The 72,089-nt window shown below is 36.6% G+C and overlaps 1 long non-coding RNA gene across 1 annotated transcript; it reads right to left on the minus strand.

Moving 5' to 3' along the window:
• Nucleotides 1–15,755: 15,755 nt before the first annotated feature.
• On the minus strand, nucleotides 15,756–56,725 carry LOC134475385 (uncharacterized). The gene is made up of 4 exons (XR_010046485.1): nucleotides 56,540–56,725; nucleotides 30,084–30,159; nucleotides 16,185–16,356; nucleotides 15,756–15,839 (listed from the first exon to the last, which is right to left on the minus strand). It is a non-coding gene; the product is annotated as an uncharacterized LOC134475385 (long non-coding RNA).
• Nucleotides 56,726–72,089: the final 15,364 nt, after the last annotated feature.

Genomic DNA, 72,089 nt, shown 5'->3' on the forward strand with positions numbered 1-72,089 from the left:
TTTATTGGATATTATAATATATTTATATACATTATACAACGTGTTATTCCACCTCCTTAAGTATTTATCATTTATGTTGATAAATGTTATAAATTCCATGTACATATGACTGTAATTATGCTATGCTATAAAAAATGTTATTGAGGCAATAACATTGGTTTCAAGGAATTGTTGTGTGACCTAGATTCAAATTCATATGAAAATATATAATAAAAAGTTATTTTTAAGATAGCAGTAATTTGAACTGATTTCAAACTGGTGAACATTGGAATTATACAATGACCGTTACACTCTTCCAACACAATAAGCAGAAGGTATTTTCACCTTTTCTTTTTTTACAAGCAGTATCTATTTTAAATCTGCAAAAGTAGACTGAAAGATAAAAGATGTTTTCTTCCCCTCTAGTTCAATGTTTTCAGACTTTAAAGTGCAAAAGAATTGCATAGGGACCTTGTAAAAATGGAGATGCAGTAGGTCTGGGGAAGGATAGACTCTATTTCTAACAAGCTCTCGGGAGATGTTAGTGTCACTGGTCCACAGTTCTCACATGAAGTAACAAAGATCTTGACAATTTAGCCAGAAGCATTAAGGGATACAGTGAGTTCAAGGCACTATCTCTTCTTAATATGTACTAATTCTTCACATAGGAGCCATCATGTATAGCATTTGGACTCAGTTCAGAAATAAAAACCTAAAGGGAATTTTTTTCCTATGAAACCATATAATTGGAAGAATTTTACAAAATATAAGTTTTGGAAAGGACTTGGAGAGTCTTCAGTCCTGCCAGTTTTCTGTTCATAATTCTCCAAGAGGGTTAATGATTTAGCCTAGGTCTCAGAGATGGAATTGTTACTCAAATTCAGATAGCTGCAGAGTTCCCATAAGCCTGCTTCTCGTTATACCAAGCATAAAGAAGTGTATTGAGTGGGCTAGATGGAATTGGTGGAGTAAAACCACAAAATAACTTTACTTTTTTTCCTCCCACCACTTCCCTAAAATTCATTCTGGCATGACCATATTCTCCACTTGTAACAAATCTTGGACCGACTCCATAGCTTTTTGGCCAATTTCAGGTATTAACAGAATGCCATAATCTGTATTTATAAGTCCAATTCAGTGTAAACCAAAATCTTCACATTGTAGCCAACTTTGATACACACACACACACACACACACACACACACACACACACACACTATCAAGCCCAGAAGCTATGTAATCTGTAATGGGATAAAGCTAAGTAGCCGTTATGCCTTGTATCCAGACATCCCCTACAGCCTCATACTGACTGATTTGCAGAGCTGGTTGGATCTAGGATGTGTGCAACAGAATGGTGGATTGTATTTTTTGATTCAATCTACCAATTCGTGTCTTTTAATAGAAGAGTAGGATCCATTAACATTGAGAGATATTACAAAGAGGTGTTGATTATTATCAATGTGCTCTTTCTCTGTTGGTGATGCCTTTATTTTACCTTCTTTCATAGCCATTGTCATTTATCTAATGACCTTGTTAATATTTTCATTCCATCTGAGATTTGGGCCTTATTGGTTTTGTCATTTCTATATTTTATGGAATTCTGGGTTAGTATACATAAATATCTTGTATTATGCTTTTCCATGAAATGTCTTTATTTCTCCATGCATTTTAAAGGAAAATTTTGCTAGATATCTTAATCTGGGTTAGAAGTGTTTTGCTTTTAGGACTTGAAATATTCCACTCCAAGATCTTCTGGCCTTTAAAGTTTGTGTTAAAAAGCCTTCTATAATTCTAATGCGTTTACCATTATATGTGACTTTTTTATTTCCTCTGAGTTCTTTTAAAGTTCTGTGGTTTTTGTTGAACATCTGGCATTTTAATTAAAATTTGTCTGTGGAGCAACTTTGTTCGTATTGATTGGTGTTCTAGAAGCCTCACTTGCATTTTGAGAATTTTTCCCATATTTGAAAATTTTCTATTATGATTTCTGTAAACAAACCAATTATTTCCTCTGTGTTATCTCATTTTTCTCTAACTTCACTCAGCCTTCTGTATGTCTTTTTAGTGTTGTCTAGTGGCTATTGGTGAGGATTTTTCTTGTTTTCTTATCTTTTTGAGGTTTCTCTGAGTACTATATCATAATTCAACATTTTGTCCTCAGTTTCAGACACTGCCATCACATTGATCATTTATGCCATTTATGCATTCCAGAAAAGTTGTTTTTGTCTGATATGTGTTCATGGATTCTATATTTTTTGGCAAATTTGTCATTCATGTTTTAAACCATTTTATTTTTTGTTTCCCCCAAATTCACATTCATGATTTTTGGTGATATTTCCATAACCTTTTGGATTGTGCCCTCTTGGAATTCACCAAGTTTCTTCGTCTCTTTTCTGAGTGTTTCACAGAGGCCTGCCACATGATATTTATTTTCCTCTCCATTGGTGCCCTTTGATTGCCCTTGGGAGGATTGGGAGATTCTGGGAGTCTTTGGATGCTTTATTTTCCCATGATTCTACCTGTACATATATCTGTTTTTCATTTTTGTTTTCTTGAACACTCCCTTTTTTGTCTTTTTGGTACTGAAGGTTATTTATGTTCTAGTGGGATAAGGAGAAGTTATGATTTACATAAAGATTTTTTATTAAGATATTATGTTCCCATTTGTTTTCAGTTTTGCATGTCCGAAGAAAGAATTTACCCTTTCTGCTATCTAATTTAAGTGATGTGGACTCTGTCTCTGTGTTTTGAGAAAAGAATCACATCTGGCTGTATCAGGATCAACAGATTTTATCATTCATTGCTTCTATAACATAGACCTTGCATGTACACTTTCACCCTTTATCAATACTCTCTACACCCTATGCCCAATTAATATCAACAGTCACTCTATGATGTGACAGAAAAAGTGAAAGGTAGAGACTGAAGGGTAGGTGAAATTGAAGTCATCAAGGAGAGGATGGAAGGGGGCACAGTAATGCGTAAAAAACGGGAAATAGGTATGGGGTCAGATTTGGCTGGAATGCTTTTAGTTGGCTTGAAGTGCGAGGGTTGAGGGTTTTGAGAAGATATTGGTACAAGGATGAGATACAGGAGGAGGGAGGAGACCTGTGGGGTTGAAGAGTTATGTGACTAGCAGAATCTGTTGATTATTTTGTGTATCATTACTGTGGATGAACAGGGGACTAGATAAGATATGGGAGAATAAAAAAAATAGGCTGGGGAGAAAAGCAGGTTAATTCAGGAGAAGGTAGGAGTTACTGAGAGAGAGCAGAGTTTTGCCAAACTAAAAGTTTAGAGGAAGAATTTAATAAGTGGGAAAAAGAAATAAGATGATAGTACTGGTATAGGAGCTTAAGGTAAAGGAACTACATAGGGAAATGAGAAAAGGAAAAAAACCATAGTCACTAACTAAAGCAAAGCAAACAAAAGAAAAAATGTAGAAAAACAAAAGAGAAAATATCTTATGGGGACTCAGTTCAAAGACTCCAACAAAGAAGTCAACGTGTGGGTCACACACGACTGCTTTGCCAAAGCTCTGTTCATGCCATTCTCTTCCCACACTGATGGCAGTGTGATTATAGGCAGTCACATCAGTATCATCTCTGCGGTTTCCACGCAAAACTGAAGCCAATCCATTCTCAGGACTTCATCCCACGAATTTCCTGGCAGAGGCTGAGTCTGTCCCGGTGCTTAGGTCAGGAACTCCCTTCCGTACCCCAGGTATGATGGTGGAATCGGCGAGCACTGAGGTGGGGGTCCTCGGGAGTTGCACAATTGCTTTAGCACACTGTGTGGGGGGTCTAGGAAAAGGCAGCAACTGGCATGGAATGGCTCTGCTCTTCACTCTCAGTTAGGGGTCTAGAGATTTCTCAGGGTTCATAAACCAGCCCAATCTACTCTGCCTACCACTTTGCCCAGAGTGTGGGAGGGGTTTACTTGCCCTCAGAGAATGCTGGGAAGGAGCCTTCAGGAGGCAACAGCAGATGTAATTCCTTCTCAACTGCTTTGCTAAAACGCTCCTGTGTCTGCACTATTTCCATATGGCTGTGGGTAGCTGCCCATGTTCCCTGCAGATGGGTGTACACTATGGTGACTGGGCTGGCATGCTGGCATGCAAGGCAGGTACAGGGTGCACTCAGTTTGCCATCTGTGCTGGCCCCTGAGACCCAGCAGTCCAAGGGACACGCAAGGCTGGTGTTAGACAGCTCAAATGCTCTGTCTGCAATCTGCCTGGCAGGTATACCCACAGAGCCAGAGCCAGGAGGTGTTTGTGTGCTTGCCTATGAGTCAGCAGCCAATCTGGGCAACTGGGCTCATTAGGCATGTCAGGGACCTGTGCACCTGTGCAGGTGGCTCAGCTGGCAGTCTTTGCAAGTGGACTGCACAATCTGAGCTGTCTCTGGGAGGCTACCATTCATCCTGTACAGAAATTTGGGGAACAGGCAGGGAAAGTAAAGGGTCTCAGTGAGGTTTCTGGCAAATCAAGAGTTAAACCCCTGCTAGAGGGAGATTAGCGAAGGAAAACAGAGCTGAGAGGCCAGCTTGGCTCACTTCATGCCAAGACACAACTCTCTCCTCCCTCCATCTTCCGTCAAGCACAAGAGAAACAAAGTGGGGGGTGGGGAAGAGCATATCATAAACCTCATTATCTAAAATATACACTAACCCTAAATACTCACACACCCATGTATGTAAGCACACATACATTGTTATTATTCTCACCAAAGTAATACACTACAATGTGCACGTATCCTTTTTACTAACTTGGCCTTGAATCTGTGTTGTAAATCTCACAAGATAAGCACCTGGACAGCACAAAGAGACTAAAGAAGTACTTATCCAAAACTACATCTAGGTACTGGAAGAGGCAATGTCAAAATCAGGGGTCTTGGAACCCAAAATAGGTAATCATGCAATAACGCTCAAGGGGGAGAGTCCCTTTCTTGACACGTAATAAAAGAGGCTTTGGAAAAAGACCCCCCCACACAAGTGCCAGCTCTGGGCTCCCTGTCTTACTCCAACAAGGTAGCTATCTATCTACGTATTTTTTTCTCCTTTTCCCAGTAAAATGATTTTGCCCCTCATTTCTCTTCCCTTTCCAATAAGTGATTTGTTCCTCCTTCTAAAGATACAACTCTTTTATTGATGTAGGGATTTTATGGACCATAGCTAAAAAATCTACCCTCAGGAAAGAAATGTACCCATTTATCCTCTCTGCTTTCAAGTCTGGCATTGCGGGCAGGGCCCCAGGCCCACCTGGGAATCTGGCCTCTCTCGTGCTGAATCAGTGCCGCAGGCTTTCTGCCTCACTACCAAAGTGGCTGCTTCCCCAAGAAGCAGGCGATGGGGGCAAGTGGGACCACCAGTCATGTCACTTCCCTTTCTCATTTGTTCATTTGTTTGATTTGATCTACACATACTATCTTTCCTATTAATTTTATCTTTGGATGTAAATGCCCCCTCCCCCATTAACTTCTTTCTCAATGAATCTTCTCTGAGTTTCTCCCACTCAACTCTTCCTCTAGTCAGCCCTGTTGAATCTCTCAGAATTCCTAATTTCAGTGCTTTGAGGAATCTCCGTACTGATTTCCATGATGGTAGTACTAGTCTACATTCCCATCAACAGTGTAGGAGGGCTCCTTTTACACTGAAGCCTCACCAGCCGTAGCTTGGCTTGTGGAAACTTTTGTTTGCAACCAGTTTGGTTTACAAAACAGAAGCATTTGGCAAACTTTTGTTTTGTTTGCCAACTCTGCATTGGGTGATTAACAAGCATGACAGCAGCCATCTTTCCTACATGAACACAAATTTGGCCATCTTTTCCAGAATCGTCAAACAAATTGAGTTTGTGAACCAAGAAACTACTGTATTATTCTTAAATTTCTGATTGATTACCATTCTTTCTGGTGTAAGATGAAATGCTAACATTATTAATGCTCCTTCTGCTCTAGCATATTGATAGATTGTTCACTATTTCCTCCCAAAAGGACCAACAGTTCCACATCACTGGTGATTTCCTCTGACTGATACCTCCCAAGAGCTTTCAGGCTGCTCTTGTGACATTATACTCCATACACAATCTCCTATTCCTAGCACTGCATTTGTAGCAGATAGTCCTCTTGGACAAAGGTACTCCCCTGTGGAATGTAGGCAAGGCCCCTCAGTAGTCTCTAGCCCCATGGGGATCATGAAATTATGCTGCCAGTATGAAAGAGCAGCTTCTTACCACTGCATCCCTCTTTCCTCGGTTTTCTCTTATAAACAACTATGGGAAAAATAAATATTGGGTCATATTCATTAGTAAAGATAGACAAAGTAATAATTATTATATACCAATGTTTCCCTGTCAGACTCAAAGAAATCAAAGCACCATTGTATACTATGTCATCTATTATAAAGAGAAGACATCTCATAAAATGTTGTATGAAAACAAATTAGTACAGCTTACATGAGAAGATTTTGACAATACTAATCAAAATTAATAATGTCACCAAACATTTGATCCTGCAATCCCACTGCTAAGAATTTCCCCGATATAATAACATATGCATATATAAAATTTCCCAGATACAGTGACATACATAAAGAGGTTTACAAGATTATTCAGCAAACACTGTAATAGAAAGGATTTTAAATAACCTAAAAGTTTATATATAGGGAACTGGTTCTAAAGGTGAACTTCCAAGAGACAACTACGAACAACCCACATATACAGCTCAACATGCATTAAGATAGAATGATCCCTGAATAATACTATTCACTTTAGGAATACATGACTTTGTATATCCGTGTGTATCTATTGCATACTAAAAATAATTATAATGATACTGTGCCAATAAGTTTATTGAAGTAAGTGGAAGTTGGTTATCCATAACCAAATTTAAGGCAACTGCATAATGATAACTTGTAAAACTTTACTGAAATGTCTTAGGCAATATTAGTTATTTTAAGCACAATTTGCATAGTAGTATGAAACCCTGGACCTGGATAAAATTGCTGGCACATGTTCCTGACTTTTGAGAGTTAATCAGACTAAATAATTTGAAAAATATCAGTCAGTCATATTTTTACTAATACAGTTTGAATGAATCTCCTGGATTATGTCTCATACAAAGTGGAATTCACCAAGATTTATGGTGTAGACTCAGTTTTCCTAATAAAAGCATCCAGGTTCTTCAGACTTTACAACAAAAATTGTGTTTCTAACACACTCATCTTTCTTGCAATTATTACCCCTTCCTTAAATATAAGACTAGCTGTCTTAGTTACTTTTCTCATTGCTGAGACAAAATACCCAATACCCAAAGTTAAAGGGGAAAAAGATTTATTTAGCTCAAAGTTTGCAGAGGTTTTGATCCCTGAAGAGCTGGCTCTAAGGCAGGGTGGCACATGACAAAAGGGCAATAGTTCATGGTGATAAAAGATAGTAAAAGCAACAAGGGACATTAACAATATCTTTCTACCATTTTCATGTTGTATCTAGACTGCTGGGATTAGGGTGGCACCAAACCAATCAGTGGACTGATTTAGTAATAAGACACACTTAATCCTAGCATCACACACTCTGGATCCAGCCACCTCCAAAAAACCCTGACTATATGAGGCTTTGGGGGGACAGCTAGACACAAACCATAACATAAGAGAAATAAAATGTATAGCAATATGTCTGTACTTACACAATCGAAAGCACTATGAAAAATTTAGCAAAAGAACATTTTTGTCTAATTTGTCCTTTTTAATGTCTAGTGGTTTGGTAGAATCACTGTATCTTAGTGTAAATGCTATATGAAATGAAAAATGGTCTGTTTCCTTTGCATGGAGACTATAGAGAATGCTTTGTAATTTGCTTCCTAACTGAAATACTTGCTACTATAAAATCAGTTTCTCATTCTCCAGTTGCCTTGATTTGGCATATGACATCTAGTTTTACTGAACACCTGAGGGAATCTACTATTAAGAACTCAACAAAGAAAGCATATAAATACAAATTGTTGCAGCCAGGTTAGTGGCCTAAGTTTGAAGTTAGACTCCCACCAGATGGAAAAGTCAAAACCAGTTATTTAAATCAAATGTGCATAATACCATACACTTAGCAAACTGGTGGAGAAGGCAATAAAAAAGCCAAAAGAAATGTTTTGTTATGTATGCTTTAAAATATCATGCCACCCTTAGTATTAAATTTAAAATTCCAATGGACATGTATATATGGGTATTAACATACAAATAGAACTACTATTAATAGTTTCATATGGCAATGATAACCTCTCTGGGATTAGCAGTTATTTCCACATGAATGCACTTCTTACTGCACATCCAAACACTAGAATATCATAGATTCTTAACAAATGTAGCAGATGCTTAATAAAACGTTAGGCCCATGTAAGGATCTACAGTTAACATGAAAACCATTATTCTTTTATTAAAAATTGATTTCTTTTTTTATTTTCTTTTCTTTCTTTTTTTTTTTTTTTTTTTTTTTTTGTACCAGAAATAGAACTCAGTACCCTGTATTTAACAGGCAGGAGCTTGTGCTGCTGAGCTATATCCCCAATCTTAAAACCTGATTTCTTATAAAATTTCAGTGCAAACTTATCAAAAATCCATTGAGGAATGTATCTGTGTATATTCAGACAGAATATTTTCAATTAAAATAACTTAACTTTTAAAATGTACTACAACCTGTACCAGCATAACATAGACTATATTTTTCTATATAAGTTACTCAGTGATTTGAACCAACTGTCGCATATGGGTCCCATGGCTGGGGAAAAGCAGAATTTAATGAGGACATTGTAGAAAAGACTGCTGCTTAGCTTTTCAAAATCATTTATGTTGGAAAAGTTTTTACAGTTACAAAAATATTAAAATGTCAGCAACAACCTGCTTAGTTGTTTCAACAGAAGCTGAAGGGTTTGATAAATGCAATTTAGGGTGGGAGGGCTATTTGGGAGCTCATGCAGAGGTGGCCAAGGCAAGCAGAGATGGTGGGGGAAATGACGGACTAGAGACCAGCTGAGAAGCAGGGCAATGAGGGACGTCGTGGGCTCAGTGAAGACCAGAGATGTCATATTTCCACCTCTCGATTGGGCATTCTTCTGAGGCCCAGAAATAAAAGGTGAGTGGTTGGACCATCGCCACTTTTTCCGTTTCAAATTTAGTTCGAGATCGAGTCAAGTGAAGAGAGGCCGTAGGAAGAATTCATGACGGCTGTTGGGGGAAAAATCAGCCTTCAAATAAATGAAATAGTCAGTGAGTGAAATGAAAAGACAGCGGTGGCTCCTGAGAGATTTAACACTCAGCAGCTCAGCGAAGGGGACGGAACAAAGGAGACACCAAAGGAATGCCTGAAAGCTTCTGATTAGAAAGAAAAAAATTCAAAAGGAGGCATGTGGGAGAATTTGGGACATTTTCTGAGTCCAGACATGAAAAAGTATACATATGTATATTTAGGAGTCATTTATCCTTGATTTAAAGTCTAATATCATAATCTTTATATGAACATTATTGACCATGATTTTGTGCATCTTTGAATTAGTGAGTTTTGTTTTGTTTTATTTTAATCTGTTTAAAATATATATAACAGCCTGTGCCCCATAGTATCAATTCCATATAAGGTCTCAGTATAGAATAACTATGTTAAGTACCTGCTTTCCTACGGACTAGAAATAACCAACTAAAGCAGAATATCTGAGCAACCTGCTAGGTATTGTGCAACAGAAAATAAAAAGTAATTATTTGACACAAACTATAAAACACTATTAATTAAAAAAATCAGAATAATAGAGAAACAAACTATTAATCTGAATGGAACGAGTATCTACAAGGGAGACAGCAAAAGTTTCCCAAATAATTTGCAGTTTCAAAAAATATTTCTAATAATCACATCACCCAGATTTTTCCAACATTATTCTAAATGTTATCTGAAAGAAAAATCAAATATTGACATATTTGATAGAGAAAAATAAGAATATTGACATATTTGATAGAGAAAACAAAAAGAATAATGTAAATAACTTACAAATATTAAAATCTTTTGTAAAGTGTCTAAGATTAAAATAGTGGTTTAATAACAGGAAACCAAAGAAATAGAAAAAGTAACACGAGGCCTGTAATGGACCTACATTAACACATAATCATATCATATTTTGAAGGAATTATCATAAATCCAAGAAGAAATAGATCATTCAAAAATGGTTGGATTTAGTTATTTGGGAACAAAACTAACTTTTCATCCTTAACTCATGCTATGAGCCAAAATAAAATTTAAATGAATTAAAAGAGATAAAAGATGGTTTGATGGTATGAACAGCTACTTTGAACAAAACTAGACATATGTAGCCACTGCTGATTTTCTATCGCCTTGTTTTGAAGTCCAATAATGCTTTTATTATTTGTTTTGATTGGTTTTGTCTGTCTTCTATTATTTGATTTCAATATATGAAAGCATGCACAGCTATTTTGAAAAGAACAAGAGCCATTAGGGTAGCTACTGTTGATTTTTCTATTGTCTGGCTTTGAAGGCCTATAATGCTTTCATTCTTTTGTTTTGATCAGTTTTATACTATTTTGTTTTGTTTGAATTCATTGTGTGTGAAGATATGAACTATTTCAAAGAAAACAAGAGACATTATGGTAGCCACTGTCGATCCTGTTGTCTTGTTTTGAAATCCTGTTTTGCTTGCATTGTTTTGTTCTGATCTGATTTATTCTGTTTTGTTTTGTTTTATCCTGTTTAAAATAAATAGCTAAATAAATAGGTAAAAGATGTAAGTTTTTAAGAACCCTAAAGCCCTAAAAATGAAAGTAAATCCTTAGGTGTCTTGGAATGGTAAAGGACTTCTTACATATATGAGCAATGAAAATGTTAGTAAAAAAAATAGTAAATTTGACTACATAGAAATTTTAAAATTTGCTATTAAAATTTGGGCAAATATCAGAAGAGTATTTTCTACAACTGTACTATTCTATAGAAATAACTCATATAAACCGAGATCCATTAATATTCTTCTAAAATATAACATATAAGGAAGTATTCAGCTTTTTTAATAATTGGAACCACAGTTGAATCAACATACAGGTGCCATTTTCTCACCTATCAGGATATTTTTAATGCAATATTCTATGACTGCATTAAACAATAGGGGCATAACCAGCCACTTGAAATATATCTAATTCAAACTAAGATGTGTCGCAAAGAAAAAACTACACACTGGAATTTAAAGACTCAGTACAGAAAAGTAAAATATCTCATTGATAAGTTTACATTGATCACATGTTGAAATGATAATATTTTATGCCCATTGGGTTAAGTAAAAGGTACTATAGAAAGCTAATTCTCCTGTATCCTTTCACTTTTTAAGACACTTTAAATTTTAAACTATAGATGTGCCTTATGTAATATTTCAACTAGACAGTGCTACTGTAAGATACAAAGAAATATTCACCATCATGTATTGCAGATGGGAGTACAAATCACCACAGCAGGATTTCGGTGATACATATCTAGAATACCCTTCAGGAAATAAAACTACACTTCAAGTGCACTGTAACTTTTTAGCAAATTATCTCACCCTAAGGCCTTATTTTAAGGAATAAATGAGAGACCAAACAATAATTAGAGAGATACAGATGGTTAGAATAAAGCATATATTAACAGTGAAAGATTCAAAAACCACATAAATGTTCAGCAACTGGGAACTCATAACAGTGTGTTCTTTTAGTGACATGATGAAATATGTATGACACAAAGTTAACACACACATTATTATCCCAAGCACATGCAAAGCATGCAGACCCACACACACGAAGGACTGAGTGGAAATGTGCCAGCATATTAACAGTTTGTCTGGCTTATAAAATTACCAATTATTTGTGTCACTTTTATGTTTATTTGTATTCACTTCAATCAAAAATTAAATTTTGTTTCTAAAAAAATCTTCTTTTCTAATCCTTTTAAACTGAAACAACTCTTAGCTAGTAAGGCTAGATTAATGAGCAATAAAACCTTGTGTAGGGGTACATGCTCTCCTGGAGATCTTAGATATATTTACATCATAGATCAAAAATAGTTTAGAGGAAGCTATTAAATAGGATCAGATTTCAAAATCAAGCTAGCTTAACTAACCTTATGTTCCAAAATAGGCTTTTTATGTGCTACTTGTTGTACCAGGAACTTAGAGGAAAGAAGACTTGTCCTGGACCAGATGATCGAGTGTGTAATAGGCACAAACTGTAGTGCTTCCTCTCCTCATTATTCAAGGTACAAATTTACATACACATTATTTAGTTGAATATATTACCGGCCTCATTTTGTACTTATCTATAAGCCGTTAGCTGGTATCTCATGCTTTCTGCTGCTAAATAACTCGGAGCCATCTCTTGGTGTGTGTTTTGATTGGAAAAGTGTGATTTACTGTAAGTGAAAACATATGTCTAGCTTTGCCCCAAACCACCCAGGTGTGTTCAATCTCATCCAATAGTCTCCTATCAAAGAGAAGTGTGTTAATCTCATGTAAATGGGCATCAGAGAGAGATTAAGCATCCCAAGCATTGAGTCAATGCCAAAATGAAGATGCATTCAAGAAGCCAAAAAGATGCAACAGAGCTACTTAACTGGAGCTATGCATAGCAGCAGAAGAGACAAATTGCTTGGTTTGCCATATAACGCTTGTAGCTTTTGAATAAGATATTTTTAAATTGTGCTAATTCATAATCTGTAAAGCTCTCCATTGTAAATCTCGTTAGCTTCTACTGAAAGAATGGCCATGGCTATGGTTTGGAGCCAAAAGCATTTCATTTTTAACGTTCAAAATTGAGCATCATGCAGTAGTGATCTTTCTCTTGTGTATGGAGAAAGGCCACCCTGCAAACGCCGTATGGACTTACTCATTAGCGCTAAAAATCTGGAGGAGTCCTCACCTCCTGAAACTTCTGTCCTGATACCTACAAGATGATTGTTAAAGTAAGTCCAAGAAACACTTGATTTCCCATCCTCATCTCACATAGGAAAAGAGAGCTGGAAAGAGGAGCACTCCTTAAGCCTCCGTTTCCTCAACTCATCAACTCTGAAATTCTTGATTTTTGCCTCCATTAGAAGACAACCATGGAAAATTAGCTTTATATTATTCCTGAATTCTGTCTGTGTCCAAAAATCATATAAGCGATAAATTCTACATAGATACATTCATAAATGCAGTCCATCAAAAAAGTGTATACACACGTCAAAAAAGAAAAAATGTGATATTTTTTCAACAGATGGTGTTATCTGCATACAGGAGAACCTGGATAATGTTGTATATCACAGAAAACCTGCTACATTGCTGGTCCTTAGAGATAGCATGTGCAGCCATCCAGTGACTGAGGTTACCCAAGCAGCAGTTCGCCACACTAATAAATATCTGGAAGCAAATGGTCACCACTTTGAGCACCTCTTGTAACTGAGGAGGCCAAAGGTAACTTATACTAATCTCATGATGTCTCAGTAAAATTAGTATTAAAATATTTACACAAGTGTTTCTTTTCCTGAAGTATATCTACATTTTTTGGTGGACTCTGTATGTTAACATGGCTATTAATGAAAAAATACTTGTCTTTATTTATAACTGCTTTTGTTAACACATTAGCCTTTTAAAAACATGGGTAAGCAATTACATCTTAGATATCTTATTCCATGTATTCAGATTTACTTATCACTCAAATCATTTTCAATAACCAGTTTACTAAAAAATACTTCAGCTGGCTATACAACAATACCAGGCAGTCAAAGCACCCAGCACATTTCAGATCAGATGAACTCAACACAGGCTTGACTGATTCCCTCTATAGAAAATCTAGGGCTCACCATCTACTGACAGTTAAACTATTATAAGGAAATCATCGGGCCCTCAATTATTGTAGAGATGTTTCATCGAGGTAAAAATTTCATATACAAATCTCAAAGTCTTATTACCATTAAAGCATGTATTTTCACTGTTTAACAAAGATGACTCAAATCAGGAATTGGTTCTTCAATTTAAGAACCAACAAGATGATCAAATATAAACTGGTTATGTGAGCAAATTGTCTTGTTTTGCACAAATCACTTAATTATCCAGGTTATGCCTATAAATGAATTTGACAAGTAACATGGAAACCTTCCAGGCCAATAATAATGAAGATACTCTTGAAGAAGAAAAAGGTGAAAGGACTTACACTGCTAAATGTAAATATTTATTAAAAGTATTGGTAATTAAAATATTATGATACCAGTGTTGGTATAGTTAAATAAATTAATAGGGACAAAAATAGAGTTCACAAATAGTGATTCTACTGAAGTTCAATTTATAATTATTCATAATTCTGTATATTTGTTGATGCATACTTTATACTTCATATAAAAAGATAAAACTGAACAAAATGTATGTGTAGCCAATTATTGCTGTAGTATTTTCTAACAAAAGTAAATGAGATAGAAAATTGTCTTTAGCTTTATTTATAACAGAAATTGACTTAAGGTAGTGGGGAAATTTACACTGCCCTAAGCAAAATCACTAATGTAATAGAGAACTAGTTTTAATATTATTAAGCTAATTTTCTTTTTTTTGAAGTTCAAAGCATCTGTTTTCTCACCCACACTAATTTTGGCGGGGTAAGAATCTATAAGCTTGAAAACAAGCTCTACTACTTCCTAGCTGTGTGATTCTGGCTGGACAAGTTACATATCCTGCCCCGTTAAACCTCTACTTTTGTTTCCGTAAAGGGATAATGTTAATATCTATGCCCCCTGCTTCTGAAGAGCATTAAATGGGACATCTAATGCAAAGTGCTTAATATAATGCCTAGCATGCTTGGTAATTATAATACTTAGCATTGTACAATTATACTTTTATTCACCAACCAATTTAGGTAAGAACAACTGGCTAGTCTGGCAACTCTAACCTCTCAGATCCTAATTTCATCACATGTAAAAGTGAGTATATCTCCTTAGTAATAGGACTCAAAAGATAAAATGTATGTAAAACCTTCATGATTAAATGGAACAGAAGCCCCTAGAGACAGGTCTGCATCACTGCAAGGGAGCCCATTATGGGTCGACAGTATATCAGAAGCCCAGAGAACAAGACATCAACTTAGACTGCCTAAAAGGTTTTCCACCTAGCTTCTGCTCCTTGAGTGTTCCCAAGCTGTTCCGGTGACAGGTGTTCCTGTGGTTCTCATCAAGCCTCCTTGCACCTATTCCTCAGCGCTGAGCTCTCATTTTATTGATGGGTGTTGAGCTGTTAGCAGAAATTTCAGAAAACTGTATACATCCTGAAATTGACCCAATTACAATCTGTGTAAATCATCTTTTACTTGGCTCAGACCTTGAAATAAATTCTACAGCTCTGGTAAGCCACAAACTTTGCAGCATTCAGGCAAATTACTCCTCTGTGCCTGTTTACACATCTGCAAATAAAAGGGGCAAGATGAAACCTTAATGTAGCCTGTCAATGTCAGGTATTGAAGAAGGTGTTCAACACATCTCAGCACTTTTAATACACAGAAGCACTGTGAGATAAATATGACTGTTGTTATTTCTGGTTTACAAATGTGAAAAGTGAAACTCGGTGAGATTAAGTAAATTGTCTAGAGTTACTTGACAGAGAAGGTAAGACACAAATCCAAGTTTCTCTATTGTCAGAAGCCAGAATTCAAACTGTATTGCACTTCATTCCTTAATGCAATACCAACTATGTGACAATCTTCAGTCATCATCCTTATAAACTTGAAAGACTAAAGAAGTTATTACTTACAAAATACCTGGTGAAGCCTGGCGTGAATCTGACACACACGTAACTGTAGTGCAGGTGGCCCTTCATCTCTCTTCTAGTGTTATTTTTCTAAAATTGAAACAAAGAAAACCAACAAGCAAATCACTCTTCTTGTTTAGAAATAACAGAATCTACTAGGATAAGGTTTTTCACTCATATCTGAGGTTGAGTACATCTGTACGGTCATACATGTATATAATTATATTGCTGTCAAAAATGTGCTGTAAATAACTGGAAGCATGTGTTACATGGTAAGGGAATCAAAAGGCTCACTTCTATAATTGGAGAAATGATACTCATGTTTTTATGTTGTAGTAAAAATTCACAAACTCATGAAGAAAATCTGTTTAGGTGGTTAAGAAGATCCACTGAATCCTCTAAAATCACAAGCAAATAATGTGAATGTTGTAGTACCTGTGGATTAATAGTAGCCATAGGTTTGGAGTCCTTGTCCACGTGGGAGAATGAGATGGATCTATCCAGATAATTGTGTGGACTGCCTGGGAACGACAACCCATTTCTCAGGAATAAGCAGGCCATATATGGTCTTGGTGATAAGGTGGGTTATTTGGCTGGAGAACCTTGTCTGCAGGAACACAGTAGGGAAGAAAAAAAGTGGTTAGGTCACTTGAAGCCCTCCTGAGTATACCAGTTGTCAAAGCAAACTATGGTATTGATTTCTAATGCTAGATTTTCTATTGTGATAGGTTGAAAAAATGTACTAGATGTGATTCCAACACATGGTGAGTATTTAAATCCAAACATATTTATGAAAAACTTGTGACCATCTATCCACCTCCATATATTGTCCCCTTACTTCAAACATATTTATCAATTTATTCTTACCACTTTCTGAAGCAGTTCTGGAAGTTCTCCTCCCTTAATGTCTTTGTGATCTGTGGTCAAAAATATGGTGAACGGTGCTGCCAAGGGCTAACCAAGGAAAATACCAGGCTCAAAAAATATCACACTGTGTTCTTCACTTGTTTATGAGATCTGGAACTGTGTGACTTCTGGCTCTCAGCCAAAGTAAAATGACCACAAAAGGTAAACATTTTGTATCAACTCAGGACATTGAAGTACCTATTAGACCACAACCAAAGATGCTTCCAAAAAAGGTATTCTAGAACTGTTCTAGAAAAAGGCAAGAATGACAGGATAAGAGTGTTCAGATACAGTATTTTAGGAGAAGTCAACAGTAATGTGCCATTGCTGTAATATTTTGTGTTGAAATTTTAATATTTACATATTTTTATCATATCCTCCTTAGATTATGTATAAGCTTTAACCTGGAATTCTTAGGATTTTATTGTCATAAAGCTAATAAGATATTGGCATAACATGGGTTGTGTTTAATGGAGAAAAATTCAAAATTTATAAATGTTCATTATTAGAGAAACATTTAAATTTCGGTTTTGCTTAAAAAACAAAAAACACTTTCCACCCCATAACATTTAATGCAGAGGAAAATGTAGGACATGTCATAGCTACTGTCAGTGGCTGACACAAAGTACCCAACACCCACACCTTAAAGGAGTAGAGATTTCAGTGCATTGTTGGCTACCTCTAAAGAAGAAACAGTGACAGAGGGCATGGCAGATAAAACGTCCCTCACTTCATGGCAGCTAAGAAGCAGAGAGAGGGAGGAACCAGGAATGAAGACAAACTTCCACATCACCTCTGCAGTGATCTGTCCCTCTGAGCAGACTCTGGCTCCCAACAGTAAACCAGTTCTACCACCCTATGACCAATCACCTTCCAAACACGTGAGGCTTTGGGTGCAATTTTAGATCTCACTCATAACATGTTCCTCTTACACCCAAAAACACACTTGCATGTTCGTTATCAAGGTACATTTAGTCTTTCCCCAAGAATCACCAAAGTTTATACAGTTCTAGATTTGTTGAAAAGTCCATGACCAAAGACTCTTCTAAACTTAAAGCAAACTATTGCTGTGAGTCCCTACAAAAACAAAAAAAAGAGGGGATGTTTTAAAAAATGTAAGGGTTAACAGCAGCAGCAGTTCAGCCTCTCTAAGATTCAGAATTCAGACATAGGCAGATAACAACTTGGGGAAGAAAAAGGCGAGAAATAGATTTCTAGGAAAAAGTAAATAAGTGACATGAAAATTAAGCATTATAGGAAAATTGAAGAGGCAGAGCACAATGTGGAGATGAGAATGAAAAGCTGATTTTCTCTCTGGCTCTTGGTTCATGGCTCTTTGAAAAGAGATCAAATCAGTAGGAAAAAAGTGAAAGCCTGACATTCCAGGAGGCTCCAGGGAGACATGGTGGCAGTTTAATGGACTGCCAGTTGCTGTGATCTGCAAGGACAGCATGGAGTTCTGCTTTCATGGAGTCCTTACAATGGAAACCGTGAGTGAATGATCCTAGAGCAGGCTCCCTCCATATCCCTGGAGAAAGGGCAGACCTGAGTGCTGTCTTGGTTACTTTTCTCATTACTGAGACAAAATACACAACACCCAAAGTTAAGAAGAAAAATTCTATTTGGCTCACAGTTTACAGATGTTTCAGTTCATAATTGGCTGGCTCCAAGGCAGAGTGGCACAGAGGTATTGCAGAAGCGAACAATTCATGGTACCCACAAAGTCACAAAATCATCAAAAGACAACCACACTACTTTCTACCCTTTATATTTTATCCAGGGTACTTAGGGAAGGTAGCAGTCACACCCTTAATTCTAGTACCTTTGATCTTAGTTTTAATTAATCATAGCATCACACACTCTAGATCCAGCCACCTCTGTATTTCCCTCCCCATGACTGCATGAGGCTTTGAGGGAACTTCTAGACACAAACCATAACAAGTGCCATTCTGGGAAAAGGCTATGTGTTTGAACCTAGGATTCAGAACAACCATAGTATACCTCCATTTCTTGGTTCCAAGTGTTACTATCCCCTGGTGACTGGGTGACTGACAGACAGGTAAAATAGCCACACACAGGGATTGGGATGCAAATAGACTCAGTGAGGAACTTGAATCTGGTTCAGAAGGGCATGGCTCCCTCCTCTATGGCCAGAGTCCATGCTCAGCCTGAGTTGCTCTGAATGTGAAAGTCTCAGCATTGGGTGTTTGAGTCTTTGCCCTCTGCTTGCACAGAGCACAGATATGGGGTCTGGCTGCCTCCCTTAATCTACTGGCATGAGCAAGGAATAATCTTGGCCTAGACATTACCACAGCCTAAAGAAAGCAGAGGGCCTCTGAGAAAATTCAAAATTATGACTCTCTAAATCTGAAGATCCCAGAGGGAAACTATTCATTTAACATTACAGAGAATCAGAAATCCAAGAGAATAAAGTTATATTGAAAATATGGGCAGCAAATCTGACCAATGGGATATGAGTATATTATAATTAGAAGGTAGGGATGTGTTTTAGTGCCAACTATTCAAGGCTACTTCAAAACAAGAGAATGGAAAAAAATGGATCAAATAGTTGCTAGACAATGCAAAGGTTAATCTAAAACTAACTGGAATAAGTGAAAAAAAACAGAGGTCTGCACATATGACATTTCTGTTTACAGAAATAATAGCAAAAATTTCCCAAATATTAGAGAAAAAAGAAACATACAGATAAGAAAGTCATATAGAAACCCAAATAAACATAACTAAAAAAGAATCTCTCCAGGTCACAAGGTTGTCAAAATACCAAAAGTCCAAATCAGGGCCTAAACCTTTAAAGCTGTTAGAAAAAAGCAGTGAATCCCTCACAAAGGTAAACTAGTTAGAAAAACTGCAGATTTTTCAATTCAAACCTTAAAAGCCTGGAGGGCTTGGAATGAAATGTTTCTAGCCCTAAAAGATAACAACCTCCAATCTCAAGTTACATATCTTGCAAAACTTTCCCTTAAAAAAGTTTCTTGAGAAGCACCTCAAGAAATCTTAGTTACTTTTCTTATCACTGAGACAAAAATACGCAATAACCAAAGGTAAAGTAGAAAAGGTTTATTGCAGCTCGAAATTTGTAGAGGTTTCAGTCCATATTCACTTGGCTCCAAGGCAGGATGGCATGGGAGAGGGACATCACAGAGAAGTAATCCACAGCAAGCAGCCAAGGAGACAGCAAAGCAGCAAGAACCAGGAGCAAAATGGTGAAGCAGGAGGCTTTTGCCATTTCTTTACATTTCCTCCAAGCTACATGTTCTTTGATGAGTGCCACCCACATCAATAATGAGGCACCCCTACTCCCAGCTTTGCACACTTAATTCCAGCATTGTTTCCTTAATCTCAGCATCACATACCCTAATCTATCTACCTCTTGAACTCCCCACCTATGACTGAGTGAGGCTTTGGGGGGCAATTTGATATAATAAAAATTCCTAATAAAATTCATGGCCACCAAACCAGCCTTATGAAAAGTTCTCAAGGACATTGTAGAAAGAGACAATGGAGCCAACAATGTCAATAAAACAAATAGACTGAATACACCTGGCAATATGAGAATCTAATCAAAAAGAAAAAAGTAAGCAAATTAACATGAGAAAAATAATGTAATGACAAAAATAAGACAATATCAGTAACAACTCTCAATGTGACTGGTCTCAATACACAATATACAATCAAAAGAACATGAAACAATTTTAATTCAAAAGACATTCATAGATCTAAAAAAAAAGGTGAAAAACAACATTCCATGCAACAGGCACACAGAAAACAGTCGGAGTAGATTCCTATTTTTGGACAAAGTGAATTTTGAGCCAAACTGATCAGAAGTCAAAAAAGGTCACAATATATAAGTGAAAGCAATAATTCAACAGGATGAGTTAACAATTATAAACATTACATAAAACAAATAATAATAACCTAAAAAGTCTGATAAATTCCAACACAGTTATAATGGAGAAACGGATAATCTCACTTTCACAAATCGGAGAACTACTAGACAAAAAATTAACAAGACATATCAGACTTGAATCAGACCTCTAAGTGAATAGACTTCATGGATATATACAGAATGTTCCACACAACAAATACAGAATGCACATTCTTATCAGCAGCACATAAAACCCTCTCCAAATAGATCACATACCAGTCCACAAAGCACGCTTAGGTAAATCCAAAAGAATTCAAAACATCATCCAATCATGGAACAATGAAATGAGAAATCAATGGCAAAAAAGGTACAGAAACTATGCAAACATAAAGTAACGAGTGGGTCACAGAAGAAATCAAGAAAAAATAAATAGCTCCTAGAATTCAGCAATAATGCTAGTACAATATACCAAAACCTATGACATACCATGAAAGCTGTCCTCAGAGGGAAGTTTATAGTGGTGAATGCCCATATCAGAAAAATATATTTTGGCTCTAACATTTACTTCTCATTTTTACCATAGATCTGGTCAAAGGTAGAAAGCAGTAGCCATGAAACACCCTCAATGTTGGGCAACCTTGAAATTTCCTCTACCAGACTGTTCAACTACCCTTCATCTCAGTGTCCTGAAAAGTCTCAGGACATAGAAAAAGTAAAGACAAGATTTCTGCCAGTATGTAATACACACAGCCTCTAACTCAAATGCAAATGGAGTCCTTTTCCCAACTGATACCTAACCAAGGTGGTGGACGATCTCCACAATGAGAGCTATAATACCCTGATAAAGGAGATAAATAAGAATATCAAAAAATGGGAAAATGTCCCTTGTTTCTGCATAAGCAAATACAGTCAAAATGGCCATTCTTCCAAAACTGATATACACATTTAATAAATCTCAATCAAAATATCAATAGCCTTCCTCACAGAAATAAAGGAAACTATCCTAAAATTCATATGGAAACAAAACAGATCTATGATAGTAAAATCAGTCCTCAGCAGCAGGAGAAGGGCAAGAGGCATTTACAATCACCAACTACAAGTTATACTACAAAATCACAGTGATAAAAAGAGCATAAGAGTGGCAAAAACAGACTGGTAGAAAGAGATTTTTGTGCTTGAACTTTTCAACAATGCTGGACCTGCCAAACCTTGATGATTCTCAGAGATGGACTAAACACATTTTGCATGAGATGGATGGGATGGACATCTGTCTTTTAGAGTACAGATTTTTAATATCATGGTTTACAGTCTAAATTTTCTCTGTAAGTCTCATATTTGGAGGTGTGGTCTTGTCATAAGAGGGTGGTCACATCTTACGAGATTTAGGATAGTGTAATCTCATCCCTGGCTGCCTCTTTTTCTCTCTGTTTCCTTGCTGCCATTGGTTTGATCACGCTCCATCATAATCCTCTACCATCTCATCTGTGTCTTTGAGGTTGCTGATCATGAACTCAAACAATAAGGTACAATAAATATCTTCTACCCCTAAACTCCATGTGTTGAATATGGTACCTAAGTGATGGAAAAGTGTCTAAGACACTGAATAATACAATAAGCCACTGAGACTATACTATTTTACAGTAATTTGTACAGAGTAACACAACAGGGGATATCATTTCTTTGTCAAATCTTCAAAAGTAAATCTAAATTTATCTGTAAGAACCAGAAAACGGTTTTATGTTTCAACTTCATTTGGTTAGTTATTAACAGATTGTTCAGTCAAACTGCACAATCTGAGAATGTGGGAGCATACAGAGATCAAAGCGATACTTTGATTAAATACCCTAAGTTCCGAGCTTCCTGCCACACTTGGCTGGCTCTGCAGTTCTTGGGCCTGCCTACGCCACCCCCAGTGACCCTCTCTCAATCCAGGGAACTGGACGGCTGGAGTCCCAGAAGCTGAGGGCATAGAAGAAAATTTCCAACAGGCCCAGGTGAAACCTTGGAACAACACTTGAAACAAGGAAATATAGGAAAATAACAAAACGAAAGACCAAAATACAATCACAGGGGAAATTAAAGAAAAAATTAAACAATAACTACAAGCAAAAGAAAATACAAATACAACTTACTGGAATCTGTGGGATACAATGAAAGTTGTCCTCAGTGGAAAATTTATTGCACTGAGTTCCCACATCAGGAAAACAGAAAAAATACAAATAAATAACCTGATGCTACACCTCAAACATCTAGAAAAAGAGCCAGTCAAGCCCAACGCCAAAAGAAGGGAGGAAATTATAAAAATCAGAGCAGAAATTAATACAATAGAGACAAAAAAACTATTGAAAGAATCAACGAATCAAAGAGTTGGTTCTTTGAAAGAATAAATAAAATTGATAAGCCCCTAGCCAACCTTATTTTAAAAAGAGAAGTAAAAGCTCAAATTCATGTAATAAGTAAAAAAGCAAAATCACTACAGACATGCAGAAATACAGAAGATCATCAACACCTATTTCAAAGACTTCTACTCTCATAGGTTTGATAACACGGAAGAAATGGACAGATGAAGTACCAAAGCTAGGTCAAGAAAATGTAAAACTGCTGAATAACCCAATATCTATTAATGAAATTGAAAACGTAATTAAGTCCTCACCTACAAAGAAGAGCCAAGGTCCAGACGGATTCACTGCAGAATTCTACAAGAAACAAAAACAAGACTTGATGCCAACACTCCTCATACTCTTCAGTGAAATCAAAAGGGAAGCAATCCTTCCTAAATCATTCCTGGAAGCAAATATTACCAAAACCTGAGAAATGCCCAACTAAAAAAGGGAACTACAGGCCAACACAGATGCAAAAATCCTCAATAAAATATTGGCAAATAGGATGCAGCAAATCATTAAGAAGTTTATACACCATGACCAAGTGGGATTCATCCCAGGCATGCAGGGATGGTTCAACATATGTAAATCAATAACTGTAATCCACCACATCAATAAAGCAAAAAGTAACAATCACATAATCATTTCTATAGATGCAGAAAAAGCTTTTGATAAGGTCCAACATCCATTCATGATAAGAACCTTACAGAAAATTGGAATAGATGGTTTTTACCTCAATATGATAAAGGCCATCTATGACAAACCAATAGCCAGTATCATACTACATGGCCAAAACCTGAAGTCCTTACCTTAAAATGAGGCACAAGACAAGGATGTCACTTATCACTGCTCCTATTTAATATAGTACTGGAAATACTAGCCAGAGCAATTAGACAAGAGAGAGAAATAAAAGGGGTAAAGATAGGAAAATAAGAAGTTAAATTATCATTATTTGCAGATGACATGACACTCTACATAGAAAACACCAAAAATTCCATTGAAACTCTCCTAGATATAATAAAGAAATTCAGCAATGTAACTGGAAACAAAATCAATACTCAAAAATCAATAGCATTCCTATACACTAACAACAAAAATCACAGAGAGAGAAATAAGAGAAACAACAAGCTTCACACTAGCATCCAAAAAATGAAATACTTAGGAATTAATCTCATGGAAGAAGTGAAAAACCTATATAGGGAAAATGATGATACACTGAAAAAAGAAATTGAAAAGGATCTCAGTAAATGGAAAGACATCCCATGCTCATGGATAGGAAGAATAAATATTGTGAAAATGGCCATTCTCCCAAAACTCTTATACAGATTCAATGCAATCCCAATAAATATAACATAAACATACCTTATAGATCTAGAGAAATCACTCCTAAAATTTATCTGGAACCAGAAGAGACCTAGAATAGCAAAGGCAATTCTAAGCAGCAAAGGCAAGGCAGGAGGCATCACAATCCCTGACTTGAAGTTATACTATAAAGCAACCGTAGTAAAATCAACATGGTACTGGAATCAAAACAGAGATGAAGATCAATGGAATACATTAGAAGGTACAACCAAAACTACCAACATAATCAACCATCTTATCTTTGATAAAAGGGGCCAAACAGGTTCACTGGAACAACGACAGTCTCTTTAATAAATGGTGTTGGAAAAAATGGCTCTCCACAAGATGAAACTAACACTAGACCCATGCCTATCACCATGCACTAAATTAAAATCTAAATGGATCAAAGATTTGAATATTAAAACAGAAACACTAAATATATTGAAAGACAAAGTGGGTAAAAACCTTGAAGACATAGGGGTAGAGAATTCATGAACAGGGCTCAAACCGAACGGGAAATACTTCCCAGAATCAATAACTAGGATCACGACTTACTAAAAAGTTTCTGCATGTCAAAAGAAATCTCCAGCACAATGAAAAGAAAACCCACAAACTGGGAAAAAAATCTTAGTGAATTGTCCCCTCAGACAAAGTACTTCTGTCTAAAACATATAAAGAATTTTAAAAAATCAGACCCACAAAATTCAAAGATCCAATCCAAAAATGGGCATCTGAGATAAATACACACTTCTCAGATGAAGAAATACAAATGGAAAATAAATACATGAAAAAATGTTCATCATCATTACTCATTAGAGAAATGCAAATCAAAACCAGACTGAGTCCTGTCATCACAGCACTCGGGAGGCTGAGGCAGGAGGATCATTGTGATTTCGAGACCAGCCTGGGCTACAAAGTGATCTCAAGGCCAGACTGAACTGCATAGCGAGATCCTGTCTCAAAAGGACAAAAAAAAAAAAAAAAAAAAAAAAGAAAGAAAGAAAGAAACAACACACACACATACACACACGTACTGAGATTCCATGTCACTCCTGAAAGAATGGCCAGGATCAAGAAAACCACCAGTGACAAATGTTGGAGAGGCTGTGGGGAAAAGGGAACTCTCCTACACTGTTGGTGGGAGTGCAGACTGGTGCAACCACTGTGGAGGTCAGTCTGGATATTTTTCAAAAAGCTGAAATTGGAAGTCCCTTTTGACCCAGCTATTCCACTTCTAGGCATATTCCCAGAAGAACTGAAAACATCATACCACAGTGATACATGTGCACCCATGTTTGTAGCAGCACAGTTTGTAATAGCCAGATCTTGGAAACAACCTAAGTGTCCATCAACTGAGGAATGGATAAAAAGTTGTATTTTTATATAATGGAGTACTACTCAGCTATAAAGAATGATCACATTGAGATATTTATAAGTAAATGGACACAGTTTGAGACCACACTCATAAGTGAAATAAATCAAACTCACATGTATAAATACCGAATAGTCTCCCTAGTGTAAGAAATGGTAACAATACATAAAAGTATGTGAAAATCATGATTTCCCATTATATGGCTTTGAAGTCTTATGATGTTTGTATTCATTAGTTGGAATGGTTTTATTCCAGGTTGTTTGATTTTATTGTCTATGATGGTATGAACAGCTATTTTGAAGAAAACAAGGCATTATAATAGCTACTGCTGATTTTATATCATATTTTTGAAGTCCTACCATGATTTTTTGTTCTTCTGTCTCCATCGGTCTTATCATGTTGTTTATCTTATTGGATTTTATTATATGTGATAGTATAAACAAAAGTTTTATGGACAAGGAGATAATATAGAAACCATTGTTTGTTTTCTATTGGTTGGTTCTGAATACCCTGCAATACTTTCATTCTCTTGAATGGTTTTACACTGTCTTTTTATGTTTGATACTATAGTGTATGAAGGTATGCTCAAATATCTCAAGGAAAGAGATACTATGGTAGTTACTGTTATGTCGGATTATCTTGTAGTGAAACACTATGTTGCTTAAATTGCTCTGTCTGACCTGTCTTGTTAAGTCCTCATTTATCTTAATCTCTTTTAAAATTAAAAAAATACCCTAAGTTCCTTGGGTGATGGAATTGAAAGACTATTTGTCATAACTCACTCAAATAGGAAGGTGTAGAACTGGAACATAAGCCTAGACCTACTAATACTTGTCTTTTGTCTCTTTGTTTAGAAAACACAGAGAAACACTGAAAATGTTTGATAAATAACAAATTTTATAATTATCATATCTATACTTTTTAATCTTCTATATTATATTTTAAATGCAAATTTTCTATCATTATGAATACACTGTACAAGGGAATCCAATAAGTTTTCAGTTATAAAGTGCATATTGAAAAATCAGTCATTCTGCATATGTAAAAAGTTGATCACAGAAAATAATAATAAAAGAAAATATGCATGAATAATTATGTAATGCTGGAATGGACCCTTTCTAAGTGTGGCAGCAAGAATAAAATGTGAAGAAAAATTGGATTCGATTTTACCACATAAAATTGAATTTACTTACTTGAAGGCTGAATATTATATAAAGAGTTTTTAATAACATAAAGATATAAAATTGTGATTGAGTGACAATTATTTTATTCCTAGCATCTTGCTTATTTCATTTTGAGTTTAAGAAAGTAAGATGACTTAATTCATAAGCATGAGTAGTTACATAACACGTCTGGGTTGTTGTTATTGTTTTATGGCTTGCTTTGCCAATCCAGGATACTTTTCTATTATTAAATTAACTCAGAAGCTACAATAAAGATTGACTGGCTCTGCTGAAGATAACAGTATGCAATATTACAACCATTGGTAAATTCCTATCATCTTGTTTTGAAAACCTGTGCTCTTATTGTTTGGGATTTTTTTCTTGTTCTTGTAGTTGTTGTCTGTATGACTATTGTTCTCTGTTTTTCTTTTCTGTATTTTTTCTCTTTTAAATAAAATAAAAAATTAAAGAGTGGTAGAAATTTATTATTTTGAAAGTAACTTACTGATAATATTTAGCAATTCCTCAGACCCTCTAACTGCAAAAGCTTTACTTTGGAGAAAGTCAATGAGTGAATGAGGTTATAGTTAGTGTATGTTTTAATTTTTAATAGAGATAGAAAGCAGTTTTTCAACACTGCCTGGCAACTGCAAGATCATGAGTTTGACTCTCACTACCAAATTTCTTCAAAGACTTCACTTCCTAAAATTTTACATTCATTAATGGTTGACTTTATCAAATAGTTTTCCCAAAAGAGTCAAATTTATTTTGACTTTATGTATTGAATAAAAGTTGATATCACTTTTAACTCTGACACTTCATTTGCAGTTATCGTAAGCACAGTAATTTTTTAAGCCTATGTTGTTAAACTGAAATTGTTCTACTTCCTAGAATTTTCACAAGAACATATAAGTTAAGGCAACCATTTTTGCTTTTGCAAATGATTCATGTAATAGAGTTATTTGTCAAAATGGTAGAGTTTGTTTTGGGCTTAATATACATTCATAGCATTGACTTAGTACACTTACTGTGAAAAATAAATTCCGGAATCCACTGGCCATATCATTAGAAATAGCTGACAAATGTAAAATTAAGGTCAATGACTCAGTGAAAGCAACAAATGATATGTCATCATTTTATATAGTTTTGAATGATATTCACAACTCATTTGACAGGGGAAACATTTATGAGGGAAAAGGCAGAGAGGTTCAAAAGAAGTAGAGACAGCTTTATAATACAATGCTGATGTTTTCCTTATGAACAAGACAGTAAAGGAGACTGACAGGAGTCTTGAAATGCAGTACTGTGCTAGGAACAGTCTGACCAGGCTCTTGGGGGAGTCCTTGAGCTAAGGCGTCTTATCAGAGGCATCCTGAATCTTCGAGAAATGGGTCTACTTTGGGATCCTGGCCATGCTTAGTCATGTGCTGAAGGAGATCTTGACATGAACTTAATGGGATTTCCAAGCACAACCTCTAGAGTTGTCAGTTCTTCTATGTGCATCAAGAGGTCTCAGTATAGTTTCCTGTCTAACAGGGAGTCTGTATATAAGGACAGAGAGATAATGGGGCCACATCATGTAAGTCCATGCAGACCATTGAAAGAACACTGAAATTCGTTTTTAGTGAGAGTTGACTACTGGAGTTCCAAACAAGAGATTTATGTGATTTCAATTACATATCAACAGGAATATTCTATTTTGCTCATAAAGGTTAAGAAAATGAAGACAAAGGCCGTGACATGTGTCAAAGGCTATTTTTTTAAAGTGAAGTGAGAGATGATATTAGCTTGGTGTCAGCCCATTCTGTGTTACTGTGACAGAATAGAAGAGATGAGTAACTTAGAAAGAAAAGAAATTTATTTGGCTCCTGGGCCTTAAACTTAGGAAGTCCAAGACTCAGGAGCTAATGTCTAGGAAGGGCCTCCTTGGTACATTATAACATTGTGAGAGGCATCAAGTGGGAAAGAGAAAAAGAGGAGACTGAATTGCCTTTATAATAAGCCTACTCTCAAGGTAATGAACTCATTACAACAATATCAACATAATTTCCTCATGACATAATCACCTCTCAAAGGTCTTTGCCTCTCAACACTGCTGGATTGGTGATTAAGTGTCCAAAACAAACTTTAGAGGGTACATTCAAACCCCACCATGTGGCCTACGACTTTGGCAACAGAGCTGGTAAGATAGATTCTATGCATATACTTTAAAATATAGCCGATTGAAGTTGTTTGTGGATTAGATGTAGAGTGTAACCACGATAAGTGAAGAATAATTTGAAGAATTTAGCCTGAGCAAATGGAAAAGCAAAGTTTCCATTGACACAGATAAAGAAGCAGGGTTGAGGAGGAATTATCACATTTTCTGTTTGGATGAGTTAAATTGGAATGTGCAAACAGAGATTCCAAGCCTCGTGTAAAGGTAGATATCTAGGTGGATATAGAAATTTAGAAGTGATGATTGCATTTTTACTTGTATACTTAATGTTTCATAACTAGGTGAAATCACAGGGAATTTAGATAAACAAGAAGAGAGGACCGAGAGCTGACCCTGGGGCACTCGACATTAACAAGCACTAACAGTTGTGCTGGAGGAGCAAGCAGAGAAGCTAAAGGAAATGTGGCCATGCAAAAGTCAAGAGAAAAACAAGATTTCAAATACACCTACCTATATTATGTGATAATGAACCTACCTCGTGTTCAAGCACGAGGGATTCTCCCTTACATTCTATGAACACAGGTGTCTGTCACTGTGTGAACGTGACAGCCAGTTTATCGTCTACCCTACAGCTGACCCACCACAGAAGCTCATTCATATCCTGTGGCAGCAGACACTGCCTGGCCAATGACATCCAGGTTCTTTGTGTGATTCTGCAGCAGTCTTCCATGTTAACATTGTCTCTTCAAGGTCGTTACATGTAGGCCAGGGGTAGAAAGGTGAGGCTCCTTCCAGCATCCATTTAAACTGGATGCTGAAGGTTGCAGTCCTGGTTATCTTGATAACTTCAGTGTGGATATTGTCACCCTTCTCCCTCAGCATCCATAATTTGCATGATTTCCCAGTTACCTGCACTGACATCTGTGAATGTGAAAGCTCTTGAAATCAGCTAAATTTCATATAGTCCAGAGCATAGGTATAAACTACAAGTGTTAGGAAAATGATGCTAATCTTCTAAATAAAACAGAGGAGAGGAAGAGGGAAAAGAAGAGGAAGAAGAGACACCCAAGTCAGCAGCAGTTGTACAGCAGAGAGAGCTTTAAAGTTGAATCTCTGCTTCTTCTTACCGTATGAGCACAGGCCCTCCTCTTAACATCTGATTCTCCTCTTCTCCAGTTGTCAAACTGGGGGATAGTGTCACTTCTATGGAGTAAGAAAACATAAAAATTTCCAGGCGTAAGTAAGTTAACCAATCAGTAAATTGATTTACGTATATCAAAGGCAATCAAGGAGGGGTGGCGTGTTGACTGGTTTATGCTAACGTTGTCTAATGAATCAAGAAGTCACTAACCTATCTCTTGGCCTTTGAACCATGCCACCATTTTTCCATTTCTTGCCAACCAAAAGGCATATCTACCACTCTCCCTCTTTACCTTAGTTAAGACTCATAGGAGTACACCTGAAGAGAAAAACCTGTATCATGTCCAGTACCTGACATGCAAAACAGTTTCCGGCCTCCATAATACAGGGAAACGTGCTCCAAAGAAGTTAAAAGGACTGGTAAATTAGTCACGGTTCTCTGTGTGCTCTAGATTGCTCAGACAGACTACGGTATCTATGACATTTACCCACTGGTGTCATGCATGTGGATATGCTAAATAATAGGGCCAAAGAACTTTGCAGATGAACTCAAGAAAGGGAGAATGCTCTGAACTGTCTGTGTGGGTATAATGTAATATCATAATCCTAAAAAATCACAGGAAGTAGCAAGCTGCTGCTGGAGAATGTAGAGAAATTTAAAGCCTGAGAGGGTCTCAATCTCCCGCTGCTGTTTGGAATATGTGGGGAGAGACATGGAATGACATGGAAACCACAGGAGGAACTAAATTCTTACAAAAATCACAGCGACCTTGGAGGTTATCTCCAAGCAAGATGCTCAAAATGGCTCAGGTCTGCTGCCAACTTGATTTTCTCCTTGTGGTACCACGAGAAAATTATTTGGTCGAAGCTGCCTAAGAATAGTAACAATAAAAATGGGTACTGTTTTAAGTTGCTAAATTTGTCCCAGTTGATTATGGCAGCAGCAGAAAGCATGTTCTCCGAGCCTGAGCTCAACCCCTTAACATCACCTTCTGTGCCTTTTGCTTCCTCACCCAGCATGATGAACTCACTGGCCAGGCCTCTTAACGCTTCCCGAGGGACTGTGCTGGCATTCAGCCTTTCCTACTCCTGCGTCCACTGCCCTGGCTTAACTGTATTTTTCTTGGACTCTTAGAGCAGCATTTTTGTCTGTTTGCCCACCACCAGCCTCCCAGTACTGTCAAACTGGTCCACTTTCATCACTTATTCTAGAAAAGTAATGCCTTTGCATATTTCTGAATTCCATATGAAAGAATATATTTCTCAAGTAATTAATAAAATATTAGATCATATCACTACTCTGCCAGGAAAACAAAAGAAGCACTTGCTCATTTGTCAATTCAGCAAATATTTGTCAATTTTGCCTATTATGCACTAGGCCCTAGAAACACAATGAGAGTGGGAGACCCTGACTGGTTGCTCATTAAGCACATCTGTGCTTTTCCTGGTACACAGGCCACATTTCTCAGCCTCCTTCGCTGTGAAGTGTGGCCATGTGACTGAATTCTAGTCAATGGAATGTGAGCAAAAATACTATGTCACGTCCAGACAAAATTCTGAACACCACACAAGCTATTTCCCTTGCTTCTTTTCCTTGTTCCAACACGATCAGAAAAGCTCAATACTGAAGGTCAGAGCCAAAGATTTTGGGGCATCAAGAAGGCAATAAATTGAGTAGCTAAATCAATAATTGGAGTGAAGTCACCTCATGAATGGATTGATACCAGTATCATTGCAATGTGTACCTTGAAAATTTGCTTGCTATGAAATGAGTTTGGCTCCCCCTCATTCCTTCTCTTGCCTAAGTGATGCCTTCTACCATATTTAGACCCAGCAAGGAGTCCCTCACCAGAAGCAGCCCCTCAGTCTTAGGCTAATCAGCTTCCAGAACTTAGAGCCAAATAAACTTCTATTGCTTATAGGTCCCTCACTCTCTGACATTTCGTTACAGCAGCACAAAATAGACTAAGACAGCACTCAAGAACATTTGCATAAAAATGTATGCTCTCCCTTGGATGCCATCTAAGTAGCATACCATTATACAGCCTGCCTTAGCCAGCTACAGTCAGCCAGGGTCTCATGCATTAGGTAGCAAAGCAACTCACTGGCCAATCAACTTGCTGAATACATCAGATCATTTTGGTGACTCAGATCCCCTAAAGAGTCTGCAGCATTTTTTCGAGGTGAAGAACCAAAGTTTGCTTGAAAATTTTTGTTAGCACTCTGTAAATCACAGGGCTGAGGACATTCTCTAATCCAATTGTCAACAGGGATACGATCACAAATTCTCTTTGTTAAACCAATTTACTGACTTCCTGGTATAATTAGCTCTGGGTCTTCTATTGGGAGTTAGCTTTCTAACTGTGGCAATTCTAAGTATATCAGAGTGTATTCACACTGGAGGTTTATTGCTTTACCTGAGTTGCTTCACATCTGTTCCATAGAAAAAACCCACCTATTTCCTGTACACATTAGGTAAAGGTGAAGTCATATTTTTAGAACAAAGCAATAGAGATATTTCACCTCAAATGTCTCCTTTGCATATGAGTTAGAAGTATAATCTCTGGCCCCAAAAGGGAATCACATCTTCCCAAATGTTGCTCATTTGTTGATAGAGGGTTGCTTCAGAGAATTGGGAGAAGAGAAGGAAGATGAGAGAAAAGCTCAAGGAAACCAGAAATTGGGGCATAGCCAAAATTCTTACTGATGACCTCAACTCAGAAGCTGACTCCAGAAAACATGTGACATCAGTATGTGTTTTGAGGGTTCCTGGATGTCAAAAACAAAAACAAACAAACAAACAAAAAACCATGTGGTCATAGTGGTCACATGCTTGCCAGGAGTAAAAGGGAAATAAACTCTACCAGAGTATGCAGACATAGCCTGGTAGAATTTGTAAAAATCAAAAATAACTTAATTGTTTAATCTAAAAACATACCAAGAGCCCTTTGAGAGTGGAGAAAGAAAGGACTTCTCCTTCATGCTGGTGTTCTCGGGGTGGGAGCTTAGACTCACCAGATGAGGTTCTCTGAGGCAATGGCACTATTTAATCATGTTTCTTGGGGGTTTTGTCCAGCATTATTGGTGTGTCTCATCCTGTACACCCTGAGAAAGGCTCCTCTACAACTTAGATAATGAGAGCTTTTATTTTTCCTCAAGATCTTGAGGCCTTGTACAACCACCCCTGGCTAAAACAGTATTTCAAACTCAATTAGTCATTTTATTTGCCTCACATAACAGAGAAATGACAATCTTTGACACATACCATTATTCCACCTGATCTATAAAAACCATTATTTCTGAACATTTCCACTGCAGCTACCTTGTTCTGGTTATCATTATGACCTGGATTGTTGCAGTTTCTCCAAATGGGTTTCCTCAATTTTATCCTTGCCCCCTAATTTTTATTCTCAAAACAGTAGCTCTACTAATCACTGGTTGTACTTAAGTTAAATTGTAAATCCTCCTATCTCTGACTAACATGATCTAGGTTTCTGTTGTTCTTTCCCGAATCTTATTTTTATTCCTCTTCCCTTCATGGTCTTCTCTTCACAAATACTGGCTTCCTTGCTGTTCCTTGGCCATGCAAGGTTATATTCCTGCTTCCTAACATTTGCTCTAGCTGTTCATGGTAACAGTTATGAAATCTTTGCCTGTATCAGATGCCAACACCTCCTTAAGTTTTCAGTTAGACTACAAAGGACCATGACATAAAAAAGGTTATATACATGTCTAAGATTAGAGCCAAAGAAGCAAAAAACAGATAGGCACTGATGGTGTCCAGAGAAGTCTGACATCCTGCCAAGACCACACAAAATGAGCTTTTTCTCTGGAAGCAAACTACAGAGACAAGTATAAAATGACTCACCAAAGGAAACCCATTTGAGCCTCAGGGTTAAAGGATTTTATGGGGTGAGGACTTGATTCCATAGACACATCTTACTAGCAATCTACCATAGCAACTAAAATTCAGGACCCCAATGATAAAACCAGGTGCATGTCATCAATCTTAATGCTTTTGCAAAGTAATTATCATGACAACTTGGTATGGCACAGTTTATTTCTTCGGGTGTATACAACAGAATATCCAACTCCTCAGTGATACAAAGAACTTTCTGAAAAAAAAAAAAAAAGAACATTCTGAAGGCTACATTTCCAGGCACTCACCAAAAGTAAATCAAGAATACTTGAAAACATTAAAGAAATCAACAAGAACTGCTATGTTGCGACCCCCACCACACTGCTTCATTTGGCCATATTCTTGTCTATACTGGAATACATGTCGCTACCCTTTTTCTTAGCCATTTTTCTCATTGCTGAGACACAATACCCAATACTCACAACTTAAAGACGAGAGGTGGGCGCATGTTTTCAGTCCATAGTCAGCAGTTCCAAGCAGGAAAGCATTGCAGAGGAGCACAGCAGAGGAAAAGCTGCTCATGTCAGGATGGTCAGCAAGTGAAGAGTCAAGAAAAGAGCAGGGGAGGAACATAGACCCTTCAGGGGACGCCCCCAGTGGCCCACCAGATGGACCAGATCCCATCTCCTTACTGCAAGTCAGTAAGAGCCCGCATAATCCAACCATTTTCCAAAAGACTCCATGGATATGTGAGGCCTTGGGGGCCATTCTCCATATAAACCATAAGACCTAGATAAACACCAATACTTATAATTAAAACCACAGATCTAAAAGAATTGTGGAAGTAGCTATTGGCCATGTAACATAAGCAAAAAGTAAGTGCAGGTATTTATGCTTTTCAGAACTAGAGAAAGTAAGGTTCTTTCTTGTTGTGGCAGAAGCTGATTAATGAAGCATTTCCATGAGAAATGCCCTTCCCTAGATAGCTCTTGGCCTATTCTCTCATGCCCTCAATTCTGATTTTATACTTCTTTTTTAGTATTGTATGTCTGCATACATAATAATGATGGTTGCTTGGGGGAATTAGTACATGCATATAGAACACCTTGATCATTCCCAATCCCTATAAACCCTTCTCCCTTATCTCCCACTTCCTTTCATTCTTTACTTAAATCTCACTTTCTCAAAAAGTTCTATACTGATCACTCCATTTAACATTGTAAATGATCCCAAAAACTCTTTCTGCAAATTCCTGATTCCTCTTAGCCTCTTCTATTTTTCCCTATGCAATTTTTACTTCTCAATTTATGTCTCCTCTGGCCAATGCTTGTTACCTGCCACCCTACAATATATAGAATATAAACCCCAAGAAGGTTGAAATATTTCTCTGCCTTGTTCATTAATTTATTCAGCAAGCAGAACAACATGTAAGACACAGTGGATAATCAAGAAATATATAATATCTCTTGAATGAGATAAATGGGATATGTCGAGGATTATTATCTCCATTTTTAAGACAAGGAAAGTGAGAAACAGTGAAATTAACTCAAGTAAGTCATTTATGAAATGTATAGTATGGAGTCTGAAATAGTCAGTGTAATAGTCTAATAAGCTGTGACCGCCTAAGGGAAAATCCAAAGTAATATATAAAATTAAATTGAATATAATTTTAATATTTAAGGAAATTATCTAATCCTTTAAATATGAACAACTGCAAGAGTTCACCAAATAAAATTGTCTTTGAAATTAAATGGAAAAGATATTTCATGTCTTAAGATACCTACAGTTCAACGATCTTGGGAGTTATAAGGAAAAACTCACACAAGGATAACATTTAACATATGCAAGCACTTATTCAGGAGCTATTCAAAGTGCTTTACACACATTAGCACATTCAATCTTTATGCCATACCTAAATTTTCTAGTATTATTCATACTTTACACATTAGGAAACTGAGTCACGAGGAGTTTGATCGCCTTGTCCAAGGTTATGCAGCTAATTGATGGGAGACCCAAGATTTGAACCTCAATATGAATACACAGGCACTAAGTACTGCAACATATCTTAAAGAAGCACATGCCCTTTCAAATGGAGTCAGGGGAAATGCAGTGACTTTCCCCCCCAAATCGCAGAATGACAGCACAGGGTGCTCCACAGACCTATAACTCCAGGTCTCATACTTGGGCACTATCTCCTGTGATCAGTAACCACAAGAATTTGCAACAGTAACAATTTTTTCATGACTATAGACCTCTAAAATGAAGGGTGATGTATAATTAAGAAAAAAGTTTTGAGAGATAATCAAATACATTTCATACTTTTGTACATATTTGAAAACTATGCATTTGTATTTGAAAGGATTTGGTCTTTTTGAATGACAGCTTTGTAACTCCAACTTAAAATGTACAAAACATAATTGATTATGCCCAAAGTTTTAAGTGGAATTTTACTGCATTCCTTAATGCTATTAGAACATCTAAAAAGGCTCTAGGTTTGTTATATATAAATTTAATTTATTATATGAATTATTCAATACTCTGGAGGTTTTATTTGTTAACAGACAATTAAAAGACATAAGAAAGGAAAATTAGTGGGATATATTAAATGTATAAATGCACTTTAAATTATCTGAAGTTGTTTAATAAACTAAGTTGGTAAATAGAACCATATATTATTTAAAAGTCCTTTGAAAGATTGCTAAAAGCTATTCGATTTTTAAATAGAACAATAAGATTGGTATGCAGAAGAGAAAAAACTAGGCTTGGGGATTTATAACAGTAATAAATTGAACATCAATATTTAAAACCCCAAAATAAATTCCGAACAATCTGCCCTAATATTACAAACAAATTCACTTTCAAAACTCCTAAGCTTTGTGAGCTGGGTCCAAAGGCCTCTAAAGATGGCTGGCCATGTTTCTAGACATCACTTATCACGGCTGTAGGCTTTGGAAAACTTGTCCACTCCCAGGCACTTTTTATGCATTTAAAGTGGACTGATTTTTTCTCCCTGAGAAAACTTGTTTGAAAGTTCTCCCCTCCTCAGTATGAGGCTAGGCTGAGCAGATCTAAGTTATACAGAGCAAGGTAACATTGCTTAAGAGACCCTGTAAAAGAGGAACCATGACAAACTTCCTTCCATGGCATCTGGCAGCCCTCGAGGGGAAGGAGGGCATATTCATGCTTCGCCTTTTTCTTTTTTCTCAGCTCACGCTTATTCTACCTATAAATTTCCTTCAACATTTAGCTTAATGAAAAATTTGCAAATGCTCTAATATGAACTGTTTTTGTAGCAGGTTTTTCTCCTTTGGGGATAAAGTCATTGAAATAATGTTCCCTATCACTGTTAATTCAGAAACTTAACACTCAAAACTTCAGACATCAGTATTGATTTTCTCAGGTCTTTGAATTGTTTTTAATGTTACAGCCTTGAAGGGGTGGTTTGTGGTGGGAAATCTACTTTCCTTAAAATCCTAGGTGCCCGTTTATTAAAAATAGTTTTCTCTTAGATTGCCATTGAATGAAAGGAAAAGTTTTTGTTAAGTCCTTTGTAATTGAATAATAAATTTGGAAAATAACTCTCAGAGCGCCATCAAGAGTTCTCCCAAAGAACATGCCAGTCTTCCCTCATGAATCTTACAATTCAGAATATCCCTGGTGTCTAAAATACAAAAACTCTGAAAACTGTTTAAATTCAGAAAATTGCAGCTATGCTGCACCTATCATAAAATAAAAATAATTGTGAATCTGTGTGTAGGAGCACATTATTTGATACTTAATAGAATGTATAATTCAATTTCAAGCCAAAAGTATGTATTTAGTGTCAGATGAAATTCAGCAACTGAAGAAAATTGAAAGGCCCAGGGTCTTTGACTCTTCTAGGGCAAGTCACTTCACCTCTGTGAGTTTCAGACTTCATCTAGCAAAAGGGTGTAGAGATCTCTGACCTGCTAACTTCCCAAAGTTGTCATGAAGAGTAGATTTTCAGCACTTTGTTAATTAAATCGGTTACAGCTTTCCCTTCTTCATAAAATGCTGCGCAGCACTGAGGTAGTTGTTCCTATTAGAGCGAAGCAGGGTAACTGACCAAATGTGTCATATAATATACACATCATTAATGTTTCCAATAATAAAGCTTGAATCTTTCAGGAACGTATTGACCTTGGTCTAACCTCCTGCTGTGATTCTGTTTGTGAGGATCATTAAGCTCATTATGATGGATGAAATCTTCCATTGACTAATCTGGTATGAGATCACAGAATGACATGATGAAACATAATAGATACACACTGGATTTCATTATCAAGTTTTGGACAATGGAAATGAGTCTTCTCAGTTTCCAATTATCTCTCTTTTTTTTTTTTTTACCTCTCCAGTCTTTTTCTTTTTTAAAAGCTATCTTGCCTAATTGCTCTGTATATGAGATACAGGCATCAATAACGTTTGGATATGATATAGCCCATAATTTTGCAGGACTCAAAAAGATTTGGTAGCACACAAAAACTAATTACAGAGAGTTTATAAAAGGGTCTCAGTCTTCATTAAAGGCACAACTATTATTATTTCCCCAGTTACTTTCTAATTGCACTCTTTATTATTGTTGACAAATTCCAAAGCTTAAGACTCAATTATGGAGTCTACTTACTGACAGCAACTCTGTCCCTATTAACTGTTCCTATTACAAAGAATTAGCAAAACTGTCAGATTCTTTCTCTAATTCATGACTAATCATTCTTCTGATGAATAAGAACTTGAACTTCTGATTAATGACCTCTTGGAAATACATTCTCTTAAAATGATTTTCAAGTCATAAGCTGGCAATCCTCCTATATTCTGAATTACAACCAATATAAGTCTTATTTTTGTATCTGACTTCTGTCACTTTGACTGAATTCAAGATTGGTTATAACTTTTTGCCTATACTTACTATGACATTATGCTAGTACAAAAATGGGAGAATCAACAAAATTTCGTACACCATCTGTTCTTAAATTATCATCTCTGTGTGTGTGAACAGGTAGGTACACCGAATTGAGTGAAAAAGATAAATGAATAATAAGAAGTATGATCCCACCCCTGTGACACTGAGATCCTAGAGAACAGCTTTCACCTCTTCTCTGGGCTGAACAGTTAGACTTTCCTAGCCTCAGTGCTGGGCAACGTGGTTGAGGGAGAAACCTGCTCCGAAACCTAGGCTGCGGCAACCTTAGGGAGAAAGGTGCTCTGAAACCTAGGCTCACATGACGCCACATCCTAACAACTCTTAAATCAAAATCCAGAAGTCTGCTGATGGTCCCACTCAATATCTCCCTCAACCCGGGAGAGAAATCGAAAAGCAAACAATGATAATGGAAATTTGGCTAGAAAAAACTTAAAGAATGGCTACAACAAACTGTTGAGTGCCCTGTTAAAAGCCTTTGAAGCATGTCTGTGGAACAGTGAGTATAAACAACTGATCTTTTCAGATAAGCTCACAGCCTGACAGTGTAAGAGTTAACCTTTAGGGCTGGGATTTAGCTCAGCAGCAAAATGCCTGCCTCCCAAGCACAAAGTGCTTGAGTTCCATCCCTGATACCCGAAAAATAACAATAATAATTAAGAATTAACCTTTAGATTGAGATCAGTAGATGAGTAGGGAAGGATGACTAAGTATGGTAGATAGGACAGCTCTTTGCAGAAGAAGGTAACAGCAGATAGGAGTAGGGATTATGGAGGAGCAAATAATGGTCCTCAAAGCTATCTGCACTCTAATCCCGGAAACTGTGAATGTGATCTTATTTGGCAAAGGGATTTAGCAGATTGGAACCAGTTACAAACTTTGAGGTAAATAGCTGTCTTAGATCATACAAGTAGGCCATAAATGAAATCACGAGTATCTTTATGACAGCTAAGCATGGGGGTAATTTGACAGCAGAAGAGGAATAAAGAAATGTGACTAGGAAAGCAATACACTAGAGGTTTACAATGCAGGCTAAACAATTCAGGCAAACTGCTAGAACCTCAAAAAATGCCAGGATATAGATTCTGCCCTAGAATTGTACACAGAAGCTGGCCCCGCCAGTACCTTGCTTTTAGCCCAGTGAAATGCGTTTCAGACTTCTGGAGTCCAGAACTGTAATATGCTAAATTTGTGTTGTGTTCAGCACTTACATCCATTATGTCAGCCTTGGGAAACTAGCAGAGTGGCGTTCAGCTCACGCTGGCCATTTCCATTGACACTCCGTGTGAAGGCTGACATTTCATTGCCACCTGCAGCTAGTCACAGAAAAGTTGATAAGTATGTAGGCCTCTGATTGCTGCGTCAATAATCTGCCCAAAGGTAAGGAGTAAAGAAAGGCAGCTTCAGCACATAAATACTTCCGGGCAGCTAGATCTATCCACAGTGGAGTGTGCTTGGTTGTCTGTTGTTATACTTTGAGTTAGAAGCTGGAAAACAAGGCATCCTTTATCTTTCAGATACTGTGGAAATAATTTTGTTAAAGACACTCAAAATTGGACTTCATAGAATGGTTATTAACAATAATCAGTTATGCAAATAATTGCAAAAAGTAAAATACAATGTGTTCAGTTCTGTGGCTTTTATGAGGATTACTACCTCTGCATAATATGTAACTGACTGACTGACCTGACAATTCAATGCAATTCAATACTAATCATGGTGCCATATATATGTATACAATAAGCAATGTATATCTACATGATAATGAATATATGTATGTAATTTACTATGTATATCTATGAAATAATGAATATATATGGAATTTACAATGCACATCTATGAATAATGAACATTATTTAACTATACCATAATCCTACTCAAGGAAATATTATTAACCTCATTCTAGAAAATAAAATTAAAACTCAGAAAACTTCCCCAAGTATCTCAAAACCTAAGGAACACTCAAAGGTAAGACTCCAACCCTATCTTTTACTTACAAAAAGCAAAAGAGAAAAGTTAAGAGGCTGCTGAAAGCATTTCTACTCATGAAAAAACAGGATGAACAAAAATAGTCCTGCTTATTGATCAAAATTAACATTATAATACCAATATATACTTTATTCCTTATTGTCCAAGCTCAAGATTACTTTATCTGAGGGTCAGTGGAATGTGCTGGAGAGAGAAGGGAATACAGAATAAATTCTACTGGGCTCGAGACAAGATCATCCTCTTTTCAGTTCTGTGACTATATTATATTCAAAAAGGAGCTTCATTTCCTAGGCTTTAGTTTTCACAGAATATGTAATATTCAGGGATAATCAATCTCATTTTACAGATGAAGAAATCAACTCAAGCTATTTTTCAAACTTTATACAGTTAAGAACTGTAAGAATCATTATATTAAAGCAGATTTTTCTGTAAATTGACACAAATTAGGTAAATTTATTGTACAACATATTACATTCTGGTATTTGTATTCATTGTGGAATGACTAAGGCAAGCTAGTCAACACACCCATTACCTCACGTGTTTAAAACTTGAGAGTCAAGAACATCTAGAATCTGTTCTCTTAGATGTTTGACTTTCAGTTCAATTGTGCAATACTCTGATATGAACTATATCACCATGTTGTAAAACAGGTCTCTTGAACTTTTCCCTTCTAATTGAGTTTTGTACACTTTGAACATTTTCCAGTTTCCTACACACCCTGAAAACCATTATTATACTCTGTTTCTTTACCTTCATTATTTCAGACACTTTATGTATGTACAGTTATGTGGTATTTGTCTCTCAATTCCTAGATTACTTTCTTGTCTTCCAGATTCAATCCTTGTTGTCACAACTAACCTTCTTTTTGAAGGTTAAATAATATTTCATTGCATATATGTACAAAATTTTCTTCACGTATTTATCTGTTGATGGGATTTAGGTCATTTCCATAATTCTAATAATAAAAATAATGCTATAATGAACATGGCAATGTAGATGTCTCAACATGCAGACTTTATTTCCTTTGGATATATCCAGGAGTGTGATTACTGGATTATATGGTAATTTTACTTTTAATTTTGTAAGGAGCTAACCTTAGTACTTTCCCCCTAATGTCTGTATTACTTTCTGTTCCACCAACAATGTGCAAAGAATCCCTTTTCTCCACATTATCACTAACCCTCATTGTATCTTGGTTTTCTTTATTAATAGTCATTTTAACAAGTGTGAGGAGATAGCTCATTGTGGTTTTAATCGACCCTTCCATGGTGGTTAGCAGTGCTGAGCATTGTTTCTATACCTACTGACCATGCATCTGTCTTGTTTTGAAGAACGTTTATTCAAGTCTTCTGCTCATTTTTCATGAGTGTATTTCTTCCCTTAATATTGAATGTGTTTTATATATTTTATATGTCCTTAAAATGCACCCTTATCAGATATAGTTTGCAAATATTTTATCCCATTTCATAGTCTGTCTCTTCACTCTATTGTTTCCTTTGCTTTGCATACTTTTTTTAAAGCTTAATTTAGTTCCATATGTCTATTTTTACCCTTAATATTTCTGCTTTTGGGTTCTTGCCAAAAATGTTTTTGCCCAGATCATTTGCAGAGATTTTTCCCCATGTGCTTCAAGTAGTTTTAATGTTCCATCTTATGTTTAAGTTTTTTGAGGTACTTGTGTTTGTTTTTCACATTGTGTGAGTAAAGGGTCCAATTTCATTCTTTAGCATATGGGTATTTCAGCACAGTTTATTGAAAACCTGGTACTTTCCAAACTGTGGTTTCAGTACACTGCCAAAGATTTGCTGAGCATAAATATGTGGGTTGATTTCTGAGCTCACCATTTGGTTTCATTGGTCTATATGTCTCATTATGTGCCAGTGCCATGGTTTTGATGCTCATAGCTGTGTAATATATTTAGTATGATCTCTCCAGTTTGTCCTTTTTGTTCAAGATTGTTTTGTCTGTTTGTGGGTCTTTTATAGTGTCATAAATTTGAGGGTTTTTTAAAATTTCTGTTAAAAACGTCATTGGAATTTGACAGATATTACACTGAATCTGTAGATAACTTTCAGTACAATGGTTATTTTACAAACATTAATTTCTTAGATCTTTAAACATTGTACATCTTTCCATTTTTTTGTATCTTCCATTTGTTTTATCAATGTTTTGTTGTTTTTACTATACAAACTTAGTAAAAGCAACATTCCTTCATCCACTTAAGAAACAAATAACATTAGCTGCTCATTTCAAATCAGCTTTTATGAATATAAAGAAAAATACACATTATGGTACTGTATGACTCTTAAAGTCTGATGAGAACAGGCACACAGTGAAAATGTGTGGGCCATTATAAAGATTATAACAAGTGATATGGCCATACTGCTTTTGAGAAGAGTCATATAGAATAGTAAAAGATAAGAAGTTTGCCAGCCGAAACTAGTGGATTTTCTGATGTAGATTGTATTTACCTTGAATCCAATACCTCAACCTACTCACCTGTACTTACCTATATCCTTTAGTGTTGTGCCTTTTGATTTTATGTTTTAAAAAATGGTCCCCATCAAAGTTTTGTATGGCCACCAGGATATTCTCACAACCCTATATTTTTTTTGAAAAAATAGCTACATTTTTGTAGCATACATTTGGCTCACTGTAAATCCTGCTCTTTATATCTTGTTTGGGGAATAGAGATACCAGCTGGGTATATTTTAAAGCGATATCACATTTTAAAGTAAGCAGCAAAGATGATTTCTGACATCAAAGCAGACCGTGACACACATATTCAAAGAGTTCATTCCAAGAGTGAGCTGACTCACCCTCAGTAGAAAAGACCATTGAGACTCCAGAATGCCAGAGCTATTTTCTACTAAATGAGATGCAATATATAAAGGTATCTGGACAAGTTAAAGAGAGAACCAGCTATTTCCATTTTTACATAAACAATACAGTTCTCTGCTGTAGGAATCTTGTCATCAGATCCAAGGCGATGAATATAGCAACTAATATGCTTTTTTGAATGGTTTAATGCATCATTCCAGTGGATGCCTTCTCTCACTGTAATAAGATTATCCCACTTTCAGATGGTACATATGCTCTGAAATTTCTTCCATACATCTCTGAGTTATAAAAGCATTCTGCTTCTTGTATAACTGATTTAATTGAAAAGCAGCAATATTTATGTTCCATAGTAACAAAAACCTCAAGGATTAGAGCAAAGCAACACCGATGTGTTCACTTCATTGTTCAACCTAATTCTCAAAAATGAAATCAGATTTTGCTAAAAACTTTCCTTTTCCATAACTGAACCTTTTAACGGGTTATATTTGACTTTAGAACATATGCCATCTGAACTGAACATTGATTGTCTCTTTTAATCTTAGACCAACTGGCAAGCTGTGAAAGCCACTCCTCTGTTTCTCCACTTGAACTGAGAAGGAAATTAATTCTCTCTCTCTTTTTAATTTGGTGCTAAGTAAAATTATCTTGCTCTTTGTTACATCTTTCTTAGAAGCAAAAGTGAATAGGCCAACAACACAATGTGAAGTTTACCATTTGGGAGAAAAATGATCTCTGCCCTAATTATAAAATTAGAAAAGCAAAAAATTGCAGGCCTAGCCAAGCTAATTACAATATGCATATTTTTCATCCCCTGCACCACAGGAAAGCAGTGTTTGCTATCACGTTGCATAGGCTTCACTAAAGAATACGCCTTAGGAGACTAGACTGGCAAGTGCGTGTGGCAGCAGTTGAGCAAGCCCTGGGGAAAGCGCGTGCTCTTTGGAACTAGCTGCCTTGAACCAGCCATTTTTTGTCTTCTGCTTTATGGTATCAATTTTGGTGCCTGCAGCAAACCCACGAAAGCTGCAGCTTTTTAAGAAATCACTAAATGTGTGAAGCAGATACCTTGCCTCATCCCTTTGCTTCTCCTTCTGTGTGAATGGAGGAAAAAGAGTGAAGACGAAGTGGTGAGATGAGCGTTAGACATCCAGCAGATAACCCACATATTCGGTCCTTGAATAACATGACATTCACTGTTTTATCACTGTATTAGACTGCAATTGTTCCTTGAATGGGCTGATTCTCAGATTTCACTTTTTAAGTTGCATTGATCACACGAAGTTACTTTCTAGACAGATACAGATATGTAAATCTAAGTGGAAAGGCAAAAATCAAATAAGTACAATGTGGTATCTCATGGAGGGAACTATTTACTTGGAAATTTCCCAGAAAATGAAATGTTGTTGACAGACCTTATGATAGACAGTGGAATGGAATGAAAGAGGAAGCAATGAAGCACGGAGGGAGGGAACAGGGAGGAAGGGAGGAAGAAAATCTGATGTTTCAGTTGCAGCTAAGTGCTCTGGTGAAAAATCAAGCAGGAAAGAGAGTAGGAAAGAAAGCTGTAAGTTTGTAATTTTGAGTTAGCCGGAAGGCTCACTCTGAAAGAGACATTTCAATAAAAATTGGAAGGGAAACAGGGAACGTGCCACGTGGCTATCTGATGGGAATGTGGTCCAGACCTAGTAATTGGAAAATGCAAAGTCCTTAAGGCAGAGAAAGCGAGGAAGCCACTGGCTGGAGCTCAGCATGCAAGAATAGCAGATGAGGTGAGAGTGGTGAGGAAAGGCGGCCAGGGAGGCGGGCGGCCAGGGAGGCGGGCGGCCGTGCATGCTCCTCCACGCGCTTTCCAACAGAGGTATGGAAGCTGCTATCAAACAGGAAATGTCCTTTCAGTCATATTTTTAAAAATAGAAAGAGAAACAGGTGAAATTATATTTTTATTCTAATATATGTGACATTTCAACATGTAAGCATTATAAGACACTCTTAGTAAACTCTTTTACCTGTTTTTATATTAAGGCTTTAATAGCCACTATTTACTTGACTCTTACAGCACATGTCACATGGAACTGTGGCTACATTATTAGACAGTGAGAGTCTATTCCAATGAAGAAAAGAGTGAAGAAGGGAAATATAAGGAAAACACAACTAACGTACCATTAGCACATTCCTGTCACATATACTACTGTCCGTTCTATTCCAACAATGGCATCCTTTTTGAATGCTTATCTAGAGGCAGTTTTCGAAAAATATTTTCATCTTGTGATTATAGCAGTCATTCTGTACTCAAACAATACAGACGTGAAAGGTGGAAAGGGGACTTCTACTCTACTCAGGTGCATGTTATAGATGGCACAGGGGGCAGGCTATGTGCTTCTTCCTGTGGTGTGACATTTTAACATGCTCTTTGGGTGTGGCTCTTTTCAATTCCGGTTTTCTGAAGTGGGATTTGAAAGGGCGCAGAGTCTGTGAAGTGAGATTTGAAATGGGGCTGAAAGTACTTGAATGAGTTTGTACAAACTACCATTCTACATAACTCAAAATGCGTGTGAACCAAGTATTTCTGTAGCCTAACCTGTTTGTTTTGCTTCTGCACATCTAATGCAAAGCAGGTTGGAACAGCTCAGCCGTCAGGAGAGGTGAAGGGATGCTCATGCGAGTCGTATGTGGAAGCTGGAGGTGCACAAGACAGTCAGAATAGCAAGCATAAAGCGCTACTGGCAACATAATAGTCCTGAATCTACTGCTAACAACCAAGTGTTCGGGGATGATATAACTCTTGTTCTCAGGCAGGCCTGTTGTAAGTTTTCTTCTATGCCTTCAAACTTCCACACCCACTCTCCCATCTTCAGTGTTAGAATCACTAGAATTTCGGTTCTCCAGAGACAGAGATTTTCTATTTTATTCTCTGCTTTATCACCATAGCCTATGATAATTCCTTTCACATAGTTGGTGCTCAAAATATATGTTGGCCCAATAGAAAATGCAAAAAACATTAGATTTGAAGAGCACTATTTTCCCACAGCCTAACTTGCAAAAGTACCCATGTTGGTGTCATTTTTATCTCTCCTGATTACAGTGGGGGGCATGTCCCTGCATCTCTGAGGTGACCTTTCCATGGTGAGTCTGGGTTCCATCCCCCTCTTGGGCTTCCCAAGGCCTTTACTCCTCAGTCTCCTTACTCTATGGCATTAACATCCTTCAACTGAAAGAAAAGTCCTCTCATGATGGGACACTTCTTCCCACATTCCACGCCCTGTTCTCCTTCTCCCTCAGAATACCTATCTGTAATTCTTCCCTCATCTTTCATGAGTCCTCTCTGAATTGCCTTTGGCCCATACTAGTGACATCTTGGTTACCACAAATCATGAGTGACAACCATGCTGGGTAACCAAGGGGACACTTCTGTGTGCTTATCTCACGTAGCCTCTCAAAAATACTTGCCAATAGTGAAAGGTACTCCTGGTTTTCCTTTTATCTCAGTCACTCATCCCATCTCACCTTTGCTGGCTCTCCTCCTGCAGGTTGCCCGGCTGAGGCAACAACTCAGACACCATATTGTTTCTCTCCCCACCATGTTTAATACACTGGCCAGCTAGTTTGCTATGTACATATTGATTGTGTCTCTGTCCCCTTCCCCACCAGTTCTCTGGCTCAAGTCATTACCATCCTCATCTGACTTCCTGACATGTCTCTCACATTCCGTTTTGGGCCCTAAAGTCTACTCTTCATTAGTATCCACAATGCTTCATCTAAAACCTAAGTGCAATCGATTGCTATTCCTCATGGCTTTCAATGGCTCCCCATTATAAAGAGGATTGGATTCAAACTCTTTACCATGATTCTTTCCTATCCACTCACTCACACCTCCCCACACTCTCTTCTTGTCCACTGGACTCCAACCACACATCATATTCCTGCTACTTCTCTAAATACCTGATATTTTACTTGCCTTCGAGTCTTTTTGGCACTAATGCTTCTTCTTGGAAGCATTTGCTTCATCTTGCTGGCTTCTCTCCTGGAACTCAGCATAAACATTGCATCTGCAGAGAGGCCTTCCCCGAGGATTCTAACTTCCTGACCTCCAACCCTCTTTCTGGAGTTAAGCCGCACTGCCTGTTTGTTAACTCCACAGCTCTTACAGAAAGTTGAAGGGATTGCATTTTTAAAAATTCTATCTCCCCACTTGACTGTAAGTTCTCTAGGTCTGTATCTCACCTTCCTTACTGCTGTAAGGAACCAGATACTGCTCAGTATCTGGTTGATTCTGTCGTAAGTGCTCAATAAATGTTTGAATGAATGAATGAATGAGTGGAGACACATGGTGCCTTGAAGATGATGAGGGAAAAGGGACAAATGGAAATGGGTTTTGTGTTCCAATTTAAATAATTAAAAGTAGGGGCTGGGGATTTAGCTCAGCGGCATAAGCACCTGCCTTGCAAGCAGGCGGTCATGAGTTCAATCCCGGTTACCGATAAAAAGTTAAAAAAAAAAAATAATTAAAAGTAGTTGATATTTTACCCTGAGACATGTTTTCATGTTTGTACTATAACTCAGAAAATGCTGGAACCTATGGATAGGGAGAAAAACAGATGTGAGTTGCTAGTAACAATGCCCAGACCAACGAGTGACCTTACCCTGCAGGCTCTCTATCTGCCACAAGCCCTGATTCACAAACTGGCCAGTCACGGCTTGAAGGCATTGCAAACTCATTGGTACTTCAGATCCTCACCAGCCATAAGATGAGCTGTCTTACCACAGGCCCAAAGACAAGGAGGCCAAGCAACCATGAACTGAAACCATCAGTGGAACCAAACCTATCTTCTTTATAAACTGTTTGTCTCAGTAATTTTGTCACAACCACTAAAAATACTACCAAACACTGTAAAAGCAGAGTTGACAATTTGTGACAGAACTCATATGGCCAGAATATCTAAAATAATTACTCTATGGCTCTTTGCAGAGTATAAGCCCTTACTCTAGTCTGCAGGTTATCTTAAGACATTGTGAACTAGTTCTCAAAGTAACCATTTCATAAATTAAAATGGATGTTCATCTAATTTCTGCCTTTTCATAAAACCAGAATAGGGAGACTTCCAGGAGAACATGGTGGATAGATAACAGCAGCTACAGAGGCTCTCTGAGATACCCAGCTTAGAATCCAGGAATGGTGCAGTGCAAGAAGTCCTAAGCAAAGGGAGATATACCCTGCTGACCCAGGAACAAACTAAGCTGAGAGAAACCAACTGGAAATGCAATCCCAGAATTATAACAGGAACAGATAAAATCTCAGCGGAGAAGCTGGAACCTGCACCACTGGAAGCCACGATTTGAATTTCCTGCTGTCATTACTGAATCCAAATCAGCACAGCAGGGAGAGAGAAGCGTGAAAGCTCTGATAGCAGGAAATGGCAAATGGAGTTCAGAGCAGGACTGGCGGGGAGCCTTGCATCAATCTGCGGTGAGTAAGAGGAATGGGGACCCTTCCATAGCATAGGAGGCTCCAGCAAAGGACATGCTGGGACCAGTCAGACTAGCCAGAACAGGACGCTGCAGTGACATTAGTCGCATATTCCCCTCTCAAGAAGGATTGGTGCAGAGCACTTGGCCTGGGTGACGCCACTGACTAAGACCCAGTAGACCAGCTCAAACCAGGTCCCAGCACCTGGTGGTACACCGCAGCAGGGAAGCCTTTGGTAGGTTGACCTGGAAGGGCGGGCCCAGCAGAGGCTGCCCAGGTCTGTGTCTCCCTAGTGCACAGCAGTGGGCGGGAACACCTAGCTGACGGATTCAAACAAACTGTAACCAACAAAGAAAAAAACTGGGCCTCCTATATACGCTTGTATGGAAGGAACAAAAGTATGGGAAGAGGGAGCAAAAAGAAAGGGTCCTCGGTCCCCAGTCCTGTGAACACTGATCCAGGAAAGGTAAATTCAAAGGAGGACAGAAAACATGTAATATCAGACACGGCACCAATAGACATAAAGCGATATCTCTGGAGCCTCATAGATGAGTTCAAAAGTGAAGCATTTAACAAAATAAAGCAAGATATAAGTAGAATAGTTAGAGAAATGCTAAGCACTGCCCAAGAAAAAACAGATGATGGAATGGAGGAACAGAAAAAAGGGGAGAATTGTTTGATGGACAAAATAGAGAAAACATAGAATACATGAAGCAGGTTCAAAGAGATTATCAGGAAACTAAAAACTCTATCAAAAGCTGGCATAACAGCTTGAAAGAAACTAAGGATAGATTATCTGAACTGGAGGGCAGATTTGTAATGTGGAAGCATCAAATGAAAAACTTCTTAAAAATAACAAGAAAACAAACAGCAATAATACAAAGGCTTGAAGATGATAAGAGGATCTATAACTTAAGAATTAAGAACATAAAAGAAGTAGGGACACAAACAAATGAACTACAAAAGCTATTCACAGAAATAATCCTGGACAATTTTCTTAATTTAGCAAAAGGTAAAGATACTCAGATGTATGAGGCATACAAGGAACCCAGCCACCTATAACCCAAACAGAGTTACACTCAGGCTTATAATAATCAAAATTCCAGAAATACAATATAAGAACAGAATATTAAAAGCCGTCAGAGACAAGAGACAGATCACTTACAAGGGAACTCCCATCAGAATTACAGCAGACTTCTCGGCACAAACCATCAAATCATGAAGAGCGTGGGGGGAAATAATTCAAGCTTTGAAAGATAATAACCTCCAGCCAAGATTGATATATGCTGCACAACTATCCCTAGAAATTGATGGAAAGACAAGGTGCTTCCAGGATAAAGAGGAACTAGGGGGATTTGCAACCACCAATTCAACTCTACAGAGAATACTGCAGGTTATTCTAAAAAAGGAAAATACCAAGACTTCAGAAACAGTGGCAGAGAGGCCACAATGAATGGAGCAGAAAGCAAAATGAAGAAGACAAACTGACAACTAACAACAGAAAAAGAGCTCAACAGAAATGAGGCAGAGAAGATCGGATGGTAGGAACAGCTATTTTGGAGAAAACAAGACATCATAATAGCTAGTGCTGATTTAGTATCATCTTGCTTTTAAGTCCCATCAAGCTTTTATTCTTCTGTTTCCATCGGTCTTAACAGGTTGTATCTTATTTTATTATATGTGATAATATAAGCAAAAACTTTTATAGACAAGGAGATTATACAGAAATCATTGTTCATTTTCTGATAGTTGGTTCTAAATACTTTAATACTGTCATTCTCTTGAATGATTTTACATTGTCTTCATATGTTTGAAGCTAGAGTATACAAAGTTATAGTCAAAGAAGGAAAGAGACACTATGGTAACTACTTTTATGTCAGGATATCTTGTGGTGAAACACTATTTTGCTTAAATGGTTATGTTTTGACCTGCGCTGTTTTGTTGTTATGCCCTCTTTTATCTCAATCTCCTTTTTTTAATTATTTACTTTTCTATTTTTATCTTTTGAATTAAGGGAAAATAAATTAAAAATAGCAGGATATATTACAGTAACCCACTTTGATTTCCTATTAACTTGATTTGAAACCCTGTATTGCTCTCACCATCTTGCTTTGACTGATTTTCCTCTATTCTGCTTTGCTTGATAGTACCAAGTTCGAAAGTACAGGCAACAACTGTGAAGACAATAAGATTCATTATGACACCCATTCTAGTTGACTATTATCTTCTTTTAAAGTCCTGTAATGTCTCCACTGTTTTGGTTTTATTCTTTACTGTTTTGTTCAATTTTATTATAACTGATGATATAGGCAATTCTTTTTAAGATAGCAAGAGGCGTTATGGTAACCATTGTTGATCACATTGTATTTTGTTTTTACAGTATGTATTATGTCCATCCTTTTGATTTGACTGACTCAGTTATGTCACATTTGGTCTTATTCTCTTCAAAAAAATAATAAGAACTGTGGGAGCAATAAAACCCAAAATGTGTAATTGTCATTATACAAAAGAGAGGAAAAGAAAGTGCTCTAAAGGTTATAACTGCATGTATATTTAAATGTATTAGATAGATAACCATATTACTGACTTTTGTTGGATCATTGAACAGAACTGTTTGCGGTCTCAGTGTTTGAAAGTCTACTTTATATGCTTTAATTTTATAACTTGAACAATTTTTTCGAAGATAACAATATGTAATCTATTAACTAGTGATTTCCTACTATTTTTTTTTTTTTGAAATTCTGCATAACTTGTACCCTTTTTTTTTCTTTTTTTCCTTAAATAAAATTTTAAAAAATCAGAATGGGGAAAAATGACAGTATCCTTGTCATGGTTGCAGCAAACAAGCAGTGGGGATTTAGAAGAGATTTAGTTACCATGGACTTCTCAACACTTCTGCCACCAGGTGATTGCAGGTGTCCCTAGACCTCAGTTATCAACACATCTGTTAACTTTTCCGGACACAGCATCAGAGTAAAAGGCAGGTGACTTCTCCATTTCACCTGTTACTTCACTTTAGTAGTAGTAATAATTCCAATTTGCTTGAACTCTGGAATCTCAGGTAACAAATTTGAGGCTGTATCCTCAGCCGATACTACTAAGCACCAGACCCCAGCAAGAGAGCATGAAGTAAATGGTACTCTAATTCCTCACAGTGACTCTGATTGTTTAGTGCTAGATATGTAGAGATGTTTTTGATTACTAGCTGGGGCCCTCTTCCATCTGGAGGTCAAGAAACCACTATTTCACTAAGCAATTATATTTTGAAACAAAAACACCATACTGTTCTCTTGAAAGAAATTTTTCTTTGTTAGTATCCTAGAGTCTGCCCTTCTTTTTAAACGGGCAGGGAAAGTATCATATCAATCAGAACTTTTGGCATGGAAATTTTATCAGGATCCCTCAGCAGTAGGAGTTTAGGGTAAGTAATCAGCTATAAAAGTTACCGGGAGCAATTTTAACAAATGTTATTATGAAAAACTCACTGAATCTGAACGTGCAGCTTTGAACATTTGGAGTTGTAGTATGAATCATGGTTGCCTTTTCCCCTGGAGATAGGGATCTCTGTCAGAGACAGTAGATCTCTGTCACTGTTTTCAAAGTTAGTGTAACTCCCTGTGATTGTGATGGTTACAGGGCCATCATTATCTGGCTGAGGTTCTTACAGCTGACTGTACAAGAAGTAATGTGTCTCCCTAAAAGTGTTACTATAAAAGAAAGCTAATTGATTGGCAATGTGGAGAGTGGGGCATTTTTTTCCTGAGTGAAGGAACATGCAGTGATGTCTAAACTCAGTGGCAGTTGGGGTGCTTCACATTGGCTTACACTCCATGTAAGGAATTAATATACTCAGTTGGAGAGACAGAGATCATAAACAGAGAAACATTCAAGAGCTTATCCACAATCTCTTTAATCACCAATTCAGGTCAAACCGCCTCTGTTTTCTACGTGTAATGTAATAATCAGTTTAAGAAACAGAAATAACATGGTGTTCTCTGAAAGGATGTTGAGGCTTCGCATGGAGTGTTTATATTCCAGTCACAATTAAAGAACCTGTCTGAGCAAAAAATGCATAACCCATAAAAACGATGCCATGTGTGTATGTCATAGGTATTGATCATTCTTGTTAGTGGCCCAGATTACAAACTCCTGTCCAGGGTACAAGGAGATCCCACCTCTTGAGTCTTGGAAGGAGGCAGAGTCACTGCTCCCTTAGAAAATTTGAAAATGTCAGGCACTCACTTTGCCAGCCTCACTGGCTGCAGGAGCGTAAGCATCAGATCTAAGAGCACTTTCATGGTTTCCCTGGTAATAAGAATTGGTTAAGGTTATCCTTCAGTTACGCAGTCTCTCCTGGATACTGACTGACTCAGAGATTAGACTGGGGAATGTTTAGCTTAATGAATGCCCAAGTAATCCTTATGTCAATGAAACCTGGTAATCAAATATGGCCCTAGATGATACAGGCAGTACTTTACCTTGGGTGCGCATTAGCTGTAGATGTACAGTTTATGAAACCTAGGATTCCTAGGATTATTAGATCACCTCACCCTCATCTCTGAGGTGTGTGTGTGTGTGTGTGTGTGTGTGTGTGTGTGATGACAGGTTATTCCACTGCATGGAAAAGCTTCAAAGGCCACACGTTTAGGCCAAGACTTCATACAGGGGCAGGCGTGGAATAGCAGGGACAGTGGTGCTAGTGAGAGGATCTCTCATCCAGTGGCCCATCATCAGTGGTTCCAACTATAGCATTCAATAAAGTAGTATCCTTAGTCCATTTTCAGTCTGCACAGTCCTGGGACTGATATTCTCAAATTCACTGTGATCATGTAAGCTAGCCAACACTCACATTCAATGCTTTCTCTATGAAAATCAGCCAGAAGTGGTTTCAGTTGTTTGCAAGTAAGGAGAAAAAATTATACTAAACAGAGAACCTGACTTGGAAGTAATGAGACCTAAATTTGAATCCCATGGGACCTCTCTAACTCTATTTCTTTATCTATAAAATGGGAACATCACTCCATTTTCTAAGGCTGTTGTGTTCATGTGTTGTTGGTAGCTTCCAAAATCTCCCTCTGAGAAGGACTCAGGGGTAACAGCAGAGAAAGGGAATAAGGCACATCTCTTGGCATTATATTTACCAACACAATACGTTGACCTTGATCCCTGCATTTACATGCCTTTACCTTAAGAGGTGCTTTACAAAGATTGGTACCTAAAGCCTCCCCTGGGAACTGCCAATAGAAAACCCTTAGTACACTCATTAGAGGGTATTTTCCCCTTCAATCCCTTAATATTCAGTGTGAAAATCTATTTAAGGAGTTCAAACCTAGAAAAATAGGATTCCAGAGCTTGGAGTAAACTATCCTTCCTTAGTTACCTGGACTGCTGAATAAATAATTTTCATTTATAAAAATTCCAGGACATTTAAACAACAAAAATAAAACATATCATATATTGTGATCTAATAATGTTTCACTGTGACATCACTTCCTATTTGTAGACCTTATTCATGTTATTAAGAATTTAATAGTGGTCAATATTTCCCAGCCAGAAAGCTTATTTTGTGGCATAATCCAGTGTTAAATTCCACTAGTAATTTACCACCATTAGTTGGCTACTGTTGACAAAAAGGAAATGAAAATTTGAGAATTCTTAAGTCTGGTATCTGCCAGATGGGTAGGATGCAGACAAAGCATTTCTATTATAATGAGGAGCTGTTTGTAACTCTCCTCCTTCTTGTCCCATCACTTCATAAGATCTCAGCGACCACCCTCTCCTCAAAAGCATTTAAGCCATTGTAACCACCTAAAATTCAATCACCTGTACTTCTAACCCTAACCCTAACTCTAACCCTAACTCTATGCCAGTGCATACTTCTGGACACAATCTTAGGGATTTTTCCTCTTTTGATGATTGTTTTATGAAAATAAGATCAAATCAAACACACTCTTCAGCCTTTTGTTATTATCACTTAATAAATACTAGTAGAAATACCTCCCAATGTTTTTCCTATTGACTACATAATATTGTATAACTCAGATAAATTTTACTTACCCATTCTATCTATAAGTTGCACATTTTTCCTCCACCACTCTACATTACGAAAAAATTCATTATAAGCAGTTAGAGCCTACAAATGTGGGAGTTTATTTTAAAAATGAAAAGGGATTTGTTCAATACATGATGCTTTACAGTGCAAGTAACAGAATTCTGGCCAACAATGGTTTAAACTAGAAAGATGTGTTTTAGTCACAAAAAAAAATCTAGTCGAAAGTAGAGCCAGGCTTTGAGTGCTCAAAGTTATAGTCCACAAACCAAATTCCTTGTATTCATCCCTGTTGCCTTTGGTCACAAGATATTTCCTGTGGCTCCAAACATTTATGCATAAGGTTTGAAGCACAACAGGAGGGAAGAGGGCAAACAACTCCTTTGTACATCGCTGTCTTAAACATGAAGACTCTACTAACTGCGTGGAAGCTTTCTCCTACTTCTAGGAGACCAAAAAATGCCACATACATCTCTCTGTAGACCAGTCAGTGGTCAATCAGAATGAGATTCTGTAACTGGTTTAGACTGCATACACTACTCCTTAGACAAGACTGATATTCCATCAGCAAAGGAAAAAACCATGGAGGAGATAACAAAGAGTGTTTCTCTCATAACAAGACACTGGAATTAGCAGGTTACCACACAGAGGCTTAGGAGAATCCTTAGCCTGTGTACATCTAAAAATGCATTTGACTCCACTATACCAAAAAGATGGATAGCAGTGTTTGAACACAGTATGTTCTATAGGAATAACCAAACATTTAAAAGGCATCTATTTAAATATGAGTTACTAATAGATAGCTTTACATAGTTATTAAATAACTGGAAGACAGTAACTGTAAGACACCTCAGTAGGTATGAAAAGAATGAGAAATGATCTCTACATTACACAACTTCAATATAGCGCCTCTGGAAGAGACACAATAGATCCAGCCATGATTCTCAACTCTGGCTGTGCAAAAGAATCACAAAATACAAAAAAAGAATCATTTGGAAAAGCTGTAAAATGCTGACTCCACAACCAGTTGCTAAACTGATAAAAATCTGAACTCTATAGGAAAGCGAGGCCACAAGTTCTGGCTCCAGGACCAGCCTAACCTGCAGCTAAAATGAGAGAACTATGGGGAGAAAGAAAACCAAGAAGCAAAGCATGCCCTTGTTTTCACCTGCTTCCCCTTGGCCCATCTCTCCTGGAGCAGTGCCCACACACAGTCAAGAAGTCACACTCCCGGCAAGATGGCAATATATGTCCGCTTTCTGTTTCCCAGCCTCCCCAACACCCTTCAGTGAAATGACCTACCTGCTGACCGAGTCCTGCTTCTTGTGCTGTCACAGCAACTGACCTGAATCATACACTCACACAGCTTGCTGTGTCTTTCTTCGGGGACTCTTCTGAAGACTTTAACTAACTGCGTGACCAGGTGTGGGGCTAGCTAGTGAGGGAAGGGGTTATGGAACTTGACCTGCAGCATTTACAGAACGCACGTCCTCTGTCCAGATAGACCTGTCCTCTGCTGCTCTGCTCCTTGCTCCCACGCCCGCCTCTGCCAGCAGGCCTCATCTGAAACCTAGCTTATGTTTAACTCTGACTCTCCATCAGCTCAGAGTCAGGTCTCCCACTTGCCTCTCTTCGGCTGTGCAATTCTCCAACGCCTGAGCATAACGTTCTGTGCTCAGACAGCTTTGAAATCCTTTTTTCCTGTTTTTCTACTCTTGTATTTGAATCATCTACCTTACATCAGCAACAAAAAGAGATGAAGAGAAAACATGAAGCCTGTGTCACAACTTCTTGTAATGATTTAATCTAACAGGAATATGGAGGTTCATTACATACAGCATTGCTATTTATGTATAAGTTTTTACATGATATATATTATAGAACATGCTTTTATACATATTTATAAACAAATACAATACAGAATTTTATATCATATACAACATGCTCTATATGTAGTATTTATTATGTATGATAACATAGCGTACAATATAGTTATATAAATAATTACCAAGTGTGATCAAAGTATGTGATATTCAAATTACTTAATTTAATTTTTAATTGATTACAGCAAAAGACACATCATCATCAGTCACCCTCAAAATACTCCCTTTTGCTTCTGGCACACTTAGGCTTCATTCTTGGCACTTTCTGAAGCAGATCTGGAAGTTTTCTTGCAGGAGTGTCTGTCGTTGCATGGTCATGGCTGGCTCAACGTCTTGAATTGGTTCAAAATCTTTACCATTCATGCTCCTTTTGATTTGGGGGAAAACTCAGAATTTGCATGGTGCCATATCAAGTAAATAAGCTAGATGAGATCACACCATAATGTTTTTATTTACAGAAATTGCCACAAGCATTTGATCAATGAGGGTTGATCAAACACTACAGAGAAGGTTTACATTGAATGATGCATTGCCATTAATCTCCCTCAAAATATTCAGAGTATTCTTGCCTGCTTTAGATGTTTTTATCCCACCATTCTTGGCAATAAATCTTTTAATGTAATAAGTATTTGTTTAATTTAAATGTTCACTGTACATTCTAATCATCCCTTGTGTAGTAGAGATGATAGAATATTGTATGTGAATGTATATGGAAATATATAAATATGTATTAGATGTATGTATATATACAAATATATAAGTATATAAATATATAATAAACATTTAAATCACATCAAATGTAAAATCTGTTATGAAATTACAGTGTTGTCTTTGTTCGCAAACACTTTTGTTTGTAGATAATTTGGTTTGCAAACAGAGGTACTTGATAAAATTTTTTTGTGTTTTCATACCACAGTGATATATGTGCACTCATGTTTACAGCAGCACAATATGTAATATGCAAATCTTGGAAACAACCAAAATGCCTACTGACCACAGAGTGGATAAAAAAGATGCAGTACTTTTATGTGATGGAGTACTATTCAGCTGTAAAGGATGATCACATCAAGGCTTTTATAGGTAAATGGATGTGACCTGCCATCATACCACAAGTGGAATAAATCAGACTCACATGTATAAATACTGTACTGTCTCCCTAATATAAGAAACTGAAAGAGTAAATAAGATCCAAAATGTTCAATAAATATTGTGGAAAAGTAAGAAACTTCTCAAAGGGGAAAAATAAATAGGGAAAAGGAGAAAAGAAGGAAGGGAAAAGAAAAAATATATAAATTTATATATATGTATGTATATACACAAAAGACAGCTAAGATGATTTTACTACAAATTCTATTAGTTGTTGGAACAGAACAGTTAATATTCATATGATTAGATTAATTTTGCATGTCTATATCTGATAATTTAAGCAACTCTTTTGAAGATAACTATGCAAAACAACAACCATTGTTAAATTCCTGGGGGTTTTGTTGTTGTTTTGATTTTTTTGCTGCCAGGGGTCAAACTCATGACCTCACGCTTGCCAGACAGGTGCTTACACCACTGAGCTAAATCCCCGGGGCTTCTCTTGTTTTGAAAGCCTATACTGTTATTGTTTTGGTGTTTTGTTATTGTTGTTTATGTCTTTTGCTTCCTGTTTTTTTTTGGCTGGATTTTTTTGTTTTATTTTTTCCTCTTTAAAATTAAAAAAAAAATTGTGTTCACATACTCTGCGTCAGGTGACAAATATAAATGCAGCCATCTTGTCTAGAATCGTGGAACGAATTAAATTTGTGAACTAATGTACAACAGTATACAATTATAATAATGTATAGATATATTAATACAAGAAAAAATGCATTAACACTATAATCATCATAAATAATACAAATAATTCATAATATTATATAATTAATATAAAGTATAAAATATAGTGGATACATACTTATATAATGACTATATAGTAATAAGTATACTGCATATATACTATTTCATATATGATATACTGTATTGTTTTTTTTATTTAAAGAGAAAAACAACACTAAATGAAGCAAGACAGTAAAAGGCTAGAAGCAACACAGAATTTCAAGAGAAAAAACATACAGTAAGAGTTCACCAGTTAATAGACCACACATTGTCATCTTACAAACAGCTGTCCAGATTACAAAATTAAAGCATACAAAGTGGAGATTAATACAGTGAGATTGCAGTCAGTTCTGATATACTGTATTGTTAATAACATACAATGTGTTTATATTACAATTGCTATACAATTATATAGTAAGTGTAGTATAGTAACTACATGTAATGTACTTAATTATATAATTATGTAAATTAATTATATGACTATGTAATTAATGCACATACATTTTCATAGTAACACAGGCTTCAAGAATTAAACGTGACAAACAGGTAACCTACTGTGTGCAGCAAATCTGGTGCCCTCACACCTCTGCTCATGAGCCCAGCCTGCAGGGTCCCATTGACTTCCTGTACCCAGAATGCCTAAAAATACCTTGCTAAGCTTGCCAGGAAAAAGTGAAATCAATCAGACAGGTGAGCTTAAATATCAGTTTCTGTTCTGTTAGAAACCCAAAATCTAAATAAGGAGCAAGAAAGATAGTGCCAAGAGATCGGGAGGAGAAGAGGGAGCAGAAAGCACTAAGACACACAATGTGCACGCACCAACGCCACGGAAGGTGTGGAATCATTGTGTAATACAAACACGTACTAAGAAAAGAACAAAAGTTGTTCTTGGACACTTACAACTGCTCTCCAGTGCGTTAACACAATCTTATTCAGCAACATCTACCTTGCTTTATGAGTCTAACTACTACATTATTTTGGTGGTTCCACTCTTTTCTGTGAATTGTGTAAAGCTCTGGGGAGTTCTTGGCATGTTAGCTTGATTTTAGGAGCTTTTTCCCTTGATGTCTCATGATTTCTAAATTACTTATTAATGTCTTAGCATGTTATAAACCACTTTTACTTGCGTTGTTTTAGTGATATTGTGCAGATACAACATTTTGATGAAACTAACACACAGTGCCTAAGGCTCCAATTGTCCCATCCACCGCCCTGTTGAAAGCCCGCTCACACTGATGCCAACCCTCATCCAACCACTGCCCTGAATGCTTTTGAACGGCCTGATATATATTTGTTTTCTAAACAATCTGCTGTTTAATTTTTCACTTTAAAATTTTTCTATGAATATATCCATACTCCAGGCCGTGTTGCTAAATGCAAACTTTTACCTCTTCAGCAACAAAGTACAGACCTTCCACTAAGAATGGTGCATTTCAGTTATCTAGAGAGATACTCATAATACAGATACCCATGAATATATGCAATATGCTGCTTTCATGTTCACTTTAAAGTGTTCGTTTAGATTTACCCATATTTTCTGCTAGATCCACTCTATTCCTTCCTACATTTCCCTGCTTCTACTGTATATTTTTATATGAATACTGCTTTTTATTTGAAATCTGCTTGCGTAGAATTCTCTATTTTTGTTACTCTGAAGTCTTCATTTTGCCTATATTCTTTTTATATGACTTGAAAAAGTTCTCTGCTATTAGCTCCTCAAATTTCGCTTTGCTCCATTCTCTTTCACTTCTCATTGAGGGCATTAATTTAAAATACATGTTCCGTTTCCTGTCTGTACTCGCTGTCTCCTGACATCTGTTTTGCATTTTCCATCCCTTTTGTTTCTTACCTTTTGGGTTATTTCTTCTGAATTCCTGCCTATTTCACTCACCAATTCTTTCTTTTAGTTGTTAAATCAGACAATTACAGAACTTGATTACTTTTTTCTGTTGTAGAACTCATATTTCGCTGTCTTTCAGATCTCTGTGATTTTTTTGCACTTTCTAGTCATCTGCAGAAATGTTCTTTAAGTTGGCCCCATCAAAAAGGAACACGTTAAGCTTTAACTATGTTCATTTGTGTAGTGAAAAATCCATCCAGATATGGAGAAAATAAGAGAATTGATTCTATTTTACACCTTTCTCCTGTGGCTTGTTTTATTTGAAAAATCACATAGAAGCCTTCATTTCTATGGACCACGGTGCTATCTTCCTCTAGAACAGCTTTTTATTGGCTCCTGGCGGGTGCCTGTGGTTATATGAGCCTGAGGTCATCTTTCTCTAATGGTAGAGGACTAGCTGGGTGACTCAGAACTGGCAAAACTCCCTATAGCTCATGCAAGTGGCATCTTTCTTCCTGTGGACCATTTCTCTCAGGGTGCTTCTGTGTGTGTTCTCAGTCTGAATACCAGCCAACTACTGTCTGTAGACCAAATCCAGCCAGCAAGGCAATGTGCTTTTCCACCTAACTCACGGGCTAAGCATGTTTTTTATGCATGTTAAAAAGGTTATTAAAAAACAAGATGCAATGCAGGCCATCTGCAACCCATAAAGATATTGATCTCTGGCTCTTTATAGATGAATTTGTCAACTTCTGGCCTAAGCATGGAATACTTTTTCTGATCCCCACTTATGTTGGATACTACATCCTAATTTTTATCTCTTAGAACTGCAAGGCTTCTACAAAGGATACACAGAATCTCATGAAACTATCACAGAATAAACAGGGACTTGAATGCCAGGCCCACTTTCCTACATTTGTGTCTTCTTCCAAAGTTTTGCCTAGTAATTCTTTATTGTACTTTTTAGCTCCTTTATGCTGTTAACAAGTCAACTTTGTTTATTTTTATCTTTTTGGTTTCTTGAGACAGGGTCCCACTGTGTCAAGAACTCACTATGTAGCCCAGACTGGCCTCGAACTTGTGGCAACCCTCCTGTCACAACCTCCCAAGTGCTGAGATTGCAAGCATTTGCCACTATGCCCAGCAAGAAGACTTTTTACATTATTTTTAAAAACAAAACAGGGCTAGGGACTTAGCACTGTGGCATAAGCGCTTATCTGGCAAGAATAAGGTCATAAGTTCGATCCCTGGTAATGAAAAACAAAAAAAGCAAAACAGATAAAAGGATAGAAATAATACAGAATTTCAAAAAATAGAATCTAACACTAGTTAATACGTTATATATTGTTATCTTGGAAGTAGTTGTCCAGGTTACAAAATCTAGGCATAAATAATGATCAAACAATCAAACAGTGACAGCACAAACTGTTCTTTTTGATGAGCTAACAGGGATAAGTATTATAGTTATCTATCTTGCATACATACACATACATACAGTTATACACATATATCTATGTAGATATAAGAAGACTATTTCTAAAGGTGAGTTCAACATAAAAAATGAACCAAATAGGTATGAATTACCTGGTCTGTCATTTCTCAAGGGAAAAGTCAATAATTTGAATTACAATTTGAATTACATGTGTTAGTTGTATACATAGATTGGCTTTAATTTTCAAATATACGTATATACATGTATGTATATATTTACATATAATTGGCTTTTAGACAGGCGCTTGCTATGCAGTTTAGGCTGGCCTTGAACTCAAGTGTAGCCAAGCTACCCGTGAATTTGTGATCCTTTTGTCTCAGAATCTCAAGTACTGGAATTACAGGCATGGGCCAACCCATCTGGCTTTATTTATTTTCTTTTATCTGTACATATTTGCAGTAAGTGAAATTTACATTCATCTTAGGGAGTGAGTACAGGTACACAACACATTTTTATTCTTTTTCTCTCTGCTTTTCCTCCCTCTCTCTGTCTCTAAATCCCTTTTCCCATTTTTATCATTATTGTTATCATTATATTTAGTTTGTGTTTATAACATATAATATTTACATTTGTAAAAAATGTATTATTTACATTTGTAAATAAATCTTGTATCCATCCTTTATTTTGCTGTTAATTTTTATTTTGTCTTGCTCAAATTAACGATACCTTAAGGTATTTAAGATTGTGTATCTCATTTACTTCACTTAACATTATATTTTCCAGGTACACCCATTTTATTACAAAGTTCTTGAATGTATCCTTCTTTATAGTCAAATAATAGTCCATTACAAGTAGATACTATGGCCTTTTAAAAAAGAGAATAAACAGTAAAAACTATGATATAGGGGCTGGGGATTTAGCTCAGCGGCATAAGCGCCTGCCTTGCAAGCAGGCAGTCATGAGTTCAATCCCTGGTACCGATAAAAACGAAAAAGACAAAAAAAAAAAAAAAAAAAAAAAAAAAACCTATGATATATAATTTCAAAACAAGTTAGTAGGAGAGTAGCAATGGTTAATACATTGCACATTGTTATCTTCAAAGTAGTTGCTCAGATTACAAGCTATAGGCATGACAACTTGATCCAAAATATAGGCATAAACTTTTCTTTTGAATGAACTAATAGAAATTAGTAGCAAACCTATCTTAATGATCTTGTATTTATTTTTTTTTCCTTTCCTTCTTTGCTCCTTTTCCCTGTCCAGTCTCTCTTTCCTTTTGAACAGTTTCTTCCCCATCTCACAATATCTATTGTAAATTTTGGACCTTACTTACTTTCAGCTTCTTACACTGGAGAGACAATTCAGTGTTTACACATGTGACTCTGATTTATCTCACTTATGATTATGGTCTCAAATTGCATCTATTTACCGATAAAAGTTCCAAGTTTACCTTTTTTATACAAAAGTAGTACTCTATTGTATAAAAATGCCATATCTTTTTTACCCATTGTTCAGTTGATGGACATTTCTGTTGTTTCCAAGATTTAGATATTATATACTGTGCTGCTTTAAATATGGGTGCACATATATCACTGTGGTATGATATTTCTAATTTTTCAGTAAAAATACCCAGAAGGAGAATACTGGGTCAAATGGGACCTCCAATCCTAGCTTTTTGAGGAATCTCTAAACTTATTTCCCCAGTGGTTGGACCAGTGTGCACTAACACCAACAGTGGGTAAGGGTTCCTTTTTCCTCACAGCCTCTCCAGCATTTGTTATTGGTTGATTTCTTGATCTTGGCCATTCTTTCTGGGGTGAGATGAAATCTCAGTGTTTTACTTTGTGTTTCTCCAATGACCAACGATGTTGAACATTTTTCATATATTTATTTGCCATTTGTGTTTATTCATCTTAGAAGTGTGTATTCATCTCAGATGCCCATTTTGACATTGGGTCCCTGAGTTTAGGGCATCTGATTTTGTTTTCAATTTTTTGTATGTTTTGGATAGAAGTTTTAAGGGACAGGTGACTAAAATGTTTTCCCACTCTGTAGGTTACCTTTCCACTTTGTTGGTTATTTCTTTTCATGTGCAAACACTTTTTAATAAGATGAGATCCCAGTTATTGATTATTGGAAGTACTTCTTGTGCAGTTTGGGTTTGTTCACGAATTCTCTCCCTATTCCTAAGGCTTCAACGTTTCTACTTACTTTCTCCTCCAGTATATTTAGTGTTTCTATTTTAATATTTAGATCTTTGATCCATTTTGACTTTAGTTTAGTGTCTGGTAATAGACATGGGTCTAGTTTTAGTTTTCAGCTTATAAAGAGCCAGTTTTTCCAGCATCATTTATTGAAGAGGCTGTCTTTCTTCCAGTGAATTTTTTGGCACCTTTGTCAAAGACAATGTGGCTGAGTGTGTTTGTAGTTGTGTCTGCATCTTCCAATCTGTTCCACTGATCCTCAGGTCTGTTTTATTTGCCCATACTGTGCTGATTTTTTATCACAGCAACATGACAGTATAATTTCAAGACAGGGGATGATGATGCCTCCTGCCCTGCCTTTGTTGCCCAAATTTGCTTTTGTTATTCTAGGTCTCTCTTTGTTCCAAATGAATTTTAGGAATGTTTTCTGTAGTTCTGTGAGGTGTACTAGTGGTGTTTTGATCCGGATTGCATTAAATTTGTGTAAAACTTTGGAAGTATGGTCATTTTCACTATGTTCATTCTTCCTGTCCCTAGGCAAGGAATATCTTCCCAATTTCTGATATCGTCATTAATCTTTTTCAGAGTAATGTAATTCCAGTGCATAGATCTTCTATTTCCTTTGTTAGATTCAGTTGTGAAGGGTATGGTTTCCCTAATTTCTCTCTCAGTGAGTTTGTTGTTTACTTACAGGAATGCTGTTGGTTTTTGACCATTAACTTTGTATTGAGCTATGCTACTGAAATCTGGAAATCAATTTACTTCTTTTTCTAACCTTATTCCTTTTATGTGTCTCTCTCTCATCTAATTGCTCTGACTGGTGTATCCAGAACTTTGTAAGAAGGAGTAGTGATACTGCACATCCTTGTCTTGTTTCTGATTTTAGAGTGAGAGCTTTCAGAGCTTTAGAATGAGAATTTTTGTCCTTTTAGCATAACGTTGACTGCTGGCTTGTCATAGATGGCTTTTATCAAACTGAGGTGAAGACCATCTCTTTCAATTTTCTGTAGAGTTTTTGTCAGGTGTGACTGTTGGAGTTTGTCAAAAGCTTTTTCTACATCTCTTGAGATGGTTTTTATTGTCAGTTCTGTCCACCAAGGAACAAAGGATATCTTTCCATTTTCCAATGTCCTCTTCAGCCTCCTTTACAAAGTCTCCTTTACAGAGTCCTGTAGTTTTCATTGCAGAGGTCTTTCCTTGGTTAGGTTGCTTCCTAGGTATGTAATTGTTCTTGATGGTTTTCTGAATGATATTGTTTTCCTAATTTGCCTCTCAGTGAGCTCACTATTGTGTAAATGAATTACACTGAGTTTTGTGTATTCATTTTACATCCTGCTATATTGCTCAAATTAGCTTTCAATTCTGAGAGTTTTTTGATAGAATTCTTGTATCTTCTATTTAGAGCACTGTGTCATTATTTGTAAATAATGGTAATTTGACTCCTTCTTACTATGTGTATCACTTTTACTTCTTTCTCTTGCCTGATTTCTCTAGCTGATGTCTCAAGTACTATGATATGCTGAACAGAAATGGTATTAATGGACATCCTTGCCTTGTTCCTGATTTTACAGCAAAAACTTTCATTTTTCGCCATTTGGTATAATGCTGGTTGTTGTTTTGTCAAAAATGGCTTTTATCAGATTTTGATAACATCCTTCTATACTTATTTTCTTGAGGGTTTTTCTCATAAAGCATTGTTAGATATTGTGAGTGGCGTCTTTTGCATCTATGCTTATGTGGTGTATTATATTTTTTGCTTTGCATATGTTGAAACCTATTTTTGTTTGGATCCTTTTGATGATGTGTTACATTCTATCTGCCAGTTATCTTATTGAGATTTTTTTTGCGTCTATGTTCAGTAAGGAGCTGGTTTTATTTTTATCACTGTAAATCATTTCCTTTTTTTAGATTTTTCTGATCAGCTTTATAGTTTTCCTATATACTCGTTTTAATATCAAAAAGCATTATATATAATAACCATATATTTAAAATTGGTATCTGAAAATTGCTGCACCTAAAGTCTTTTGCTCCTGAATCTCTTGTCATTTCGGGTAGCTTGTGATTATAGTTCCTTAATTTTTTATATTCTGTGGGTTTTTTTCCAGTGAACTCACACCTTGAATTTCAATCAATGTGAATTCTATGAGAGCTAGCAATAAGATGGATTGGATACCGCCCACAGAATCCTTTCATTAAAAGAAACTAATAATGCTGCATGAAGAAGGAAGAAAAAATATATTTATATATGTATATATATATATATATTTAAATTTATCAACTAAATACAAAATATACAGAGATTTTAAAAAGTAAATGATGTGCCTATAATTCCAGCACTCAGGAGATGAGGCAGGAGGATCATTGCACATTTGAGGCCAGTTGAGGCTACAAAGTGAGTTCAAGCCCAGCCTGAACTGCATAGTGAAACTTTGTCTCAAAAAGAGAAAAAAAGTTAATGATAACAGAAACTTGGAAAGATGAGTCTGTACAAAGGTCTGTCTCTAGATAGTTATTCATTGCTCAAGCTACACAAATGTAGCAGCTTTACATGCAAGAATGTTATCATTCACCAGTCATATTAGTGACATACTGAAATCTTCCCTTCACTTTGAAAAGCAGGTGAATCAGCATAGTACAGTACTAGCAGTAATTAAAATAATTCATACTTTTTTACAAGAGAATAAATACAATGTTATAAACAATGATGCTTCCAACAACAATGGACTGCATTTAATGAAAGTGATTGCACAAGATTATATTGCGTAGTGACATCCTCGCTGTCCTAGTTTGTGTAACAAATCTGTGATGTTTCCAAAACAATGACATTATCTAATGATTCATTTGCAAAACATATCCATGTTGTAAAATGTAGCATTACTGTGTAGTAATTAATCATCTATTAACAAGTGATCAGCTGATGAGTACCCCATGACTGCAGAGTCTGTTCAGACAAGATTAAGCTCTCAAGAGCCAGTTCTCCTGCCCAGGTGCACGCAGGATGCATTCTCCGGCACGTTCATGGTAAGGGAGGCACACGTGGCTCAGTTTTAGTGAATGAAAGATGAGTAGAACAGCATGTCACTTCTAGATTCCAGCAGTGAGAGCCTCTGCCTGATCTCTTATCTCTTTTTCCTGCTTCATTGTGGAGAATGTGTGTTGAAGTGACACAATCAGAAAATGAACAGCCTGATTACTAAGTCACTTCATAGTAAACAGCAGCTCATGCATTTCCTCCAACAAATAAAGCTCTTTGTGTTACATCACTAAAACTGCAGAGCTAATTTTTTGCTGTAGCACAGCCTAGCATTTTTTTTTTTTTTTTTTTTGTAGTAGGGATGGAACTCGTGACCTCCTGCTTACCAGGCAAGCGCTTGAGCCGCTGAGCTAAATCTCTGGCCCAACCTAGCATTTTCTCAACATATTCCATCCTACAAAAACCAAAACCACAGGTATTTACGCAGACTCTTTAGGCACAAAATGACAATAATAGCAACTGAAGCAGAAGGGGCAGTTACAGCAACATTTATTGAGTTGTTGCTTTTTGCAAACATTGTGCTAAGCACTTTGAGTACTTCATTTTTGTCATCTCCACCACAACCTTGTGAAGCAACTACTATTAGTATCTCTCTTTAACTACAAGAAACTCAAACATTAAATAAATTAGACAATTTCCCCTTGGTCTCTAGGCATGGCAGTTGTCCAGATTGACAACAAATCCTAAATCTGTCTACTTTACAACACAGCTGCTAATACTTCTTCCATTCAGTGAATGTTTATTCAAGAATACCAAATGCCACATCCTCAAACTCTGCATCCAGAGAATCCAGAAATTAAAAGGACTCGCTGTTCCTTACATATTCCAAACAATATGTGAAATCACACAGAGGTATTTGGACACACAATCGTGTTTTGACTAATAGCCACAGAAAGATCATTTCTTGGGTCAGTTCACATACTCCTGGATCTGAGATGCTACCATTTTTTGTTCTTACACACTCATCAAACAAATACCAGGCAATGGAGATACAAAATCAAGAAATATCATCCCAATTCCTAAAAGAGATTACCTTTTAAGGGCAGAAATAAAACAAATCACCTTTCTTCTGGAAAGAATTTTTAAATGGAGGCTATGAAAAAAATCTAAAAGATAAACTCCAATTTTATTATAAATCACACTTTTAATACTATTGGCATATTATTTAACTCTCACATACCATTTATGAAATCACTAGGACTCTGGAAGTATTAATAAATTCTAACAAACCCATACTGACAGTTACAGCATATTTCTGTTAGAATCGAAGTATTCTCACATTTAGATGATTCTTTTGCATTATGTGCAAGGAAACTTCTCTCCAGGCATAATAACACTATTGTTATTAACAAGAATAATAATGTCCTCTATACTCACATTTTAATTTCATATAATAAATTTAAATATAATGAATATACTTTTAAATTTGTGTCCAATAATGTATTGTGGCTGTATTGATACTGCTTTTTAAATTTTATTTATTTATTTATTTATTTATTTTTATTTTTAAGAGAATAAAACCAAACAAAATAAAACAGAATAAAGCCAATCAAAACAAAATAGTAAAAGCAATACAGGACTTCAAAACAGGTTAATAGAAAATCAACAATGGCTGCCATAATGCCTCTTGTTATCTTCAAAATAGCTGTCCGTTCCATCAGACATATTAATATCAAACCAAATAAAACAGAAGAAAACCAATCAAAACAAAACAGTGAAAGTGATACAGGATTTCTATTACCACTTTCCTGTGTCCATTATCATTTTTCCTCAAAATTTTATCCAGGTACCATAAATTTTATATAATAGAAATTGTATGCCTATGTTTTGGTGTTTGTGATACTAATTTTACTCTAATACAGAGCTCTATTGTTCAACATACCTGTGGCTTCTGATGTGCCTTATGCAACTCTTCCATGGTTTGCATGCAAATTCACAGTATATTAACAGCAAGTTTAGCAGAAATATTGGTTACAAATAAAGAGGAAATAATTGCAATCATAGAATAATGTCGCCGTAGATTAATGGGAAAATTTTTTTAGTCAACCAAGGCATCTGCTGTTATCTCTGCGAGTTAAATAGCTGAAACTTAACATTTTGAAGGACACACTATCAGACTGCTAACTATATGTACTGCTGTGCAGCTGCTCCCAGAACTTACCCTCCTTGAAGAACTGACACATTTACCCAATGAGCAACAATTCCCAGTTACCTCCCGCTCCTGACAGCCATTGTTGCTTTTTCTGTTTCTATGAACTTGCCTATTTTAAATATTCCATGGCCAAGGGTGACCTGGGCAGAATAGTTTGACTTGTTTGTCATTGATTGTCCACGTTTATGCTTTGGTTTTGTAACTTGAACAACTACTTCTAAAATAGCAATATGTAATTTATCAACTAGTGATTTCTTACTGTTTTTTAAAATTCTGTATTATTTCTACCCTTTTTTCTGTTTTGCTTTTTTCTCTAAATTAAAAGAAAGATAAATAAATAAATATTCCATGGAAGTATTTGTCCTTCTGTAACCAGATCATATGTTTTTTTAAAATTTTATTTAAAGGAAAAAAAAAACAGTAAAAGGGTACAAGTAATACAGAATTTCAAAAAAAAGTAAGAAATCACTAGTTAATAGATTACATATTGTCATCTTAGAAATAGTTGTTCAAGTTACAAAATTAAAGCATACAAAGTGGACATTCATACAGTGAGACTGCAGACAGTTATGTTCAATGATCCAACAAAAACTTAGTAATATGGTCATCTATCTTACACATCTAAGCACAGTTGCAGTTGTGTCCTTTAAAGCACTTTCTTTTCCTCTCTTTTTTACAATAACAATTACACATTTTGGGTTTTATTACTCTCACAATTACTATTTTTTAAACCAGATCATATGTTAAGATGATGGACATCATGTGAAATGCTCTTACCACATGCATAATAAAAGAACACAAGTAAGATTTTCTTAGTAAAAGTCAACTTGATTGTGATGATGGTATCACTGATGTGTACAGATGTCCAAACCCTTCAAATATACACCTATTAAATTTGTACAATTTCATGAATCAATTATACCTCACAAAGCTTTTTAGAGAGAAAAATGGTCCATCTGTTTCTTGAAAGCCTTGGCCCACTGTGACATGCAGCAGTGTGATTTCATTCCATGGCAAAAATTAGTCAACAACCACAGCTAGAAGTGGTGGATTCTAGGAGCAGTTTCTGACTAACCCGCTGCCACCCAGCAATGCTCAAGGGTACACAATTTGTGTTGTCCAGTGTAGTAGTCTCCAAGAATGGTACCAAATGAACTGTGCCTCAAAGTGTTCAGTGTTTAAGGTAGCTCCCTCTCACATCAAATCCAGGTTTCCCTGCCTTTTATTTTAATCAACAGAATACAATCAAAGTCATTTGATGACTGTTCTCAAACAAAAGCTTTTTATTTCTGTGTTCTTCAAAATATTGACACACTGTGTATGAAATTCAGTAACACTGATGATATGACCACGTAAAAAGATCACACAGAGAAGCTGGGGATTAAGCTCAGCGGCATAAGCGCCTGCCTTGCAAGTGTGTGGATGTGAGTTCGATCCCCGGTACTGATAAAAAAGAAAAAGACAAAAAAAAAAATCACACAGAGAATGGAAGGCCAGTTATTCCCTTATCCTAGCCAACCCCAACCTTTAGCTATCCCTATGAAGGTGCCAGACTGTGTGTGGAAAGACATCTTGTGTGTTTTATCTCTGACAAACTTCTGACTGCAGCTGCATGAGACCCTAAGCAAGTCCAGTGGAAGAATCAGCAGACTGAACCAAATGATGACGTCTACAAAATCATGAAAAACCGTTGTACTAAACTGATAATTCTTGTGGCATTTTGTTATGAAGGATTTGACCTGTTGGCATTTTCCTAATACTAATCCATAACTATTTGGGCTGCTTATTTATAAGTGAAGCTCAAGGTAAAAGGAGCAACAAAGAGAAATGAAAAAGAAACCCAGAAAGAAAGGGAGTAGAAAGCAGAGATCTTATGAGTTGCCAAGCAAATATGAGAAAGAAAATAATTGAAGAAGACAACTACCTATCAACTAGAGAAGGTCAAAAATGTTTCATGCTATAATACTCAGTTCAAAACAGGAGAATAAAAGAAGAACAGTGTATTTTGTATTATAGTTAATTGATTTGTTATAATATGAGTCAACTATAATCATATACCCTACATAGAGAATAATTTCCACTAATCTTGCTGAATTTTGAAGGTGTTTTCTTCTTGAAACATAAAATATTTCAAGCCTTGTTTAGCAGTTCTCTGTACCCTCCTGAATGTTTGCCATGGGCTTGAAACTCGGCAGGAGACTCAGTTGGAGTTCAAAGACTGAAAGTATTCCATACAGAGGTAGCTAGGTGCTAGGGTGAATTTTTGTGAAGAGTCCTATTGCAGTAACATTATCGTGATGAATTACCAACATGAATAAAATGGCTGAGCTTTAATTTTGTATACTCTGAAATCTGATTTAATCTCTCATCAGCCCACCTGATGGAACTAATTAGATGGAACTAATTCAAAGTCATATTAAGCAAAACCACAGATACTTATGCAA

This window comes from Cavia porcellus, unplaced genomic scaffold (assembly GCF_034190915.1).
Source record: "Cavia porcellus strain 051 isolate PalLab524CR breed Dunkin Hartley unplaced genomic scaffold, mCavPor4.1 scaffold_3, whole genome shotgun sequence".
Lineage (NCBI taxonomy): Eukaryota > Metazoa > Chordata > Mammalia > Rodentia > Caviidae > Cavia > Cavia porcellus.